At 45.6% G+C, this 72,089-nt stretch overlaps 1 long non-coding RNA gene across 2 annotated transcripts; it reads right to left on the minus strand.

Annotated features, from left to right (window-relative positions):
• Window positions 1–41,107: 41,107 nt before the first annotated feature.
• LOC125508895 (uncharacterized) lies at window positions 41,108–44,397 on the minus strand. 2 transcript variants are annotated; one of them, XR_007283862.2, is made up of 3 exons: window positions 43,938–44,397; window positions 42,341–43,866; window positions 41,108–41,486 (listed from the first exon to the last, which is right to left on the minus strand). It is a non-coding gene; the product is annotated as an uncharacterized LOC125508895 (long non-coding RNA). The 2 variants fall into 2 exon arrangements; XR_007283860.2 differs by having other exon boundaries at window positions 41,108–43,866.
• Between the last annotated feature and the right edge of the window lie 27,692 nt (window positions 44,398–72,089).

Genomic DNA, 72,089 nt, shown 5'->3' on the forward strand with positions numbered 1-72,089 from the left:
TTTGCTGTCATCTCTATTTGTATCGTGCTACTGTCATGAGAAACTCTTTTATCTTTGCACGTTAAAGTTTTGCAACCTATGATAAATGGCAATGCTTTGAGTGTTGAGTTGAGATAATTGGCACTGATTAAATAAACTAATACCTCTCTTTAAGCAAGACTACTATGTTGCTAACTTTACCCATTAAGATAATGAGGGTGCTTCTATTTGTTAGTGTATGTTTCATCAACTAGTCCCACTATTACAGTAATCTCACTCTCTCCATATATGTGCCAACAGGGATGCTCGATTTTGGTGGAATTGCACAAAAACTTTGGGTGCTTCATTGCCTCGACAGCTTCCGTCCTTTCCTGTCAGTCGCTAATCTCCGCTTGCTTTCTTCCTTTGCTGTCAGTCGCTTGGCTTATCTCGGCTTCCAGTCAAAGGAAATAGTAATTGATATGCTACCTCACACAGGTTGGTACTAGTCTTTATCCTGATTATTGTGCTTGTCATATGTATTGGTAATTTGGTATTGTGCTACTGTTTGCCGATTTCATAAAGGAGTAATTTGGATCCTGAATTCGCAGGCAAATCATTACATCGGGTGATTTCTGTAGAACTGCATAAAATGATCAGATGGACAGGTACTTATGCTGCTGCTTTGTACTCCAAAGTTCACTCAGACAAGCATCGATGTTGACAAGAAGTGCCTATATTCATTCGAGTATCAACCGGCGTCAACCAATTGTCAAACTCCAAATATTAGGAGAGTGAACGCCAAAAATATTGCTTGGTGCATAGCCTAGAAAAACGCAGTCCAGTCTTTGGTCCCTACTTGTGCCTTTTGGTTATCGGCACATATGGTAACGAACTATATGGCATGGAGTCTAAAGATTCCAGACAAGTTGGTTCGTGCGTATATTCATCTGGCACTTAATCAGTTTGCACGCCAAGGATGCTCCATTTCAGTTGATCTGCACAAAAAATTTGGGTGGTTCATTTTCTCAACCGCCTCCTTTCTCGTCTGCAATGTAGAATTTTGGCGAGATACACGACCAAGATGAGCGAGTAAACTAGTTGGATGAAAGTAGTGGCCAAGTTGCTCAAACCTCCCTCGGCATGAGGCCACTATTTGAGGATAAACCTACAAGCAAAGTTCAGATTGTCTGTGCTGCCTCTTATGTACTCGAAAGTTTACTCGTACAAGAACTAATTTTAGCAAGAAGTACTTCCGATTGAACACCATTTACCAGTCTGTACCCTAGGTAATTAAAGTTCGTCCATGGATCATATTGGCTGTGATCTCAATCATTTGGATGCATAAACATACTGAACATGTGTATATCTGAATCTTTTTGTGAATTATGTATGAATATTGTCGTGTGATCTATCAATCATTTGGATGCATAGATATGCTGAGCTTGTGTATATATGAATCTTTTGAGTTGTTGATAGTGAATGTTGCCTATGAATATGAACGTGTCCTGTGAACTTGTGTTTGATATGAATGTTTACCTTTTCTGTTGTATTTGTGTGTGAACTAGTTAGTATGCCTACTGTGGGGTATAAAACGCAGGTCTCTTATAAAAGTAATGTTGTGTCCAATTTATGTTTTCCCTTCTAACCACATTATATATATATTTATATTATTACTATTATCGTATATTTTATAGAGACTTATATATACATTATAAAAACATCCCACATGTTATTAACTTATAAAAGTAAATGTTTAACGGAAGTTGGCAAGGAAAATCCTGGTTGTTTTTGACTCACAGGCAAGGAAAATCCTGGTGATTGCGTACAAAAGCTTGCAAAGATTTTAAGGGCCAATTTAATAATAACACACTCATTTTTATTTTGAGCAATAACTCGCTAATTTCTTAATTATATATATATAATGTGCCTCTCCGGTTTATTCTTTGATATTAATTGCTCCTTCTAACATAACATTATATATATAACGAGCCCACCTAATACGTGTATTTAAAGGAAGTGCAAATGGGCTGGGATTTCTTAGAAAATATAAATGGGCCTGATTGACGCAAAATTATTTGTTCACACAGCCCAGCAAATGGACTGTACATTCTAGAAAACATGGGTTAAATATATGCCACATTTTTGCAGGTTGACATGTGGGCCAATAGGTTGAATCCTACACAAGGCATTGTCAACTTGGTCAACAAATTATTGTGTCATCCACAGCCATTGGATTTATATCCAACGGCCAGCATGCACCTTCAATCTCTTGTCTTCTTCTTCCAGCGTTGCCGGGACCGCCTGGTCCGGCCTCCGGCGGCTAGCGGCTCTGCTTAGCACGCATCGCTGCGAAGCGCTACCCCACCGCCGGCCAGGCTATCCCTCCACCCCTCGACACCTCCTGTTATGCTCCACAGACTACAGCCCCATGCCGCAACAGAACCAGTTATAACCCTTCTCCTCCTCTCAATCTGCAACTCCACTTCCGTGTTTTCCCATCTCCGAGTTGTTCCCATCCGGGGCCTCGTCGTCGTCCACCGCCTCGCTGTGTTCGGTGCGGCATGGTCAACAAATGAGAGTCATCGGAAGAGGAATGTATGTGGAGAGCCTGACGGCTGGGACCCACGAGGTCCATGGTCGCACGCAAGGAAAGTTCCTCCTTATTAAGCAGAAAAAAAATGTTTCTTCCACCTGACAGCTGGGACCCACCGGCTGTATCTTCGCACGGAAGGAAGTGCCTCCTTGTTTTGCGAAAAAAATTATTCATCCCGTTGACAGCTGGGACCCGTCAGATTTGGTGACTCACTTGTGGGCCTACTAAGCGGACGTGTATGCAGGGCTTTGTCAACTTAATCAAAAATGATTCTAGCAGCTGGACCGTTGGATGTTAATCCAACAGCCGTGCTCCTTCTTCAACCTCTGTTCTTGCTCCTGTCTCCCTTGGGTGGCACCGCGGCTGTGCTGCCGCGCACCCGAACCAGTGAAGTTTTCCACTCCTCTCCATCCGCGACTCCACTGCCCTGTCTTCCCCATCTCCGGGTCGTTCCAGTCTGGGTGCGCTCGGCACGGTGTGGTCAACATGGTCAACAACCGAGAGTCATCGGAAGATGACTGTACGTGAGAGGCTGACAGTGGGGACGCACCACGCCCATGGACGCATGCATGCAACAGAATGCGGCGAGGTCAACGTGGTCAAGGAACGACTTCCATCGGAAGTATACTGTACGTGGAGAGTCTCAGCTGGGTCCATGGCCGCAGCAAGTAAGTGCCTCCTTATTACGCGGAAAATAATGATTCCTCCAACTAACAGCAGGGACCCACTGGACGGGTCACCGTATTTTGCAGAAAAAACGTTTGCCCCCTGACTGCTGGGACCCACCTGACGGGCAAAAAACGTTCCCCCCGCTGTCAGCTCGGACCCACTGGAAGTGCCTCCTTATTACGCACAAAAAATGAATACTCCCCCGGGTAGCTGGGACCCACCTTGGTGGGAGGCTGACTTGTGGGCCTACTAAGTTGACGGGGACGAAGGGCTTTGTCAACTTAGTCAATGTGAACGATTCTAGCTCCAGTGACCATACGATGTCCATCCAACGGCCATAGTGCTTCTTCAACCTCTGGTCTTCTTGCTCCAGCCGCCCAAAGCAGCGCCGGTCGTGCCGCATGCTCCTGCCTCCTGTGGTCGCCTGTGCTGCCGCGGAGGCCTTACCGCCCCCTACTATTCCCACCGCTGGCCAGGACCTGCGGCGATGGCAGCCTCACACCGCAGCCGAACCAGTGAACCCTCGTACTCCTCTCCGCGCGGGCTTCCACTGTCGCGTCTTCCCCGTCTCCGCGTCCTCCCCTTCCTAGGCCTCGCCGTCGTCCACCGCCGTGGTGCTCTCCACGCGGCGTGGTCAACGTGGTCCAGGAACGACTTCCATCGGAAGAGTACTGTATGTGGAGAGGCTGACAGCTGGGTACACTGCCACAACCCAGTTTTTTTGTGATTTGCCAAGTAAGTCGCTTTGTCAGGCCTGTTGGGCTGCAAATCTTTCAAGACGAGGAGAGCTTTCATTCGGCTGGCCGAGAAAATGGCCCATCGGTAATGAGAAATGGGTTGTACATTTTTAAAACACATCACACCGGCAATTAGTTTCAAATATCTTTTTTTTCATTTCGAGATTTTAAATTACATTAAGTTTTATGTGTGCAGAATTTGTTGGATTTTATATTGATATAAATTTATTTTTAAAATCAGTTTGAATGTGAGTCAAAATTTTGGGATTAAAAACAGTTCGGACCGCGCCGAAATATGCAAAATTTCGTATAATTTTTTAACCGTGGCCACAATATGGGCTGTAATGCTAACAAAAAGAATATGGGCTCCAAAAAAACCTTAATAATTAGCAAATGGGCTGTAAATTATTAGAAATAATGGCAGATGGGTTGTATGCTGTTTTCCACAGATTTGAGGCGTTCCTAAAAAAAGGTTGACGCACAAGCAGTGACTGTTGGATGGCCATCCAACGGCCGTCGTGCTTCTTCAATCTCTGCTCTTCCTGCTCCAGCCGCTCAAACAAGCACCGGCGGGACTGCCTGCTCCCTCCTCCCCGCGGTCGGCTCTACTGCCGTGCAGGCCTCACCGCCCCACCATACTCCCATCGCTGGCCCAGCCATCCCTCTACTCACCCACACCTGTTGTTATTCTCCGGCGACGACAGACGAACCAGTAAACCCTCGTACAGTCGAACTCCCCTCTGCGTGGGAAACAACTGTCGAATCTTCCCTGCCTCCGTGTTGTTCCCTTCCTAGGCCTCGCCGTCGTCCACCGCCCTGGTGCTCTCGGCATAGCCTGGTCAACGTGGTCAACGACCGACATGCATCTGAAGTGGACAGTACGTGGAGAGGCCGACAGCTGGGTCCACGGCTGCACGCAAGGAAATGCTTCCTTATTACGCGCAAAATAATGATTCCTCCACCTGAAATCAGGGACCCACCGAAAGGGCCTCTATATTTCGTGAAAAAAACGTTACCGCCGCTTACAGCTCAGACCCACCAGGTATATCTTCGCATGCAAGGAAGTGCCTCCTTATTACGCACAAAAAAATGAATACTCCCCCTGTTAGCTGGGACCCAGTATAGTGGCAGGCTGACTTGTGGGCCTACTAAGTTGACGGGGATGTAGGGCTTTGTCAACTTAGTCAATATGCACGATTCTAGCTCTAGTGACCGTACGATGTCCATCCAACGGCCATAGTGCTTCTTCAACCTCTGGACTTCTTGCTCCAGCCGCCCAAACCAGCGCCGGTCGTGCCTCGTGCTCCTGCCTCCCGTGGCCGGCTGTGATGCGGCGGAGGCCTCACCGCCCCCTACTACTCCCACCACTGGCCAGGCCATCCCTCTACTCACCCACACCCCCTGTTATTCTGCGGCGACGGCAGCCTCACACCGCAGCGAATCAGTGAACCCTCGTACTCCTCTATGCGTGGGCATCCACTGCCGCGTCTTCCCCACCTCCACGTCGTCCCCTTCCTAGGCCTCGCCGTCGTCCACCGCCCTGGTGCTTTCGGCGCGGCGTGGTCAACGTGGTCAAGGAAAGGCTTCCAGCGGACGTGGACTGTACGTGGAGAGGCTGACAGCTGGGTCCACGGCCGCAGCAAGGAAGTGCCTCCTTATTACGTGCAGAATAATTATTCCTCCACCTGACAGCGGGGACCCACCGGACGGGCCACCGTATTTCGTGAAAAAAAACTTTTGCCCCTGACTACTGGGACCCACCAGCTACATCTTCGCACGCAAGGAAGTGCGTCCGGGCAAAAAACATGATTCGCCCCCCTGACTGCTGGGACCCACCAGCTACATCTTCGCAGGCAAGGAAGTGCCTGACAGTTGGGACCCACCTGGTCGAAGTGTATGTAGCGTTGTCATTCTGGTCGCGAACGTGTACGTACATATATATTGGTGGATGTAGAGGTGCACAGGTGTCGTAGTAGAGGCGCGTACGTGTCGTAGTAGAGGCGCGCACATAGCATGTACACGTACGTACAGCGGCCAAGGTGCAAGAAAGAAAATACGGCCACGTATGTGTACATACGGGCGGGGTCTCGAACGCCTACTCGCGCATACGTACGGCCAGGGCTCATGTACATGGCTGGGTCGGAACGGAGAAACAGCGTCATCGTCGTGTTCATGGGGAGGCAACGAAATGCGTCGTGTTCATGGGGAGGCAACAGGATCATCGTGTTCATCGGGAGGCAACAGAACGCGTGGGAGCCAACCGGCTGGGTTGGAACGGAATGCATGGTCGTGTTCATCGGGAGGGCTTGGACGGAACAGGCGATGGAAACGAGGCCTGGCGTACCACACAACGGAGGAAACGGACCTCCTACGTTCGGAACTGGGTCCTGTTGATCGGGAGGGGTGTGGCGTACCGCAAAATGGAGGAAACGGACCTCCTACGGTCGAAACGGGGGTCCTGTTGATCGGGGGGGTGTGGTGTACCGCAAAACGGACGAAACGGACCTCCTACGGTCGAAACAGGGGTCCTGTTGATCGGGAGGGGTGTGGCGTACCGCAAAACGGACGAAACGGACCTCCTACGGTCGAAACAAGGGTCCTGTTCATTGGGAGGGGTGTGGCGTACCGCAAAACGGGACTCCACGGGATACTGTTCATCTCCACCGTCGACCTCCTCCAGCCTCCACGGGCTCCTGTTCATCCAGCCTCCACCGCGCGCTACTCCACCGGCTACTGTTCAACCACCCCTCCACGGGCACCCCTCCACCGTCTACTGTTCATCCAGCCCTCCACACCACTGGGTCCTATTCAACCACCCCTCCACGGGCACCCCTCCACCGTCTACTGTTCATCCAGCCCTCCACCACACCACGGGGTCCTGTTCATCCAGAGGCAACGCCACCGCTCACTGTTCATCCAAACCCCCCGCAACGCTCACTGTTCATCCCAGAGGCAGCATCGATCTGCTTCACTTAGCAGCAGTAGCGAAGGAATCGCTCGATCGGGTTCAGTTAACAGCCATCGATCGATCGCTCGGGTTCAGTAATGTGTAGCCTGCAGTGCAATCGCTCGAGTTCAGTTAGAGCCCAACGCCTCGCTCGGGTTCAGTTAGAGCCAACGCCTCGCACACACGCACGTACGTGTACGATAGAAACATGCATCGCTCGGCCCCCGACCTCCCACCGTAACCGGGAACTCCCCAAAATTTTCCTCGCCCTCGCTTCTACCATGGTTTTTTCCGTCATGGACGGCCCAAAGAATGTCATGCAGCTGCGTCTCCGGCCCGCCCAGGACGAAAAGCCCATTTTCTATCATGATTTTTTCTCATAGAAGTAGGAGCCCACCACATCTATGATGATACCGAGTTTTGTCACAATTATCGTCATAGAAGTGTCATATGTATGGCAGAAAAAAATTCATTCAGCCCAAAATGTCACGGATGTGTCTTTTTTTGTAGTGAGACCCACCTGTTAGTGGCAGTTGACAAGTTTACCAAATGGGTAGAAGTAGAGCTAGTCAGTAAGTGTGATGCAGCCACGGTGGTTCAATTCATCAAAAAGGTGATATTCCGGTTTGGTTTCCCACACAGTATTATAACTGATAATGGTACTAATCTATCAAAGGGTGAGATGGAGGAATTTTGCCAACGTGAGCACATCCGGCTTGATGTAGCATCAGTGGCTCACCCCTAGTCTAATGGTCAAGTAGAGAGGGCAAATCAAGAAATTTTGAGAGGTATTAAACCCTGGCTTATGGTTCCTTTAAAGCGGACACCGGGTTGTTGGGTGGAGGAGTTACCTTCTGTGTTATGGAGTATCAACACCACACCTAACAGATCTACGGGTTACACACCTTTATTTATGGTTTACGAAGCGTAGGCGGTTCTCCCTAGTGACATCTGTCATGATTCACCTCGTGTGATGGCTTATGTTGAAGCTGAGAATGAGAAAGCATGTCAGGACTCACTGGACCTGTTAGATGAGGAGCATGATTTAGCGGCAGCACGTTCGGCGATTTATCAACAAGATCTCCGACGTTATCACAGCCGCCGGGTTAAGACCAGAACTTTTCAAGAAGGCAATCTGGTGGTCCGTCTCATCCAGGATCAGACTGATATGCACAAGTTATCCCCACCTTGAGAAGGACCTTTTGTGGTCAGCAAAAATATGCACAACGGATCATAATACCTCATTGATGTTCGAGAGCACAAAGACTCACGTAAATTGGAGGAGGATACCAAGCGGCCATGGAATATAGCCCTTCTTCGGCCTTACTATACTTGAGCCACAGACTCTTCTTATGTACATACTTATGACAATGTATATATTATATAATAAACCGAAGCCTTGGCTAAAGCAGGGTCTCTGTTCCTTTTTTACATCATGTGTGGTTTCACAGGGGTTTCTATTGACAAAGCGGAGTTTTATTTACCCGGCTCATAATGCCACACAGATATAAAGAAAGTCACTAGGGGGCTTGGTCGTATCCGAACCATAGCTACACCTCTTGATCGGTTTAAAACCAAAAAGGGATATCACTAGGGGGCTTGGTTGTTTTCACACCATAGTTGCACCTCTTGATAGGCTTCAAGCCAAAAGGAAATTATGTGGATCCAAAGAGAGTCTGTAGCATCAAGCACAACTCAAACATAGGTAACCACTGAGCACAGCTCAAATATTACCTGGGGGCTCCTTGCTTCTCAAAGAACAACGAGCTTGCACCCTTGTAACAGGCTATCAAACCAGGCTTGGAAGCTAGGAGTATTCACCTAAAACCCCGGGTTATCCTGCCTCTTTAAGTAAGCCACTCCGTCCAGGTAAACCTGGTATGACCCATCGAACATTTCACAAGTCAATCCCATGGACCCTGAACCTGTCAAAGTTAAAACGGTGATTGGTTAAAGATTGAGGTCCATCTTAAAAGGCTTTGCAAAATGGTTTAACTCAGCAGCCTGGCAGCCCATGAAAAGCCTCGATTTAGGGCCTGGCAGCCCATGAAAAGCCTTGTATATTTCTTTTTGATTTGCTGTTTTTTATATCTTTTGATAAGGGATTTATGAATATTTTCTGATAAACCGGTGTTCATTACAACCCGGCATGACTTTCAATGCTTAGTTGTCAGTAAATGATCAGTTTTAAACCGTTAGTACGTTGCTCCGGTCTAGTTTTGACTGGATGTCACCAGCCTTATAACGAACAAATTAGCGGCTATCATAGCAGTATGGTTTTTATATGAACCGGCAAAAGGACAAGGAGTCATCAACACTCCGGATTGGTGTTTTTTACCCTTTCTAGCAGTTGGTCAGCCAACGAGGAATGTCACAGATATCATCTATTTTATCTTCTTAATACAAATCTTGGTTATCAATCCAAGTTATGTATATATTTTTGGGCATCATGACCCGTCTAGTGGTAAACCACTAGGATACTTTCAAGTTCTTATATGAAGGAACACAACTCATAATGGACTATGCATAAATAGATCTTCAGGCAGAACAAGTTTTCAGGTATCAAGCAACACAAACATGCTCGATGGCATGGCAGACAAAGGTGCTCAAGCTATCCTATCACAAGGCGCTTTAATCGGCCCAAATTAAATAATTGCTTTCAAGGAGTGGAAGACTGCAACTGGTAAACCGACCATCGGTTTAAGATTCTTCATCGGGACGACTTGCTGATTGAGGATCATATTGCGCGGTCACATCCTCTTCATCCTTCCCCAGATGCTGGAAATCAACCGTTGACCAATCGATTCCGGTTAAGGCTTGAAAAACGGCCTCTTCATGGATAAGATTGGCGGGGTCAATGTCAGGAGCGTAAGTGTGCTTACGGATTGGTGGCACAAGATGTTCAACATCATGGATCAATGCAGGCTGTCTTTTTCCCTCAGCATCATAAATCGATTGGAAATGAGATAAATCTGTGTCCTCTACCAGTTTTCTTGCTATTGGCCGCATTTCCTTTGTTAGCCTTCCTAGATTGTCATTATTTGAAGTCTGAGTCGTCTTCTTTCACGCTAGGATACTCTTTGATGATATCTGGCGGTTCAAGATCCGGAATCCATGCCTTGGCCCGGATTAGCGCGGTCAGCACTCCTGATCTTGCGGCTGATCTCTTCAGTTCGTTGATCCGGGCAGGTAGCATGGCCAGCTTTTCAATTGTTTCCTTTATCAACGATGGCACCGGCTTGTTATAGGCTACAGTGCAAATGGCACGCTGGGATCCAGAGAATAGTTGTTCTATCAAGGTGTAGGCCGCTTTAAGATTCATTCGCATGTCAGAGCCCAAATGAGCAATGCGGGTCCCTGTCATGGTTCAGCATCAGTAAACCGGCCATTGATAAGATCTTATGAATTAGACAAACTGCACGAGAGGGCACTTACCAAACACAGCAGAAGTCATGGCGTTAATTTGCCGCTTTAAGCCGATCAGTTCTTCCACCACCGGCTTCAGGGCTGCCTCTGCGTCCTTGGCCTTTTTTGTCAAACCGGCCTTTTCTGTTTCCTAGTCAGCACGCTCCTTGTTGAAGGTCTCTTTCAGCTTCTACATAGCTGCCAAGGCATTGGTAAGCTCTTCTTTGGCTTTGGCAGCCTCTGCTCGTTGAGATTTTACATTCTCTTGAAGGTCTGCGGTTTGAGCATCCTTCTTATTCAGCTCAGCCTACAAAAGTGAGATATACCGTCAAAACAGGTTATGAAGTACCAAGAGTATAACAAGTTATGCACTTTGTACTTGGGGGCTAATGCCTATTTGTTCTATCGTCAACATATTTCTCACAAGTCTCAAGTACAGTGCAAGCATTATCCTTAACACTTGGGGGCTAATGTACATCTGTTCAAAGCTGACGCATTGATTCAAGACCCAGTTTACCTCGCAAAGCTAAACCGGCCCTTGGGGGCTACACGGGCGAAAAACTACAGGAATATAATGATCATGTCTGATTTACTTCAAACGATCAGTTGGTATATGGACGACAAGTTTGTAAAAGTTAATGTATTATACAGTCCCGGTTTATGATTGTCATCATAAACCGGCCCTTGGGGGCTACTTGGTTTGATGTTTGTACTTTGGATTCAAGAAAGGAAAGTGATGAAAATACCTCATAGCGATCTTTCATCAGGTTCACCAAACCGGCTTCATAATCACGGTTTGAGTGCAGACGGTTTAGAAAAACGGAGTGGAGTTCTTGAGCGCTGAGATGGGCGTAGCTGGACAAGTCAGTGCTCCATTTGCCTTTTTCCATGGCAGCACGCTCTTCCTTGGCACTATGTTTGGCCAAGATTACAGGATGGCCAGGAGAGGTGTGACCAATACTAGTAATGATAACCTCGCCTTCTTTGTCTCCAGCAGCTTTTTCTGGAGTTGATGGAGTTTCAGTGGCTCTCACTGGACTAGAATACCTGTCATCAGCCCAGATTGGATCGGCCGGTTTAGCATCATGCACAGCAATGTCAACTTCTGGTTATTCATCGAGATTGTGATCTTGAGGGGGTGGCTCATCAAAAGTAGCTTCAGGATTGGGACCCTCCAGTTCAACAGTTTGTTCCAGTTCAACCGTTTGCTCTGGTTCAAGAACCACCTGGTCTTCGGGCGGATTGTTCACCCGAGCCTTTTTGTTGGGTCTGGCTTTGGTTCTAAAAACAGAAAAAGATGTGAAAGTTAAGCATAGTATACAAAGTATGGAAACATTCAAAGAAGGGGTTCAAGTACTTACCTAGGTAGAGTTTTGAGAGGAGGAAGTTGGGTCGTTGTTGACTCGCCAGAAGATGAGGGAGGTGTCACCTGATAATTCGAATCGAGCGGATTAAGAGGTTGTCGGAAATAACCTGCCTTGGGATAAGAATTGTCAGAAGGAGGTGAGACCTCAGATCGGCACTCTCGAACCGGGGTGTCAGGTAAACCGGCTGAGGTGACCTTTTGGCCACTGTGCCGGGTTGTGCGGCGAGCCTCATGCTGCTGCTTCTTCAAAATAAATGTTGGATCCAAGTGAGCAAGAGGATGTGAAAAGCTTACTTTCTGGATCACTTGATGGATTTTTTGTGTTGGCAGAGAGTCTGAACTGGAGGAAAGGATAATTACCTCTACATCGTTAGCTTGGCTGCCCTCCACGTCCTCCTGATAAGTATCATTGTTAATGAGATGCATGAAAAGGGAACCAAGTGAATCAAGTTCTACTTCAACTTCCGGTTCATCCGGGTCGTCCTCCAATTCCATGCTGATGCGTTCAGCTGCCTTCCGCTTTGAAGTTTTCTTCACGGCTTTTGTTTTAGGACAGGAAGGCTTTGCCACTTTCTCCTGAGGCTTCCTTTTCCAGAACGGATCATCACCCTGTTTAAAAGAGGGGCAAAGGATATTCAAAGCTTATACAGTACAAGGATACCAAGTGTAAAGTGGAAGATAATACTTACAGGAGGCGGTTTGTTTTTAGTATAAAGGGGGTTTAATCTGGTTTGGCGGCAGACAGATTCTGATTCATTCAAAATCTTCTTGACACCCTCAGTGACTTCTTCATCGGTTAGCTCAATGTTGATGTGACGTTGGGAGTCTTCTACTTCACTAGTGTACTCACACATTAAACCGGAGCGGCGACTTAACGGCAAGATGCTCCAGGATATCTAGCAACGCACAAAGTCGACGCCTGATAAACCGTTGGCCATAAAGGCTCGGAGCTTGGCGAGTTGAGGGGCATATGAGGCCCATTCCTGGGCACTTAGACGTTGCGGCAGTGGATGAGTGTTGGAAAGCCGGTGGGCATGGTAACCCGGCAGAGGGTTCTCATCTTCAGGGGAGGTGTCTTCACAGTAGAACCAAGTTTGGTTCCACTCTTTGGGGTGACTGTGCAGCTTGGCATGGGGAAATTCAACCTCTTTTCTTTTTTGAGTGTAGACGCCACCAAGTTCAGTGTTGGGTCCGTCTACAAATTCAGCACGCCAATTCTGATGGAAAAAATCCCGGAACAGCTCAGCAGTTGGTTCTTCTTATAAGTACACTTCACAGAAGACTTGGAAATTGCATATATTGGATACTGAGTTAGATCCAATATCTTGAGGGTGGAGTTGGAAACTGGCAAGCACATCCCGAAAAAACTTTGAACCGGGCGGTTTGAAACCACGGCCTATGTGATCAACAAATACCACTACCTCACCCTGCTTAGGGGTGGGAGGATTCTCCGGTCCAGGAACTCGCCGCCGGATCTCACACTTTTTTGGTAAGGTACCAATTTTGACCATTCCATTAAGCTGCTCCTCGGTAACCCGGGAGGGAGCCCAGTTGTAGGCATAAAACTGCTTGGCCATTGCAAGTGAAAAGCTGAAAAGAAGTACCGGTTTAACAATTCATTTATGGTGGTGCATAAGGTGCAATGGAATAAAGAAATCCAAGTATGTAAATTTCATAAACCGGAGGCTGATATAATAATGAATGACAAGGTGGGAAACGGAACAAAGTTATACGCATATTGTTAAGCCGGAGTATGACAACGGAGATAAAGGGATTTCTGGTTTACAAGGGGACTAATGGTATGCGATAGATTTCTTTCTACAAAGGTAAACCGCCTATGTGATAAAGAGGATACAGATCTAAGGTAAGAATGACTAAGTAAGGTAAAATAGGTTTCACAAGGTTGCATGAAAATTGTGGATCTACCGTAAGACGGGAAAGCAAAAAGATTTCGACCTAAAAAGGTTGGTCCCGAAGCGGTTCACAAAGGTCCAGATCAGTTTTTATGCGCATCAGGGTTTGTTGTGGTAAAAGAAGATAAGCCATTACACGGAATATATCAAGCTTGAGGTTTTTATCCATGGACTAAGGAGGAACAGGGAAGAACAGTGCCGGAGCCTCGATGAACTTCGATGAACAAGGAAACCCTAGGCAGATCTACAAAGGAGGAAAGGAAAGGACTTACAGTGGCTGTTGAAGCAGCGGAGGTACGCCGCGGCTCTCTGGTGCAACCAGGTTGATGCATCGGCCAACGGAGAGGCAGAGGCGAAGCTCGGCGACGGCGGTGGCGCTCGATTGTAGAGGCGTTGCAAGGAGGAAGAAGAAGCGAAGGAGACGAAGGGGGGAAAAGGAATGGCCCTTGGTCCTATTTATAAGGCGAACCGATAAGCGACAAGTGCGTGAATCGAGGAGTTTAAAATGGATAGTTACTAAGGATGTCGCCTCGATGGTTGGATATTCATTAATGAAGGGTATCTTCGGCTTCAACAAATAGATGACGTCATGGCGGTTTACAATGATCTAAAGGATGACATCACGGTGGTTTACCAGATTTATACGAAGGTGCTAGGGCAAGAATATTTCTAAGTATTGAAGATTGACATGAACAAGTTCAAATCAATCTGGGGCCTAATGTTGGGGATATGACTACTGGAGGTAAACCTGCTAGGAGTGGCCGGGTTAACTTCATGAATATAGAAGCCCATGAAGACATGAGGATGGTGGCGCTTTACAAAGGCCCAAGGCCCAAAGGCGAGTTAAGGCCTGTAGATGTAAATTGACTCTTTCATGTAAACTTGTATTCTAAGTTGGAAGGAACAAAGACCGAGCCGGACATGTTTACGCTCCGGCCTCGGGACTCTGTAACCGGTGGGCCTCAACCTATGTATATAAAGGGACGACCCGGCAGCGGTTGAGGGACAACAGACAACAACTTGAGAGCTATGCAAAGCGGATTCGCTCCCTGGTCATTGAAACCCTAGCAATACCAATCACAACTAGACGTAGGCTTTTACCTTCATCGAAGGGGCCGAACTAGTATAAAATCCCTCGTGTCCCTTCTCTAGTTTAACCCCTTTAAGCTAACCAGTAGCGATGGCTCCACGACTAAGTCCTTTCACGAGGACATCTGCCGTGACAAACCCACGACACAGGACAAGGAGACACTTTTGACTAATGCAAGCTCTCCTTCGCTCAGGCGGTGGACGTGCAACAGCTAATTAGGTGTCAGATTGCCAGAAGCATACACTATACTAGTACTATTATTGCTGCACTTCCCGAAGAGGCGAATAGCCAAGCCCAAAGTTTACTGTACTAGTACTACTACTATAGTCTATAGAGGTATGTACTATACTAGTACTAGGAACCGGATGGAGGAGCGTCTGTGCTCTTATTATATTTTTTAAATGTGATAAAGCAATCTTCAACACATTTGGTTCTCTTCGAGGGTTCTCGCATGTGATAATGGAAGTTGATTGCATAGAACACTCGCCACAATTCTCACTTAATCCTGGCTCATATCCTATTACAAATAGGAGCGCTCGGTAATATTTCCTCTTTTTCATTATTCAGCATGTAAACAGGTCAGCAAACCTTGCGGCGCATCTTTGTGCGAACCGTGCTTGCTGCACTTTGAATGTGGCCGAGAGCTGGCTTGATGAAACACATCGCTTCCTACTTCTTTTTTGCGGGGTACCTCGCTTCCTAGTGACCAGTGTCTTGGTTGATCGTCCTAAGAATGCTTATATATGAATACATCTCTCTCATTTACCCGCAAAAAAGACTAAGCCATATTAACTGGAAAGGAGGGAGTATGGACTAGCACTACTTGTTGGTGTGTCCCGTCAACTCGCAGAACGAGGAGAAGCTTGCAGGACAATGTGAAGCTCGCTTACGCCTTTTGACTAATGCAACGTACCCTCGCCCAGGCGGTGGACATGCATCAGTTCATTCGGTGTCAGATTGCCAGAGGCATACACTGTACTAGTACCGAACATGCGGAGTACCATCATTGTTCGACTTCACGAAGAGGCGAAGAGCCAAGCGCAAGGTTTAGTAGTACGAGTAGTACTACTACTAGAACCGCATGGTGGAGCCTCTGTACTCTTATTTTTAATCTCTGATAAAGTACACATTTACTCCAGAGAAGGGTGGAAAACGGCAGCCCAACATGTAATGATGATATCAATCAACCATGCTCAACTATATCTTGGCCTCCGTGCGAGCCCGTCTGTGTGTTCTCGCTCCTCATCTCTCTCCAGGAACGATGGGTTGGCCATTTTGCTGTCAATTGAGATCGGTTTGCTCACACTCCGGTCCCACATGTCAGTGATATGCCAAGAGGAGGTGCGTCGACCGACTGGCCATACGCGTACTTGGTTTTGCACCTTCATACTACTCCTCCCTTCGTCACAGTTTATAAGGCGTGCTTCATTATGATGCATTTCTCTCAATGCATTTCCATCACCAGAGAGACTTTAGACGCATTTGGTTTAATGCTCAATTAATTAGGGTGTGGTAACTATAATTTTCTCTCGATGTAGTACTACGGAGTGGAGTAAGTGCATGCATGTGTGTACCCGGGGTGGAAGCACTACATGCATGTGTGTATGCATTATTTCCTCTAGTAATAGACGCCGTGCTATAACTACCAATGCTATTTTTCAGGCCGATCGCTAGTCGCCTTGGTCCTAGAGATTTTCTCTTTTTCTGAAGCGTGCTCTATAAACAGTGACGGATGGAGTAGTATGAGCGGATTTAAAGAAGAGCGTATTGATGGTTGCTTCTTCCGAGCAACTTACAGCAGGAAAGGTGGGGCTTATGATTTGACTGCTCATTACTCACTATTAATGTGGCGCAACGACCGGTCTGAGTCTCCCATGCGGTTGTGCACTACCCCCTCGGTTCTTAAATATACTCCGGAGTATTTGTCTTTCTAGAGATTTCAACGAGTGACTACTCAAATATTTGTCTTTTTAGAGATTCAAATGGACTACTACATATTGATGTATATAGACATATTTTAGAGTGTAGATTCACTCATTTTGCTCCGTATGTAGTCACTTGTTGAAATCTCTAGAAAGACTAATATTTAGCGACGGAGGGAGTACACATACGAAGCAAAATGAGTGAATCTACACTCTAAAATATGCCCATTTGAAATTTTTAAAAATACAAATATTGTTGATGACAGTTGCGACGACAAAAAAGAAGCATATTACTTGTCCTAAGGGAAGATAACAACACGGTTGTGTTTGTATAAAACAGTGTGAGGACGAGATTGCAATATGGAAAGTACGCCGGACAAGCTAAGTTTTGTGCAAAGAACTATGGAACATCCACATGCAGCGACGTGGGAAGACGGGCAGTGGAGCAAGGTCGGAGGGGATACCTGGAGGTCGTCGGGATGTAACTAGGTGGGCGGCGGCGGGCGAAATCTGCCCATACTGCGGCAGCGAGCAGGTGGCGTAGGCCCTACCGCGTCGGAGCTTGGTCAGAGAGAACGGCGTGTACCATAGATCGGGACGTGCTGCCTCGGCGCCATCGAATGGAGAAACGATGCACGTCATCCCTTTCCGCCGGCGGACGGGATGCGGCCGGATCAGTGACCAACGGTGAGAGAGAGAGGCCACCGCAGCCTTGTGTGAGATACTCTGAAGAGAGACAAACCAGGCAGGGAGGCTCCATTCTATATAGTGGAGTGGACTACCTTTTTCTCCATAAAAATCGTTTTATATTCTATGTACGTGCCATTGAGCGATACAACTTTATTTAAAAATAACGCGCCAACGCATCAACTCGAACTTTGTTTCATGCACGCGTGGTACACAACCTCCGTAGGTAAACAACCGCTACACGCGTTCAAATTAGCATGTGGGCTGCCATTTCGTACAGAAATGAGCTCCATCGTGTACCCGCGCGGGTGTGGCTGGGCACGAAGCGTGAGTACGTGCACGGTCACCTATTCTCTTCTTGTATATGTACACCACCTACGTGGGTTGTGTGAGAGAGATACAAACGTAGAGAGATATAGTGTGTGGGTTCGTGAGAGTTTTGGGGGGGTCAATCAAAAAATGTAACATATGCAATGTGTGTGAAATAGAGTCCTGGATATATCATATATATAGAGGGGGCGATCCACGAGAAGAGAGTGGAGGTATCATTGACTTGAGGTGTCCATAGAATCAAAGAGAGGGATGATGTGTGTGTGCGCGCGCGTGGTCGATAAAGAGTACCATCGAATTTGTGTGTGCCCATGTCAAAGATATAGAGTGGCTGGCCTACTAGAACGAGAGACGCGACAGGTGCAGTTTGTCTCTGTGGCATGGATACCTACCTACAGCGCTCGACTATCGGTCTGTGGTGGCGGGGAGGGAGGCCTAATTAACTATAGAGGTACAATGGCTGGTATATGTGTGGAGGAGGAGAGAGGCCTACCTCATGTATTAAGGGGGATCGATCTACCTCATGTATTGAGGGAGATCGATCGGCATCCATGCATATGTGTAGGAGAGGAATAAGGTTGGGAGAGTGAGCGAGTCCTGGATTAGGGGGTGTCCGGATGGTCGGACTATACCTTCAGCCGGACTCCTGGACTATGAAGATACAAGATTGAAGACTTCGTCCCGTGTCTGGAAGGGACTTTCCTTAGCGTGGAAGGCAAGCTTGGCGATACGGATATGTAGATCTCCTACCATTGTAACCGACTTTGTGTAACCCTAACCCTCTCCGATGTCTATATAAACCGGAGGGTTTTAGTCCATAGGACAACATACATAACAACAATCATACCATAGGCTAGCTTCTATGGTTTAGCCTCTCCGATCTCGTGGTAGATCTACTCTTGTACTACCCATATCATCAATATTAATCAAGCAGGACGTAGGATTTTACCTCCATTGAGAGGGCCCGAACCTGGGTAAAACTTCGTGTCCCTTGCCTCCTGTTACCATCCGGCCTAGACGCACAGTTCGGGACCCCCTACCCGAGATCCGCTGGTTTTGACACCGACATTGGTGCTTTCATTGGGAGTTCCTCTGTGTCGTCGCCGCTAGGCTTCATGGCTCCTACGATCATCAATAGAGATGCAGTCCAGGGTGAGACCTTCCTCCCTGGACAGATCTTCGTCTTCGGCGGCTTCGCACTGCGGGCCAATTCACTTGGCCATCTAGAGCAGATCGAAAGCTATGCCCCTGGCCATCAGGTCAGATTTGGAAGTTTAAACTACACGGCTGACATCCGCGGGGACTTGATCCTCGACGGATTCGAGCCACTGCCGACCGCACTGCACTGCCACGACGAGCGTGATCTAGCTCCGCCGCCGAACAGTGTCCTGGAGGCCGCACATGCATCGGCTTCGACCCTTAATTCGGAGCCAATTGCGCCAATCGAGGATGGGTGGTTGGACGCCGCCTCGGGGGCTGCGATCCCAATGGCGATCGAGCTGAACACCAGCCCCGCACTCCGCGAGACTCGTGACTCCAAGGAGCCGGACTCCGAACCCTCCGCGCCCCTGCCGATCGAATCCGAAGGGGTGCCGATCATGAAGTTTACTGCCGCAGACGTCTTTCAGCACTCGCCTTTCGGCGATATTCTGAAGACACTAAAGTATCTCTCTTTATCAGGAGAGCCCTGGCCGGACTACGGTCAGCAAGGTTGGAATATGGACGATGAAGAAATTCAAAGCCCACCCACCACCCACTTTGTAGCCACTGTCGACGATTTAACCGACATGCTCGACTTCGACTCCGAAGACATCGACGGTATGGATGCCGATGAAAGAGACAATGAAGAACCAGCGCCTATTGGGCCCGGGAAAGCCACCTCGTCATATGACGTATACATGGTGGACGCACCAAAAGATGACAACGAGGAGCGGAAGGACGCACCGAAGGCTTGTTCCCTCGAGAAGCAGTCAAAGCGGCGACGCAAGCGCCACCCCAAATCCCGCCTCGACAGAAATAACGATCACACAGACCCAGCGCTGGAGCAGGGCGAACCGCTGCCAGACAACGGCAATCTGGATAATCAAGCCGAACAAACAAATTCTATCAAGGATAATAGTCCGGACGACATAACGCCGGACAGGCGCCCGGATCAGCAGAATGCCCGTAAAAGGCTTGTTGCCACCGCGAGGAGTCTTAAAAAGCAGAAGCAAAGGCTCAAGGCTGCGCAAGACACACTCCAAATCAGATGGAGTAAAATACTCAACACAGCAGTGAGGTACGGCGACAATTGCCCCTCCAAGAGCTACCCAAAGCGGAAGCTGCTACCTGAATTCGATGAGGAGGCCTCAGACCCCCCACAACCAAATATCAAAGCAGCCACCTGGCCGGATAGACGACCCCTCTACCAACACAGAGCGGCATACAACGCCACTCAAAATACAACACGCGACCCATGCGAGGGCTCGCACCCAAAGGACGGCGCAACAAGATCCATCTATGGACCACGCAAGCGCGCCCCAGCATACAATGCAACACAACAAACATCCGAACAACGCGGTACACCCAGCTACAGGGGTGCCGCACAACCCCTATGTTTCACCGATGAGGTGCTGGACCATGAATTTCCAGAGGGATTCAAACCCGTAAACATAGAGGCATATGACGGAACAACAGACCCTGGGGTCTGGATTGAGGACTACATCCTTCATATCCATATGGCTCAAGGAGATGATCTCCACGCCATCAAGTACTTACCCCTCAAACTCAAAGGGCTAGATCGTCACTGGCTTAAAGGCCTCCCCAAAAGCTCCATTGGAAGTTGGGAAGAGCTCGAAGACGCCTTTCGGGAAAAATTTCAAGGGACTTATGTACGACCTCCGGATTTGAGTCATATAACTCAACAGCCCGGAGAGTCGGCCCGAAAGCTTTGGAACAGGTTTCTTACTAAAAAGAACCAGATTGTCGACTGTCCGGACATTGAAGCCTTGGCAGCTTTTAAGCATAGCGTCCGTGACGAATGGCTCGCCAGACACCTCGGCCAAAATAAGCCGAGAATGATGGCCGCATTAACAAACCTCATGACCCGCTTTTGCGCGGGTGAGGATAGCTGGCTAGCCAGATGCAGCACCAGCGACCCAGTACATCTGAAGTTAGAGATGGAAACGGGAAATCACAGCGCAACAGCAATAACAAACGTCGGAATAAAGAAGATAGCACGAAGGGCACGGCAGTAAACGCCGGATTCAAAAGCTCTCAGCCAGGTCAGCAAAAGCCGCCCTCTAAAGGCACCAGGGATGAATTGTCCTGCCTCAACAAAATTCTGGACCAAGTATGTCAGATCCATAGTACCCCTGGTAAACCGGCTAATCATACCCACAGAGAATGTTGGGTCTTCAAGCAGTCCGGCAAGCTCAACCCCGTACACAAGGAGGAGGATACACCAAGTGAAGACGAGGACGAGCCTCCCAAGCAAGACACTGGGGAACAAAAGAAATTTCCGCCAGAAGTCAAAACAGTAAACTTGTTACATGTGATCAAGGGAAAAAACAACGTGGCACTCCCAGGAAAATATACCCAAGTGCCTGTCACCGCGAAGTCCTGCCACTGGTCATCTCAACCGATCACTTTCGACCATCGCAATTACTCAGCAAGCATCCGACACGCAGGATGGGCTGCCCTGGTATTAGACCCAGTAATTGGCGGATATCACTTCACACGAGTCTTGATGGACGGCGGCAGCAGTCTAAACCTAATATATCAGGATACAATCCGCGGGATGGGGTTAGACCCAACAAAAATTCGCCATAGCAATACTACCTTTAAAGGAGTAACGCCAGGCCCAGGGGCTCGTTGTACGGGCTCCCTCCTACTACAAGTTATATTCGGCTCCCCGATAACTTCCGTCACGAGCATTTAACCTTCCACATCGCTCCGTTCCAAAGTGGCTATCAAGCACTGCTCGGACGCGAAGCTTTCGCTCGCTTTAATGCAATACCACACTACACCTCCCTCACACTCAAGATGCCCGGTCCACGTGGCATCATTTCAGTGAAAGGAAATATCAAGCGATCTCTGCGCGCCGAAGAGAGTGCGGCTGCCTTGGCAGCCGCACACTAAAGGCGCCTGGACCAGCGAAAGCATCCAATAGGTCATCAAGACCTCAGGCACAACTAATCAAGTCCGGCGCCGCTATTTATACCGAATACATGGTCACACCCCTATTTGTCAATACAAGGGGCTCAACGCAAGCAGACGAGTGGCAATTTCTTCTCATCTTGAATTATACATGGTTTCTTTAAAAATTGTCCTTTTTGCATGACAACTTTTTCACCTAAATTCCTCTCTTTTACAGACGATCATCGTGCTACACCCGTCCAGGATACGGCACAACGAAGACACAGGCGCAGACGTGCAGCAGGGACCCGCCCTAAGGATTCCTTTTAGATTAAGACCCTGCGTAAACCTTTTTTACTATCTCTTGTTGATACATATCCACCGTTGAGAAGGATGCTGACGTCTTGGCATGTGGCCACGCCAGAACAATGCACGTACCTGGACACAAGGGGCTTCTTACAAAGGCCATTATTTAGGCCCGGTTTATACCACAAAGACCGAATACCTTAGGGAGTGTTCGACGTCGCGAGTTTGGCCCTATATGCATCAGCTCCGAATCATTGTCTTTGGTCAAATGTTGGGTTTGCCTGGCTCCTGTGTTTTGGTGCCTTACGTTCCGCTTTATCGGCTAAGGTAACACCAGGAGAACTACTCGATTGTGCCCTGGTTCATCCAGACGAGCACCTCAGTAGAGAAAGCCGAAAACTGACTGCCATGATATAGCGTGAGACTGGTCAACCACTCGATGACCTGTTGGAATGTCAGAATTCCTCCGCCTTAACGAAGGGCCGTTTTCCGGCCAGGCATGTACGCACCCCGGGATCGGGAGAGTGCGGAGCCACCAGGGGCTATCTAGTAGCCCCACTGTCAAACTCCTATGGCTAAGTGAAAGTGTTAAAGCATTATAGTCCAGTTGCCTCACTCGCTCCGCTATCACCTCCTTAACAGGACCAAGACGTTGGGTTAAGTGTGAACGCGTGTTTTTTGCGAGCACCTCCGCATTATATGCGTGGGGGTCGAAGCCGACGGCTGCAATCTTTCAGGTTATACACATGTATACATAAACGGCCGCCCAGGAGGCATCATATTACTTTTAGGCAAAAGTATAAAAATAGCCTTATAAAAATTTATAAAAGCATTTCGCTTACAATGAGATTACATATCACTCAAACATAATATTTTTTGAGCACTGGGTCTCTATCAAACGAGCACCCTCAAGAACTTCTTCAAAGTAGTGCTCAACAGCCATTCGACCTATGGCCGAATCCCGCGCTGCAACAGTGGTAGCATCCATCTCCGCCCAGTATGCTTTAACACGGGAAAAGGCCATCCGTGAGCCCTCTATGCACGCCGACCTCTTCACCGTATTAATGCGCGGCACCACGTCAAGGAGCTGCTGCACCAAGCTGAAATAGTTGTTCGGTTTTGGCCTTTCCGGCCATAGCTGATCCACAACAAACCTCATGGAGAGTCCGGACAACCTATTCGGTTCGGCCCATTCGGCTAATTGGTCAGTCAATGAAAGCGGACGCTCGGGAGAATGGAATTGTGTCCAAAACAGCTGGTCCACTTCACGGTCCATCTGACGCTGGAAGTACTTGGCCGCATCGGCAGCGCTCGCCGCCAAATCCATATACACATCCTCCGAACTCCACAGCCGATCCAGAGAGGCATACCGTGGATCTCCGAACTTCCTCTGCAACATAAAGGATTTCCTAGCTACAATATCCCCGGCTTCCTGCAGCTCCTCCTTCTTCGCCCTCATAGCAGAGCGGATGTCTTTTCTCGTCGCAGCAGCCTTCTCAAGGTCCGATGCCTTCGCTAGGTTTTCCTTTTCAAGAACCCGGCAACGGTCGGCGGCGGCTTTTAATTCTATGGTCATCTTGGCCATCTTATCTCGGCTCTCGCCATGCGCGGCCTTCTCGGTTTTCAACTCTTCGGCCGCCTTCAAAGCAGCCGCATTACTAAACCTCGCTTGTTCCTTGGCTCGGGCAAGTTCTGCTCGCAAGGCTTCAACAGTGGCAGCTCCATCTGTAGTCACAACATATTAAAGATACTGGCATCATGCCGCTCTTACTATGTGGCGTTTACCAGATAATGACACTTACCCTGTACCTCGTCAAGCCTTTGGTTAACAAGCTCGATGTCGGCGTCTGCCGCATCGAACTGCTGTTTTAAATGGGCAAACTCTCTAGTCCGGCTAGCCACCGGAGCTTCCATCACCTGCACATAGAGGCAGTATGGCTATTACCTGGGAATATGATCCTCTGTTCGTCGTTGTTTCCGACGACAACCAGAGTCTCAGGGGCTACTATCTACACAGGGCACACCTAGCATGTGCAGGACTATCATACATTATTTTACATACCTCAAAGCATGTCAGTAGACTCATAAAAGCTTCATGCAATCCGCTTTCGGCAGACGAGATTCTCTCCATCACCGTATTCATCAGCACACGGTGTTCATCTGAGATAGCTGCTCGCCCCACCAACTCCCTCAGAACATCCGTTCGCACAACAGACGGTGTCGGACTCTTTTTCCCGCTCTCTTCGGGAGCCGGACACTGGGAGCTTCGGGGGTCAATGGGATTATCTTCTGGCCTCACTGGACCCGGAGAGGCCCTCTGCGACGACACTTCGGGGTCGCCCGCTTCCGGAGCAGAGGAGTCCGGAGGGGGCGTTTCGCTCTCCATCATCTCTGGAAGAAGATCCCCGAAGACGAGCTCATTTGAGAGGGGCTAAGACCCGAACTGCAAAGATATATGTGGTGGTTATTTTCTCAGAAGAAAAAGATGGCATACATGTACTATTAAAGTATTTCGGGTCACTTACGACTCGCTGGAGGATTGATCCCCCCGCGGACTTTGTGCGACAAAAGCACCCCCCGAGGTAGGACCCTCTGTGGGAGACTTCTTCTCCTGTTTGGAAGCTTCGGCTTCCGAATCCCCGGGCGCAGTCCTTTTCCTCCTCCGGTCATCTTCCTTCATGGAGACGCTCGCTCCCTCGGTTAGAATGGGCAGCGTTGGGGGCCCGCGTCCGCCCGTATTATCCTCCCCAGTATCTTCCTTCAAGGGCTCCAGGCAAGGTGCGACCTGGAGCATCTTTTCCAATACCGGATTCTCCAAACCCTCAGGGAGGGGGGCCGAACACCGAATCAACTTCGCCTTTGTTAGCCAGTCCTGGTCAAAAAGCAAACTCACAGAAATAACTTCGTAACAAGTGAGAGATAGTATGTTCGGCCGGAAGATTCCTTACCTGTTCGGCGGCGCGGTTACTGCTCAGGCCCACGTCCTTGGTAATTTCCGGACACTCTACCTGAGGTCCGAAGAATGACTTGTACATCTCCTCGTGCGTCAGGCCGAGGAAATTTTGAATGACACGCGGCCCCTCGGGATTGAACTCCCACAAGCGAAGGGGCCGGCGTTTGCAAGGCTGGACTTGACGAACCAGCATAACTTGTATTACCGCAACCAAACTAAAATCTCCATTGAAGAGATCTCGAATGCGGCTTTGCAGTATAGGCACGTCCTTGGATGGACCCCAGCTCAGACCTCTGCTGATCCATGACATCAGTTGTGGTGGAGGGCCCGAGCGGAAAACTGGGGCGTCCTCCCACTTGGCACTTCTAGGAGCCGTGATGTAGAACCACTCCTGTTGCCACAATTCAGACACCTCTGGAATGGAACCTTTGGGCCATGGAGCTCCCGTCATCTTGCATATTGAGGCACCTCCACACGCTGCATGTTGCCCCTTGATCATCTTCGGCTTTACTTCAAAGGTCTTGAGCCACAGGCCAAAGTGAGGGGTAACCCGGAGGAAGGCCTCACACACGACAATAAATGTCGTGATATGAAGAAAGGAGTCCGGAGCTAGATCATGGAAATCTAGCCCGTAATAAAACATCAAACCCCTGACGAAAGGATCCAGAGCAAGGCCAAGACCTCGGAGGAAGTGGGAGACGAACACGACGTTCTCGTTGGGCTTGGGGGAGGGGACGGCCTGCCCTCGGGCGGGCAGCCGATGCACAACCTCGGCGGTCAGATATCTGGCCTCTCTCAACTTTTTGATGTTTTCTTCCATGACGGAGGAAGGAACCCATCGGCCCTGAAGGCTAGATCCGGACATGATTGAAGGTTCGGAGCACCTGATCTGAACCTTGGGTGTTTGAGCTTGAGGTGGGGGAAGGATTCGATTGAGCACGGGAGGGAAAAAAGTAAGATCCTTGTCCCTTTATAAAGAGGGTGAATATCAAGCATCCTCTCCGTGGCCGTTTGGACTTGCCTATAGTCTAGGAGTCCTAGAAGCGGTTGGGTTACCAACGCCCATATTGATGAGAATCCCGGAATAAGGGGACACGATCTCTGCTTTAACAAGACGTGCCAAGGAAACCGCCTCGCATGACGCGCTGAGGTGGGATAATAAAACGATTCGAATAAAGGCTTGGCCGTGGTGCGATGTCGCACTACGGAATATGTCAGCGGATTAGATCTGTGTAAATATTATTATCTCTATGGCCATATGTGGAAACTTATTTTGCAAAGCCGGACACTATCTTTGTGTTCAGAATCTTCTATGAAGTACTTGGAGGAGGAACCCGCCTTGCAATGCCGAAGACAATCTACGCGCCGGACTCATTGTCATTGAAGCCTGGTTCAGGGGCTACTGAGGGAGTCCTGGATTAGGGGGTGTCCGGATGGCCGGACTATACCTTCAGCCGGACTCCTGGACTATGAAGATACAAGATTGAAGACTTCGTCCCGTGTCCGGAAGGGACTTTCCTTGGCGTGGAAGGCAAGCTTGGCGATACGGATATGTAGATCTCCTACCATTGTAACCGACTTTGTGTAACCCTAACCCTCTCCGGTGTCTATATAAACCAGAGGGTTTTAGTCCGTAGGACAACATAGAGAACAACAATCATACCATAGGCTAGCTTCTAGGGTTTAGCCTCTCCGATCTCGTGGTAGATCTACTCTTGTACTACCCATATCATCAATATTAATCAAGCAGGACATAGGGTTTTACCTCCATCGAGAGGGCCCGAACCTGGGTAAAACTTCGTGTCCCATGCCTCATGTTACCATCCGGCCTAGACGCACAGTTCGGGACCCCCTACCCGAGATCTGCCGGTTTTGACACCGACAGAGAGAAACAGAGCTAGAGTGTTGGAGGGGGTGGTAGTGGAGTTGCTTCTAACAAATGGTGGGATAGGCTTGCTAGACAACCGGAGGGCACGCCTGCAATATCAATAAGAGAGGGGATGGCTGCCTGTCTGTGCACGTGCGTGTGAGAGACGGGTCAGGAGGCATGCATGAATGATGAGGGGGACGATATGGCTTTGGTAAGCAGACATAACTGCATAGGAAGATCAATCGTCCTTTGTCAGATAAAGGAGAGACATAACTTGTGAGGTACATCGATCGATGGGGGGGATAGTTAAAGTCGACCTAGGTATATGTTGGGAGATCGATCGGTATACATGCATGTGTGTGTTAGAAGCAAATGAGGCACGGGGAGAAGGATAGAGAGAGAGGGATGCATCTGGGAGGTGGTGCAAGAGTCATACTATATCGAGGGGGAAGGAGTGTGCGAGTATGAGATCGATGAAAAGAGTGGTGGGAGTGAGGCATGGACGATGGTAAGAGAAGAGGGGAAGCTTGTGTTTGTGCTAGGCACACCTGGCTAGAGAGGCATATCGATCGATGTGTGTCGTAAAGAAGGAGCTGGGGGCTACACACACCGTGGGTGAACGACCTAAAGTGAAAATATGAATTTGCGCGATGGATCTAGAGAATGGTGAGGGAGGGTGAGAGGGATGCGGGCGTGTGCATGCACGAGAGAAAGTTAGCGCTAGCTAGCTACAAAGATAAGCGGATTGTGTGGGTGTAAAAGACGAATAGAGATCATACTTCATTATAAAAAGCGAATTCAGATATTTGAAGAATTTATCATGGTGTTTTAAACCGACGCATGTGTGAATATATATAATGGTGATACACATGGTGTGGTCATGAACATGTTATACTACATATAATATATTTTATCTCTACTCTTATAAAAACGGAGTTGTTGATTATGGTGTGCCTGCCATCCTGCAATATAGGCCGTCCGATTTATATCTGACGGATAGGAAGGAAACTATGGAAATTTTGAAAAAAGATACCCACACCCCTCTCCACATTTGCAAATTAGGCCTCCCCTTGATCATGTTGATGTTCTGTGAAACGCATGGGCATCTTCCTAGTACTATGTATAATATATAGAACATTGATCATAATTTGGGCTAATGTGTGGCTTTTGCAGCTCAGGTCTAAATACTTGTCATAATGTAGGGTGTGGGGCACTATACTATGTGTGATAAACACGGTGTACACGTATGGAACATGGTTTAGATTATGAATATATAGTTAGTACATCAAATGTGCTATTATTTGGAATCAACATCAAGAGTATTCAAAAAATAGAATTCGAGTTAATGTAATACACATAGTTCATATCTATCTCTATAGTAATCATGTGGTGTGTTATTAAGGTAATACACGAATGATGGTTGAAGTTGGCAACAATCATGATTGTAGATTCTTATTGAAATAGAGAAACGGATTCAAATTCAGTTCGAATTACAGCGGTAGTATAGACATTTGGAATGCACTAAAATGTTGGTATGAGTAGGTTACATGCATTATACAGCAAGCAAAAAAATTAATTAGACATAACATGGATTCATACTCCCTCCATCCATCTATATAGGGCGTAATGCGTTTTTTAAGACCGCCTTTGACTATTGACAAGATTAATAGTACATGACAAGCACAATGTGAAAATTATATCATTGAAAGAACCTTTCACAAATGAATTTAACGGTGTGCTTTGTGTAAGTTGCATGTCATATATTATTGCTCTATAATTGGTCAAAGTTAGCATCGAAAAACGCATTAGGCCCTATATAGATGGAAGGAGGGAGTAGCTTTGAATAGCATTTTTATAGTAAAACAGGGCAAGACTCTCTCTTTGTGTGGTGTGAATATTTTTATTTTTTTCATTTTCTTTTTGGTTGAGGGAAGGCGAATTGATTTGGTACGTAAAAGTACAATATTACACGTTAGGCTTGTCCCTAAAATTCAACCCGCGCCTTGTTATATCCCGAAAATTCAGATATCGTGCTCCCAAAACTGGCGCCATCACAACCCGCGCATTGCTATCCCGAAATTACAACGCGCGCGAAACCTCCCTCCAGCTGCCAAATCCCGACATGCGAAATCCCGCTTCTAACACTGAGCCGAATGGGCCGCTAGTTCAAATCAGTGGGGTACTTTTGTAACAGACCCTACATTTTGGACAAGCGCGTCCCTAAGTCATGGTTCACCCCCTCCCATCACCTCCTTTTTGCCATTCGAAATCCCAGGCCGCCATAACCTCTCTGCTCTAGCCGCGAAACCCCACCCTCCTCCGTCCGCCACCTCACCACTGCCCAGCCGGAGCCTCTTCCCCGACGATGTCGTCCACCGTAACAGCTCGACGTCCCTCGTCCACCTCCCCGGATGAGGATCCGTCGTCCATCTCGTCGTCCTGCCGGTTCAGCCGCCCCGTCCTCCACCTCCAAGGAGCTGCTCCGACGATCGCCTCGTCTATCGCGGCTGCTCCATCCCCACAGCGCCGCCTTAACCTGCTCCACCGGAACCGCAGCATCCTCACCGACTCCTCAGACGAAGCCGAGGCCTACTCGGCGCCACCAAAGAGGTTGTACAGTCATCGCATCGCACCTTCTCCTTAGCTCGACCTCCCGGCGCCGATGGTGCTCCATCCCGCACCCCCATGGAGCGGCTACCTTGAAGCCGGCGCCATGGGTGACCTCTCCACGGCGGCTCTCCCCCAATGTGAGGCCCCTTCGGCGGCGGCATCTATATCGGCTGGATCTGCTGCTGCTACTACTGCTCTCGCTCGCTCGCTCGTGCTGCTGCTGCTCTGGCTCTCGCTCGATCGCTAGCTCGCCCAGCTGCTGCTGCTCCAGCTCTCGCTCGCTCGCTCGCAATGCTGCTGCTGTCCCCCTCGCTCGTGCTGCTGCTCTGCTCCGATTTAGCTACACTTCAGTCAACTGAATCGACTTTTGGGTCAGTCGATTTTCAGGGGGCGGGGGGCTCGCCAGAGTTAAGGAAGAACCACCCGCAGCGGGGACGGGGGCTCACTGGAGAGGTACCCCACTATCTATCTTAGGTTTCAGGGTGGGGCGGGGGGCTATTGGGCTAGCCGGGGCGGCGGCGGACCGGCGATGGGGAGTTGTTTCGGGGGGGCAAGGCGGCGCTGGGGCCGGCAGTTCGGCCGGTGGTGGCTGGCGGCTCAGGGGGGTGCAGGTTGAAGATGAACGGCATGCCCTCCCTAAACTACATGTCAAGTGCCTCTCTGCTACCATTGCATTCAGTTTCGACAGTAACATTCAGATTCCACAGTAAATTTCAGTTTCGACAGTTAAGTTCAGAGTCAACGGTTTTTACCTCATCTATTGTAGTCAGGTGGTTTTTGGTGATGTAAATTTTACATCTATTCTACATCATCTATTGGAGATGCTATTAGAATCCCACTTGAGATTGACGATGTATGTCTTGTGCTGCTTCAGCCTTGACGTCTTACGGCTCACCGGGGCTACTCCAACAACAGAACGGTCCATCACAACAGACCAGTGCCCTGGACGCCGTCTACAGATTCCTCAGATCTTCCTCCACACCTCTGACAGCCACCTCTGCCTCAACTGCTTCAGCGACCAACCCAATGATGCTAAGGTCGACACGGCTATGGCAAAGAGGTTATACACTTGTTGCATCACTTATTACTATACATTCATGTCGATCCGTTAGGGCTATTTTGGTTCGACGGAAAAACATAGCAATAGTGAATTTTCCAATGGCACTCTACTATTCAATTATTCATGCATTTTGTTGAAAGGAATGAAGCAAAACATCCACCTGGACCTACTTTTCAAAATCCTATGCATGAAAACAAGACCTAGTGCATTAGTCATAGAATAACATTCTAACTATACACTCTTTCATATTGTTTCACTTTATTTTGGCCATGTTTCTTTGCATTCCTCTGCTCTTCCAATTCCTATAAACCAAACACTCAAGTTGACAGAAATCCTGTGTTTACAAATGCTCTGTTTACCATGTGCATTCCTATCCGATTCCGGTGTTTTTCCTATCCTTGCATTTTTTAGAATCATGCAAGCCAAATGAGCCCTTACAGAATTACTTCAGTTACAGGTAGGTGTCGAAGGGAACTTCGTGTGGTTTGTCCTGCTCCTGCCACGATGTCGTCCATCTCAACTGAGCTGCTCCATCAACACAAACATCCACCAAACCAGACATCATAACTCCTAACCGTATATCGCCGCCTCAGATCTCCTTCCCTGCCGCCGGCACCCACAGCAATGATATCACCATCATCGACTCAGTAGATGAACCTGAGGAGTACACGGGTCCACAAGAGAGGCCGCACTCTTTTGTTTCTGCTTATGTTATGCACTGCTTAAAATTACCTGCTACTTTATCGTCATGTTCACCTCTTGGACTCCAAGTTAGGTCCAAATTAATGTTCAAACTTGCGTTATAAATTAGTTGTGGGGCACATATCGAGGAAGCAATGAATAGTATCTCTGTATAATATCTGGTTCACCTAGGGTATGCCTATGTTGTTCATCTTGGGTGGGAAACAAATAGTAAAGCAATCATCATCTGTCTTTTTATTAAATTAAAGCAATCATCAGCCTGTTATCATTATTTTTTGATCCATCCATTGTTTTTTCCATCACTCTAAATTTCTGCATGCTCTCCTTACATAATCTCACCATATTTTTTCGTATGCATGTCAGATAGTGTACACAGTCATGCTGAACATGTAGAGAAAAAGAGAAGAGTTTTGTGCGGCAATACATTGTCATGCAGACATCGCTCCATGGTGGGTTCAATGGCAAACCCTCCCCACCCCTCTCCAGATTGTAATCTAGAGGAAGATATTTGTTCTGAGGCGGATTCAGACGCCGCTGACCACTCCTATTTACCCCCCAAGGTGTTTGCTCTACCTTGGCATGATGATGTTAGTCATATCATGCATATGTTGCCTTGCATTTCCTACTTTGACATCATATATGTCATCTGCTTAGTTTAGACATGTTCTGTAATGCCACATGTTTAGTTTCTATATCATATATGGGAATTATGCAGTCTCATGTCTTTTAGCCAGCCATAATATACGTGAAATGTGCAATGCCATCCTGTTTAACCAGGCATCATATATTTGAATGATATCTTGCCCATCCTTTTCTTCATTACATTTCCATTTGTTGACAATGTTTGTACATTAAACTACTCTTGCCGTGAATCAGCCATTTGGGTGGGAGATTGAAAAATCTGGAGTGAAAACAAGGCCTTCAGAGCAGAGAGTGCTACCTGTCGAAGCAGATCTCTTGTTGGGTCCCGATAGCTCCTCAGAGATGGATTCAGAGACAGATGACCAGTCCTATTCCCCCACCGAGGTGTATGCTCTAACTTGGCACGGTTATACTGCTCATATCATGCATATGGTGTCTTGCATTGCATAGTTTAGACATCATATACACAATATTCAACACCATGTTCTTAGTTCAGACATCATATCTAATGCCCTCTGTTTAGCATATAAATCACATATGTGAATTAAATGATGCGATCCTGATTACATAGATAACATGTAGGTGAATTATGTCATGCGATCATGTTTAGTTATTCATCATATCTTTGAGTTATGTTATGCTATGCTATCCAGTTTAGATAGACATCATATATGTGAAATTATGTCATGCTATCCTTTTAGTTAAACAATATACATGTCAACTATTTCATGCCCTCTTTTTCCACACTATCTATTGCATCTGTCTCTCATACAATGTCCATACATTCAACTATGTTTCCTGTTTATCAGCCATTTGAATTGGAGCAGGTGATGCCAGCATCTAGCGTACTAAAAACACTGTCTTCAAATAAAACAATGCTACCTCTTCGTGGAGATAGCACCCCGGTTGTACATGCACGAGAACCGGCCCTACCACACATAACCCAAACTCTCGCAGATTTAACCCTACTGCGATGGACAGAGAACCAGCTAAAATAGTGCTACCTCTTGGTGGAGATAGCACCTCGGTTGTACATGCACGAGATCCATCCCTACCACACATAACCCAAACTCTCGCAGATTGTACCCCTACTGCGATGGACAGAGAACCAGCTTCACCCAATCTAACCCCAACCCCAGCAGATAGTAGCCCAGTTCCTGTTGACACAGCACCATCTCCACCACAGAGCTCCCAAACAAGAGCAGTTAGTAAGGCAGCTCCAGTTCCCAAAGGGCCAGTACTACCACGGCAAACCCCAACTCCACCAGTTAGTACGCCTATTCCTGTGGAGGAAGCACAACCAACTAGTCATAGTTTAGCATCTATCGCATTTGATGTTGTTAAATCATATGTGCGTATCTTCCCATCTTGGAAATATTATACTAAATATGAAGGAAAATGCCAGTTGCAGGTGTTTGTCCAGGAGTTATATGTAAGTAATGTTATTCATGGCAATTACTTTGCTTTGTCCCATACATCCTACCTCCATGATGGTTATAATACAACAAATTTTCCCATTTTTCTCTATAGAGAAGGACCAATTTGGAAACTCAGGATGAGGTAACCTGTGCTAATACCTCTACTATCTTCAAGAATGCTAGGTGGCAGTATCGGAATTACCTGAAGAAAACGTACTTCACCGGCAAAGAAACTCATCAAATTCCCTTACGTTCTCCTGAGACACATTTACTGGACGATGAATGGGAACGCCTTGTTCTGTACTGGTCCCGAACCAAGAATGTGGTAAGGTCTATGAGCTCATTTTCTATTTTTAAGTACTATATTCTTGCGTCTTACTGTACTCTGTTCATGTAGAACAAGTGCCTAAACTTGAAGAACAACTGTTCTAATTTAAGATTCCATTCCTATCATAGTTCAAAAAAGCACTAGGCGTTAATTGTGTGTTTCGCCACCGCCTTGCGCTTTACTGACCAAAGCGCATGCTTATGCGCAGTTATGCACAGATTAAACATAGTTATGCGCAATGCGTTTCGCCAACGCCTAGAGCCTAGGCGCGCTTAAGTGCTCGCTTAGGCGCGCCTTTTTTAACTATGATTGCTATCGCGCATGCTGCTTTGCTCTTGTATCACTGTATTTACTCATACAGACTTATTTTGAAATTGAAGGATCCAATAGAAACTAAAATGGCACAGCAGGTATGTTCACGCATGTTTCTTTAACAGGCTTGCTCTTATCAATAGCTATGTTGATTTCAATTTCAATTGTGTATACAGTTGACTTCTGATATCATGCAGATTACTAGCATCACAATAGAGCCAATAGTGTTGTTGTACATGCAGACCGTGGTACCCATCTGAAATCTTGTTGTGCCAACATGCTATTAAAATGGTTGTGATGTGGTATAATAGGGTGGTATCCTCCTTTGAATCATTCGAGTGGCTTGACTTGGCACATGTTCACGCATGTAGTTGAAACAAAATCAACATAGCCTCCATGATATTTATGTTCATGATGAATTATATCATACTCATGCTTGCATCGTTGATTAATTTTAATGCATGTTCATGACTGTTGTCGCTCCCTAGCTGGTTGCTTCCCAGTCTCTTTCTAGCCTTCACTTGTACTAAGCGGGAATACTGCTTGTGCATCCAATTCCATAAACCCCAAAGTTATTCCATATGAGTCCACCATACCTTCCTATATGCGGTATCTACCTGCCGTTCCAAGTAAATTTTTTATGTGCCAAACTCTAAACCTTCAAATAAAAATTTTGTTTTGTATGCTCGAATAGCTCATGTATCAACTAGGGTTGTCTGTATCTTCCATACTAGGCGGGTTATTCTCAAGAGGAGTGGACTCCGCTCCTCACTCATGAGAAAATGGCTGGTCACCCGGATGCCCAGTCCCTTGCTCAAATCAAATCAAAATAATTGCAAACAAAACTCCCCCGGGACTGTTGTTAGTTGGAGGCACCCGTTGTTTCGGGCAAGCCATGGATTGATGCTTGTTGGTGGTGGGGGAGTATAAACTTTACCATTCTGCTTGGGAACCGCCTATAATGTGTGTAGCATGGAAGATATCGATATCTCTCGGTTGTTATGTTGGCAATGAAAGTATACCGCTCAAAATATTATTCATCTCCATTTCAAAATCGAGCTCTGGCACCTCTACAAATCCCTGCTTCCCTCTACGAAGGGCTTATCTATTTACTTTTATGTTGAGTCATCACCCTCTTATTAAAAAGCACCAGTTGGAGGGCACCGCTGTTATTTGCATGTATTATTGTTAGTTTACATTGAGTATGACTATGACTGGATCTCTTTTTACCATGAATTACAATTTCCAGTCAGCCCTTGATCTTCAGGGGTGCTCTAAATTTATGTTTTGCGGTCTCAGAAAGGGCTAGCGAGATACCATCTTGTTATATCATATTATGATTATTTTGAGAAAGTGTTGTCATCTAAGATTTATTATTATTGCTTGCTAGTTGATTATGTCCTTGATATGAGTAAACATGAGACCTAAATGTTATTGTGAATATGGTTAGTTCATAATCTTTGCTGAAAACTTGAATGTTGGCTTTACATATTTGCAACAACAAGAGCAAACAGAGTTTGTAAAAGTTTTTCTTTATCACTTTCAGTTTATCAACTGAATTGCTTGAGGACAAGCAAATGTTTAAGCTTGGGGGAGTTGATACGTCTCCATCGTATCTACTTTTCCAAACACGTTTGCCCTTGTTTTGGACTCTAACTTGCATGATTTGAATGGAACTAACCCAGACTGATGTTGTTTTCAGCAGAATTGCCATGGTGTTATTTTTGTGCAGAAATAAAAGTTCTCGGAATGACCTGAAAATCAACAGAGAATATTTTTGGAATATATAAAAAATACTGGCGAAAGAATCAAGGCCAGGGGCCACACCCTGTCCATGAGGGTGGGAGGTGCGCCTACCCCCGTAGGCGCGCCCCCTGCCTCGTGGGTCCCCTAGTGCTCCACCGACCTCAACTCCAACTCTATATATTCACGTTTGGGGAGAAAAAAATCAGAGAGAAGGATTCATCGCGTTTTATGATACGTAGCCGCCGCCAAGCCCTAATCTCTCTCGAGAGGGCTCATCCGGAGTCCGTTCGAGGCTCCGGAGAGGGGAATCCGTCGCCATCGTCATCATCTACCTTCCTCCGTCACCAATTCCATGATGCTCACCACCGTGCGTGAGTAATTCCATCGTAGGCTTGCTAGACGGTGATGGGTTGGATGAGATTTATCATGTAATCGAGTTAGTTATGTTCTGAGATTGATGTTGCTATGACTTTTCTATGCTTAATGTTTGTCACTAGGGCCCGGGTGCCATGATTCAGATCTAAACCTATTATGTTTCCATGAATATATGTGAGTTCTTGATCCTATTTTGCAAGTCTATAGTCACCTATTATGTGTTATGATCCGTTAACCCCGAAGTAACAATAATCGGGATACTTACCGGTGATGACCGTAGTTTGAGGAGTTCATGTATTCACTAAGTGTTAATGCTTTGGTCCGATACTCTATTAAAAGGAGGCTTTAATATCCCTTAGTTTCCAGTAGGACCCTGCTGCCACGGGAGGGTAGGACAAAAGATGTCATGCAAGTTCTTTCCATAAGCATGTATGACTATATTCGGAATACATGCCTACATTACATTGATGAACTGGAGCTAGTTCCATGTCACCCTATGTTGTAACCGTTGCATGAGGAATCGCATCTGACATAATTATCCATCACTGATCCATTGCCTACAAGCTTTTCACTTATTGATTCTTGCTTCGTTACTTTTCCGTTGCCAGTGTTACAATCACTACAAAATTGCTACCGTCACTTTTGCGACCGTTACCGCTACTATCATATTACTTTGCTACTAAACACTTTGCTGCAGATATTATGTTTCCAGGTGTGGTTGAATTGACAACTCAGCTGCAAATACTTGAGAATATTCTTTGGCTCCCCTTGTGTTCAATCAACAAATTTGGGTTGAATACTCTACCCTCAAAAATTGTTGCGATCCCCTATACTTGTGGGTTATCAACTGGGCATCCCGGTTACCGGCCATTTTCTCCTGAATGAGGAGAGGAGTCCACTCCTATTGAGAATAAACCGCCTAGCATGGAAGATATAGACAACCCTAGTTGATACATGAGCTATTCGAGCATACAAAACAGAATTTCATTTGAAGGTTTAGAGTTTGGCACATACAAATTTACTTGGAACGGCAGGTAGATACCGCATATAGGAAGGTATGGTGGACTCATATGGAATAACTTTTGGGGTTTATGGAAGTGGATGCACAAGCAGTATTCCTGCTTAGTACAAGTGAAGGCTAAAAAGAGACTGGGAAGCGACCAACTAGAGAGCGACAACAGTCATGAACATGCATTAAAATTAATCAACACTGAATGCAAGCATGAGTAGGATATAATTCACCATGAACATAAATATCGTGGAGGCTATGTTGATTTTGTTTCAACTAAACATGTGCCAAGTCAAGCCACTCGAATCATTCAAAGGAGGATACCACCCTATCATACCACATCACACCCATTTTAATAGCACGCTGGCACGCAAGGTAAACCATTATAAACTCCTAGGAAATTAAGCATGGCATGAGCAACTATAATCTCTAACTTTCATTGCAAACATGTTTCATTCATAATAGGCTAAATCAGGAACGATGAACTAATCATATTTACAAAAATAAGATAGGTTGAGTTCATACCAGCTTTTCTCATCTCAATTAGTTCATCATAAATCGCCATTATTGTCTTTCACTTGCACGGCCGAACAGTGTGGATAATAATAATAGTGCATGTGCATTGGACTAAGCTGGAATCGGCAAGCATTTAATACACAGGAGAAGCCAAGGTAATACGGGCTCTTTGCTAGATCAACAATAATGCATATGAGAGCCACTCAACATTTTCATCATGGTCTTCTCCTCTCGACCCCCAAAGAAAAGAAAAGAAAAGAAAAGAAAGGAAGCAAAACTATTTACACGGGAAAGCTCCCAACAAGAAAAAGAAGAACGAGAAATATTTTTGGGTTTACTTTTTAATTACTACTACTATAGGCATGGAAAGTAAACTAGCTAAAAGCTACAACTAATTTTTTTTGTTTTTTCTTAAGGTTTTTCAAACACACAAGAAGAATGCTTAAAACAGAAAATAAACTAGCATGGATAATACAATGAAAAAGTATGAGTACCGACAACTGGCATGAGTGTGTGAACATGAACGTAATGTCGGTGAGAAATACATACTCCCGCAAGCTTAGGCTTTTGGCCTAAGTTGGTTTATGGCCACGGCTCAAAGCTGCCCTCTCCGGTGTACGGAGGAGTATCCTCTGGGTGCCACTGGTTGGCGATCTCCTCTGGATTCCATTGATAAACAGACTGGCGATAAGGGTCAAGGGGTGGCTCCGGCTCAGGCTCTGGAGCTGGTGTCACGCTCAAGTATGCATAAATGGCCTCTGGCAAAATGAGGTACGTGCCTGAAAATATGATAAACAAAGAGGGAGAAGGCAAGGTAATAATCTCACAGTAAGTTTTATCAAATATCAATCTATATTTAAGCATCTTCTTCTTATCCTTAACAATAAAATCATGTGCTACCATACTCTTCTAATCTAGAAAAATAGGAGGCAGCAACTTTTCTTCTTTCTCATAATGCCTAATTGGTATGTTAAAGTGTGCAGCAAGGCGCGAAGCAAAGATGCCTCCAAAGATGGGACCCTTCATATGGTTCAGATTTAACTGTTTAGCAACAATAGCGCCTAAACTGAAAGTAGCATCACGAAACAAGGCATGGCGCAAAATAACAATATCAGGGGCGCTAAGGTTTCCACTGTTCCCATGACCAATCAAGCATCTACTAGCAAATATTGCAAAGTAACGTAGAACAGGAAAATGTATGCTAGTAATTCTTGCATCAGAAACTTTCCTCGTTTCCCCTACAGCAATCATATCAATAAACCCTTCCACATCATTACGATGTGGTTCCTTTATGCTGCCCTCAAAGGGCAACTTGCAAACCGCACAAAATTCATAAAGTGACATCTCCTTATACTCATCATACAAATAAAAATCCACAGAAGGTGGCGACCTCCTAGCATGGAAATGAAAATTTTGCACAAAAATATTAGTGAGTAGGAGATATTGTTCGAGCTGGTCATGGAGGAAGTCGGTGAGGCCTGCATTCTCGACCAAATAATAAAAGTCTTCATAAATCCCGGTTGCTCTCAAGAACTCATCACAAGGCCATTCGCACGGCCAAACCTCCGCAGTGCGAGGGAGATTATATTTGGGCTTCTTATTCTCTTCACTTTGCTTATCCTTCGAGCTTCGGCTCGAAGAGCCCCTCAAAAATCTCTTCATCATTTTCTTTCTCTGAAAAATTTCTGAAATTTTAGTGACTCGAAACAAAAGTGAACCGAACTCAACAAGATTGATAGCAACTACTCCTACAAGTGCCTAGAGACCATATCATGCATTAAAACTACATGTGACCAAAGAAATTTGACATGCAAGCTCAAGAACAGGGTCACCTAAGAAGCAAAAATTTGCAATAAATAAAGCACTAGAACAAAAACTAATTGGACCATTGGAGGAGTCACATACCAAAGAACAATCCCCCAAAGCAGTTTTGTGAATGGAGCTTTGAGCAAGGAGATTGAAAATGGCAGCAAAACGAGCTAGAACACGAGTTTGAGCTGGTGGAGGATTTTTTTTCTAGAGGAAGACGAAGTGTGTGGGTGCAAGAATAAGTGGAGGGGGCCCACATGGGGTCCATGAGGCAGGGGCGCGCCTTGCACCCTCGTGGCCAGGTGGTTGCCCCCTCTAGTGTGTTCTCAGTGCAAAATATTCTTAAATATTCTACAAAAAATCATATTTCATTTTCAGGACATTTGGAGAACTTTTATTTTCGAGGTATTTTTTATTGCAAGGATAATTCAGAAAACAGACAGGAAATACTATTTTTTTGCTTTATTAAATCTAAATAATAGAAACTAAAAGGAGAGTATAGAGAGTTGTGTTTTCTAACTTCATCCATCTCATGCTCATCAAAAGGAATCCACTAACAAGGTTGATCAAGTCTTGTTAACAAACTCATTCTGAATCGCATGAAACCGGACAATTTTTGAATAACACTAGGTTACCTCAACGGGGCTATGCACATCCCCAACAATAATAATATCATATTTCTTCTTGACAGTAGGAAGAGGAAATTCAAAACCTCCAATAGTAATTGTTGAAGTTTTTCCAATAGAATTGATACTGTGGACTTGAGGTTGTTTCCTTGGAAAGTGTACCATATGCTCATTACCATTAACATGAAAAGTGACATTTCCTTTGTTGCAATCAATAATAGCCCCTACGGTATTCAAAAAGGGTCTACCAAGAATAATAGACATACTATCGTCCTTGGGAATATCAAGGATAACAAAGTCCGTTAAAATAGTAACGTTTGCAACCACAACAGGCACAACCTCACAAATACCGACAGGTATAGCAGTTGCTTTATTAGCCATTTGCAAAGATATTTCAGTAGGTGTCAACTTATTCAAATCAAGTCTACGATATAAAGAGAGACGCATAACACTAACACCGGCTCCAAGATCACATAAAGTAGTTTTAACATAGTTTCTTTTAATGGAGCATGGTATAGTTGGTACTCCTAGATCTCCCAGTTTCTTTCGTATTCCACCTTTGAAAATATAATTGGCAAGCATGGTGGAAATTTCAGCTTCTGGTATCTTTCTTTTATTAGTGACAATATCTTTCATATACTTATCATAAGGATTCATTTTAAGCATATCAGTCAAACGCATACGCAAAAAGATAGGTCTAATCATTTCAGCAAAGCGCTCAAAATCCTCATCATCCTTTTTCTTGGATGGTTTAGGAGGAAAAGGCATGGGTTTCAACCCCCCTTCAGCAATGCATCGATGCGTTGTTGTATGTCTATATAACCGTTGCTAGGGTCTATACCAACGGATTAATATTCATTGCCATTGGTGGCGTTGCAAAGGTCTACAACAACATATACACATGCGTTGGTAAACGATGTGAATAAGCGTTGCAAGATAGCAACGTATTTAGTAGGAGCTTAACAATAGTTCATATTTGTTGCTGCCACGCAACACAAAAGGATATTCAAATGGATATAACATGTATTTTATATATAGCCGTTGATAATGATAAGGTCGATGGGGATAGTACATAGGAGGCACTATATATGAGAAAGGTCTAATATATAATTTCCTCTATTGCATTACAAACAACATGATCCAAAGATTATAGTACTAGCCAAATTCTGGATCTTTCAATCATTTTCTCAACTATTCGAAATTAGAATTTTTGAAACATTGACACTGGAAATGATATCCTAAAATATAACATAAGACTATCCAACAGCAACACCATTCTCGACCTTGCAATCAGATGATTAGACTATATAGCAGCACCACCATTCTCGACCTTGCAGTCACATGATAAAACTATCCAGCAACAACACCATTCTCAACCTTGCAATCAGGTGATAAGACTATCCAGTAGCACCATTCTGGACCTTGCAATCAACGTCTAAGCCATGCATCGTCAAAATATCTTATGAATCTACAAAAATACAGAAATGAGATCAGTAACTTACGGTAGAAAAAAAGGTTAATAGAGCAGCAAAATTTAGAAGAGCAACAATCTAAGGTTGAAGGCTATGCAATAATTAATCCGGCTGCATGGCCAATAATTTTTAACATTTTTAGTGGTCGTGTCAACGGGTCAGATTTTGCTAATGTAGCACCAACTCTACATGTACATCTCTACGGAAGAAAAACAACAAGTCATTAGTTTCTTAACCATATAAAAACTACATATCTAATTGATATAGAATAAACTTATGTGACTAGTCGGCGATAGCATGAGTGAATATGGTGTGATATATTCGCAAAACCCAGACTAGTTAGATTTGGGAAGTATCACACATCTGTAGCTATAAGTAGATACTAGCGTACTAAACTAACTCACCTCATTCCATAATTAAGTTTCATCATGTCGATAGAAATAGTGTTTTATAGGAAGCAAGGGAATGTAATTTACACACACAGTATGTGATGAACTGGTTTACCTGATCTAGTTGTAACGAGTCATATCTCGTAGAAGCAGCATGCAAGAAAAGTGTTATTTTTGTGGAAATTAGGTGGGGGGAAAAGATAGGTATATGGTAGATAAGAAATAATATTCAGGATGGAAATTAGTAGTCCAATTTCCCTTTGTAGTGATAGAACTACAGTTACAAATTACATCATAAAAATTCCTATCTGGCACTAGTGATCTTCCATGTTTAAGTGCCAAGAATATTGACATGGAACTAGTGGTGGTGCTAGGATTTACAAGTTTTGATTTCAAAGCTATATATTCTAATTATACATTCACGTACTACACTTAAATGTAGTAAAATACAAGCGGCAAACCTGAACCATGTGTTGTCGTTTGACATCAGTCACCACGTAATGTCATCACTACCTGAAACAATTCAGTTTCTGTAGCCCGAAGTTACAACATATGTATTGGTAATTTAGAAGACCACAAAACAATATTTTGAATGTATGTATACTGACATTAAATTTTCTCCATAGAGAAACTATGATCTCCATAAGCCAGTACCATGGTTAGAATGGAGAAGTCAACAGAAAATCATTACTCACACAAAGTCTCTAGACCAAATGTTACTCTGAATTTGAACTCTCTCAAGACAATCTAAAATACTGAGAAATTGATGCATTTTGGTATTGCCAATATATTTAATTAATAGATAAACTTTGTCAAGTGAGATGGTTCAGTGTTTGCAGTAAAAGATCACTGTCAAAATTGGAAGCTACTTTTTCAACAGTGATTAGTTTTTCAACGAAAAATTGCTGGAAACTTAAATACTGCATAGTCAGTTCCATACATGTACATGCATCTAAGTTTTCCTACTTGACTGAACAACTATACTAATACAAAATTAATAGCTGCAACTACAACTAGTAATATCCGTATAACTTATAGCTGCTGCATATTGCATTGTATTGTAGGAATATGGCTAAGACCCTATCGAGAAGTATAAATCAATAGAGATACAAGAAACACAAACCCATAGAGAGTCGCAAAAAACTACAGTAAATGCCAACCACTAATCATTGATGCGTTAATGTGGCATTAGAAATATGAATGGACATATCAGCCTAGGTGACTGAGCTATTGTATTGGATTGGACGGGATGGGGCAGATGGCTTAGCTGACCGTACTGCACTACAAACCATCACTGTGGAGCGGCTGTACCACTTCTGTACATCTCGTAGTCGTCGTGCCACCATTGTGCATATGGGAGTCGTCGCTCCGCTGCTGTGCATTTGGGAACTGCAACCAAACCTTCGATTTTTTGGCCCATCGAGTAGCCCCCTGCCCCTACGCTATTGACATCTGATCCAAATTCCTATCAAACAAGAGGTAAACAAAGTGGTATTTATCTAAATAAATCAAGACAACTAGTAACAACCAGCACATGGAGATCTAGATAGGAAACTGAGAGAAGCAAGCCTGACTTTGCACCATCCAGGTTCAGCCAAAGTAATAACAACCTGCACATTGAGATCTAGATAGGATCATAGGAGTACAAAGGAGAAGCTATATTTTGGCTGAACCTAGATGGTGCAAAGAAAGGAACAACTCAAATGAAGTCCTGGAAATCTCACCAGGCATTCCGAACTTGACACCAACCAAACTACATGACCATGGACATTTCTGGCAGTACTGAATTCTTATTGACTTCTCATAACTGAACTATGATTAGCTGAAAAAGGAAGAAAAAATGTGCATAAACTGAAGAAGCATATACCATCTTGCAGAGCCACTTACTTTGCTTAGCATTCTTATAGCAGAGTAGATGCTACCTCCCGGTGCAGCGAGGCATAACCTTCCCCATCCCTGCCGCATCTTCGACACCTTCGCGCGCACACTAGAGAAGGAATTAAGAACTCCCAAGGCAACAAAGTGAAATAGAAAACCCAAAAGAAGGGGAGAAGAAACCTTGTGCGTCTTCCTCTTGAAGTTGTTCCCTGTGGTGACTATCGAAATGGAGCGCGGGGAGCGGGGCTTCCAGGAAGAGCGCGATGGTGCCGGCGGTGGACATGGCCAGCGGCACCGTGGCAGTTTCTTGTCCAGCCGTGATCTACATACCGTGGGAGGGAACCCTCATGCCCAAGGACCAAGTTGGGAAACCTAGATGTGCGCCAAGCCAACGGCGGCGCAGGGAAATCAGGTGAGAACGATGGAGGATTTGTGGCGGCGGTGGTGGATCAGGTGAGATCGATTGAGGATTTGTGGTGGCGGCCCGTAGTGAGGTATTTTTTAGGGAGGTCTGCAAGGAGATAAAGTTGTGTCGCCCCCCTTTTCCACATGTTTGGCCATGTGATGTGGAGAACTGTAGATAATCAAGGAAGAAGTGAGTAGAGGGAGGAAGTTAACTATTCGTGGGGAGGTGGGGACGTTGAGTCCACGGCCTGCCAACGCATATGCCAGCTCCGTTGCTAAATATGTGTTGGTGTAGGGGGGTTTCTCTTGTAGTGGCCATGGTTCTCTTTCTTTACCGTGCTTCCTGGCAACGAAGTTTGTCTTATCATAACGTTGATTCTTTGATTGTGGGTTATCAAGATCAACAGCAGGTTCAATCTCTACATCATTGTTCTTCCTAGGTTGAGCATCAACATGAACATCATCATTGTAAGTGCATCTAGTGCCACCCCTAGTTGGTTTTGGAGTATTGACGACAAACCTAGTTGAGGGACTAATGTGTTTGTGAGAATTGCAGGATAACACAGGTAGAAGTCCCTCATTGATTCGGTTTTACTACCAGAGATGACCCCTAAAAATGTATGAAGACATTGAAGTCAAAGGTGGTATATGAAGATATTCACATTGAAGACTATGACAAAAGAAGACACGTTATGAAGCCTATGGAGCTCGAAGACTTAGATCTTTCGTAGTTCTTTTTCTTTTGTGTTGAGTCATAGGAACCACCGTACTGTTAAGTGGGGTCCAGGAGAACCAGTCAGAATGACTGAAGTGATGCCTAAACCAAAAACCTATGTCTTCGAGTGAAGACAATGAGAGCGAATCTTGTCCAGAGCCGGACAAGTCAGCTTTGCTTGTAGCCCAAGTAAAGTTGCCATGAGAGTTTGAAATCTGACCGTTGAGACACGTGTCAGTTCCTTAGTGACCCAGGGTCATTTCGGACAAATCAGGTCGGGTTGCCAAGTGGCTATAAATAGCCCACCCCCTACACCCATAAGTGGTTGGCTGCTCAGATTTCAGTGCACGGCTTTTGTTGTTTGACAGCAACCCACCTCGAAGCCTTTGAGAGAAAATTTCTAGCGAGGAGAAAGCCCTAACCACCCAGAGCCAGAGTAAATTGGGCATCACTTAAGTCTTCTTGTCTGAGTGATCTGAAGACTTATTACACTTGAGGACTGTGCATCCTCCAGACGGTTAGGCGTCGCGTTCTGAGCATCCAAGAGACATTGTGGATTGCCAGTGCACGAAGTCTGTGAAGGTTTGGGAGTCTACCTTGAAGACTTACCTGAGTGATTGGGCGAGGACTATGTGACCTTAGCTCAAGGAGAATATGGTGAGGACTTGGTGTCCTGAGCTGCGTGTTCAGGACTGGGTGTCCGGGACTGTGTGTCCTAAGGTTTAAATACCTAGCCGCTCCAACCAGACGTACAGTTGTCACAGCAACTGGAACTGGTCCAACACATCATTGTCTTCAACGAGTCACTGGTTTCATCTTCACTTCCTTTTACTTACTGTTACTCATTGTGAAGCCATTGCATGCTTGCTATATCTTTTGTCTTCACAACGTAACTGTATGATTTGTTTGGCTTCATAACTTCTTCCTACCTGATCCTTATTACACTGCGGCTACTTGTCATTGTGCTTTCACTCTATTGAATACTTGACCATGGCTTGCCTAGTGTAATCTAACTTCCACTACATAGTGATAGGCATATCTCTACTATTTGTCTTCATAACTTCCACGTTTTGAAGACTTTCATAAAAATCGCCTATTCACCCCCCCTCTAGTCGATATAACGCACTTTCAATTGGTATCAGAGCAAGGTGCTCCCTTGTTCTGTGTGATTCAGTTTAACCACCTGGAGTTTTAGCTATGTCGACTGCAGGGATAATTAAAGTCTCCGCTGCGTGCTCCGTCTTCGATGGAACTGAATATCCCTACTGGAAGAATAAGATGCGTATGCATCTTGAAGCCATTGACGTCGACCTATGGTATGTCGTCGAGAACGGCGTTCCCAAGTCTGGAGAAGGTGTCACTGCTGCTGATGTCAAGAAATTCGTTCAACTGGACTCTACTGCCAAGAACATCATTTGTGGTCATCTGACCAAAGGACAGTATGGCCGTGTGAGTGCCTTGAAGACATCCAAGCTGGTCTGGGACTGGCTCTCCAAGGTCAATGAAGGCATCTCAACCTAGAGAGATCAAAGAATCAGTGTCCTTCGCAATATCTTCAACCGCTTCAAGCGAAATGACAATGAGAATGTCCAGCACACATTTGACCGACTCACTGACATCACAAATGAGCTTCAAGCCCTCGGCGCCACTGAGATTACCAAACACGAAGTCGTCAAGACGCTGCTGAGATCACTTGATAGTTCGTTTGACATCCTGGCCCTGATGATCCAAGAACGTCCTGATTTCAAGACACTCGATCCGTCTGACATACTTGAGAGGCTCAATACACATGAGTTTCAGCTTTCGGAGAAAATAGATATCTACGGTCCAAACTATGGGCGAACTCGTGCCTTGAAGGAAAAAGCTGTTTCCTCATCTGAAGGAGAATCTAACAGCAGTTCTGATGATCCTGAAGACATTGGAAGGGAACTTGCAATGCTAGTGAAGAAGTTCCAAAAATTCACCAAGAAGAAAGGCTTCAGAAAGTCTTCACGATCAAGCTCAAGGAATGATGAAGCTTCTGCTCATGACTACAAGAAGAAAACATGCGACAAGTGCAAGAAAACTGGACACTTCATCTCTGAGTGTCCACAGTGGGACAATGAGAACAGAAAGAAGAAGAAGAGCAACGAATATGACTCTGACGACAAGAAGAAGAAGAAATACACAAAGTCTTCTTCCAAGTCTTCCTCAAAGTCTTCATCACACAAGAAGAGCTCATCTGGCAAGGCACGTGCATTTGTTGGCAAGGAAATGGATTTAGAGGAGGAGTCCGCTTCTGAGGAGGCAGAGGTGGAGTCTGAGGAGGAGTCTGATTCTGGCATTGCAAGTCTGGCTACAGCATACGTCGCCAAGTCCATCTTCAACACTGAAGACAATGACTTCTTCACCGACACCGATGCAAATGACAAGGACTACTCCACTCCTACCTACTGCTTCATGGCACGCGGTGCCATGGTAAACAAACGCACTACTCACTATAAAACATCTAGTGACGATGACTCTGATTGTGATTCAAAACCCAGTTACAAAACACTTGCTAAAATTGCAACTGAACAACAGAAAGCCATGGAACATATTCAAAAACTGTTAGACAGAAGCGATGATCTGTTGGGTGCTGAAATGACTCGATCTGTATCCTTAATTGAAGACATAAAAAATCTTCACGTTAAGTATCAGGAACTTGAAGATCGTCATGATACTCTCTCAACAACTCATGAAAAGCTTTCCTATGATTATCTTCAAAGGAAGCAAGAACTTGATAAATTGAGAGCGGCTCATGAAGATCTTCAAAAGGAAAATGAGTCACTTCGCGCCGAACAGATCATTTCCTCTCAGGAAGGATTTGAACCACCATGTCTTAAATGCATTGAGCGTGATAATGCTACTTCTGTTGCTGAATGTTCCACTGCTACTGTTGTTGCAATATCTTCAATTGTTGATGTGGTAACTAACCCCTCTGCTGAGGATACCACTGCTATTGCTGATGAGAATGCTAGTTTGAAGACATTGCTTGAAACAGGGATGTACAAAAGTCTTAAAGGACATCAGACATTATGTGATGTCCTCAAGAAGCAGATTCTGAACCGAAACCCTAGGAAAGAGGGTGTTGGGTTCGTAAGGAAAATAAATGCAGATGGCTCTTACTGGAAACCTGAGCAGTACCCCAAAACCAAGTGGGTTGCTGCAAAGGAACCTTCAGCAAATCCATCCAATTTATCTGGCTTCACCTGTGCTAACCCCATTATCATTGATGAATCCTTTGATGCAAACTATGTATTGTTTAAAAATCAGAATAGTGTAGTGTTTTCCAGGTACATTGGTACTAACTGCAGGAATGGACCGCCTATGAAGAAGATCTGGGTTCCGAAAAAGTGTCTGGAAAATCTTCCTGTGAATGTCTTCATGACACCTCACATGAAGAAGACAAACCTCAGACCAAAGGCTTCATACGGTCCAAAGGCTTCATACAGACAAAGGACTCACCTGAGTCGCACTAACGCAAATGTTTTGCAGGGAAACCATACTCAGGCATATGAATATGAGAGCGGTTCATCAAACCTTCATGTTCATATGACCAAAAACTATTCTGCCTATTCTTATGAGTACTATTGTCCGTCTGCTAGACTGTTTGCTAGGGCTCCAAAACCAAAATTCTCAGATGCTGCACTTAGACTTATTGCTTCTAAGCCACCCTTGAAGATGTGGGTGGTTAAGAAAGCTTAACTCTCTTTTGCAGGGAAAGGTCTCCAGCAGAAAACCAAAATCTTCTGACGCTATTGCTGGGGACCTTAAAATTCTTGTAGGGCGCAAGATAAAATGCCCGAATGGCATCATTATGTACTTCGTTCCTGAATCGCATGCTACTCTCCCTATTAGTCCTAATCTGGATCTAAGTTTTCATAACCCACTGGTTCGTCAAATGTTTTTGCTTCACAATTCTCTTCGTGAAGCCTATCCCCCTAACTGCACTGTAGGGTACGACACGAGCGTCTTCAATGTCTTCAGAATGGATTATTGACAGTGGGTGTACTAATCACATGACTGGCAAAAGAAGCCTTCTTATGGACTCAACCTTACGTCCATCCGACAAGAGCCACATCACATTTGCTGACACTGGTAAAAGTAAGGTATTGGGTCTAGGTAGAGTTGCAATCTCAAAGGATCAACACATGGATAAAGTCATGCTTGTTGAATCCCTTGGCTTCAACTTAATGTCTGTCTCAATGCTTTGCGATTTGAACATGATCGTAATGTTTGGAAAATATCGTTGCCTTGTACTAATGGAATCTGACAAGTCTCTAGTGTTTGAAGGGTATCGAAAAGATGATCTGTACGTGGTAGATTTCTTAGCAGGGCCACAACTTGCAGTATGTCTTCTTGCGAAAGCTTCAGAATGCTGGCTTTGGCATCGGAGGCTTGGGCATGTTGGCATGAGGAACCTCCACACCCTTGCGAAGAATAAGCATGTCATAGGCATCGAGGGCGTCAAGTTCAAGAAAGATCACTTATGCGGTGCCTGTGAAGCAGGGAAGATGATGAGGGCAAAGCATCCCTCGAAGACAATCATGACCACTACTCGACCCTTCGAACTGCTTCACATGGATCTTTTTGGTCCCACTCACTACTCAACTTTTACTACTACTGCTTGCCTCTATGGCTTTGTCATTGTTGATGATTACTCTAGATATACTTGGGTGCACATAATCCTTTACAAGACTGAAGTGCAGGATGTCTTCAGACGCTTCGCCAATCGAGCTATGAACAATTTTGGCGCCAAGATAAAGCACATCAGAAGTGACAATGGCACTGAATTCAAGAACACTGGCCTTGATACATATCTTGATACCTTGGGCATCACACATGAATTCTCAGCTCCGTACACGCCACAGCAGAATGGCGTCATCGAACGCAAGAACAGAACACTCATTGAGATGGCCAGAACGATGCTAGATGAATACAAGACTCCAAGAAAATTCTGGACTGAAGCCATTGACACTGCATGCCATACAATCAATCGTGTTTATCTTCACAAGCTTTTGAACAAAACATCTTATGAGCTCCTTACTGGCAAAAAGCCAAATGTCAGTTACTTCAGAGTATTTGGCGTAAGGTGCTGGATCAAGGACCCACATCACACCTCAAAATTTGCACCAAAAGCACATGAGGGTTTTATGCTTGGATATGGAAAGGATTCGCACTCCTACAAAGTCTTCAATCTCTTTCATTACAAAGTTGTTGAAACCGTGGATGTGCGGTTTGATGAGACAAATGGTTCACAAGGAGAGCAACTGCCAAATGTGCTAGATGAAATTCCAGCTAGTGAATCAATCAAGCTAATGGGAACTGGAGAGATTATACCTTCTGAAGCTCATCCTGAAGAAGAACTTATCATCTCAGCACCTGATCAACATGAAGACAATGCTCAGCCTGAAGACATTCCTCCCAACATCAACACAGATCAGCAAGAGCAAAGTCTTCGCCCTGTACATCCTCGTGTTGCCAATGAAGTGCAGATTGACAGAATAATTGACAGCATCAATGCACCTGGTCCACTCACTCGTTCAAGGGCAACTCAGCTAGCAAATTTCTGTGGGCACTTCGCGTTCGTCTCAATATCAGAACCCAAGAAAGTTGAAGAAGCCTTCTTGGAACCTGAATGGATTCAAGCTATGCAAGAAGAGCTTCAACAGTTTGAGCTAAATAATGTATGGGAACTGGTTAAGCGTCCTGATCCATGGAAGCACAACATAATAGGCACCAAATGTATATATTGCAACAAGCAAGATGAGCATGGTCAAGTTGTCGGAAACAAAGCTCGTCTCGTTGCTCAAGGATATACTCAAGTGGAAGGCATTGACTTCGATGAAACATTTGCTCCTGTGGCTAGGCTTGAAGCCATCCGCATACTGCTGGCCTATGCAAATCATCATAACATACTTCTATATCAAATGGATGTGAAGAGTGCCTTTCTCAATGGCAAGATTGAAGAGGAAGTGTATGTTGCACAACCGCTTGGCTTTGAAAATCCCAAACATCCTGACATGGTATACAAGCTCAACAAGGCACTGTATGGCCTCAAACAAGCCCCTAGGGCCTGGTATGACACACTCAAATACTTCCTGAAGAGCAAAGGCTTCATACCTGGTTCCCTAGATCCCACTCTTTTCACGAAGACATATGATGGTGAACTGTTTGTGTGCCAAATATATGTGGATGATATTATCTTCGGCTGCACCAATCAGAAGTACAGTGAAGAGTTTGGCTATATGATGCAAGAGCAATATCATATGTCTATGATGGGGGAGCTGAAGTTCTCCCTTGGTCTTCAAATACGACAACAACACAATGGCATCTTCATATCTCAAGAGAAGTATCTCAAAGATTGCCTGAAGAAGTTCGGTATGCAGGACTGCAAAGGCTTCACAACACCAATGCCAGCCAAACATCATCTGGGTCCTGACAACAATGGTAAAGAGTTCGATCAAAAGGTATACCGCTCCATGATTGGTTCTTTACTTTATCTATGTGCATCTAGGCCAGATATTATGCTTAGTGTTTGCATGTGTGCTCGATTTCAAGCGGCACCAAAGGAATCGCATCACTTAGCTGTGAAGCGAATTCTTCGATATTTGGCTCACACCCCAACTCTAGGATTATGGTATCCAAAGGGCTCAGAGTTTGATTTGGTTGGATTTTAGGATGCTGATTATGCTGGTGACAAAGTTGATCGCAAGTCTACATCAGGCACATGTCACTTTCTGGGACGATCACTTGTATGTTGGTCTTCAAAGAAGCAGAACTGTGTATCTCTCTCCACTGCTGAATCTGAATACATTGCTGCTGGATCTTGCTGCGCTCAGCTTCTGTGGATGAAGCAAACACTCAAGGACTATGGCATTCATCTGAAGCAAGTGCCACTTTACTGTGACAACGAAAGCGCCATCAAGATTGCCAACAACCCAGTTCAGCACTCGAAGACAAAGCACATTGAAATTCGTCATCACTTTCTCAGAGATCATGTTGTGAAGGAAGACATTGATATCATACACGTCAACACTGAAGAGCAATTGGCAGATATCTTCACCAAGCCCTTGGATGAGAAGAGGTTTTGCAAGTTACGGTGTGAGCTAAATATCCTAGAATCCTCAAATGTCCTGTGATCAGGCACACATCCTAACTCTTATGCATATTGATGACTTAGATGTGCAACACACGAAGTAAAGTGTATCTTCAATCAATGAAGACATACATTCTAAGTGTGAATACATTAATGTGGAATTTGACTTCGGAGCGCCACGATAATTGTGCGCCGTGTCTGGGTCTAATACTTCCTATACGGTGGGTAACGCCACCACCAAACGTTCTATTTTGAAGTGTTTCACTCATGGCGTTACCTTGCAATGTCTTCACATTTGGTTTGGCTTCAATCTCAACATGTCTTCATGATTATCTTCACTATGTTGATTATATAGATATATATATATACTAGTGTTCTGTCCTCTACAACATTCACTTATAGCTATGTCTTCTTGTTGAATCTCTTGAACTAAGTGAATGTGATCGGACCCTAACCTCTCTATGCTCTCTATCTCAAAATTCTATCTCTCCAAGTCATATGCATTCTATTGAAACTGTCGAATGTCTTCTCTGCGTCCTTGTCAGCAGAAGACACAGAGACAACATTTAAGTCCATTTTCAATGCTCATTCATCCACATGAAATCCGGAGAAGTAGCAACGACCACCCGACAATCCAGGCGTGCGTGGGACGTGGAACTGCCCCCAAAATACCGCATGATGGCCACGTATTACTCAAATGCGAATCGCCAGGGGCACCTGTGTAATAGCACAGTGCCGCCTCTGTGCCTATAAATACACACTTACAGCGGTAACTATCTCTTCTTCTACCCTCGCACAAACCCTAGCGCCACCGCTAGCTCTCGACGACGCTGGCAACGAAGCGCTTCGCTGCCGCAACCTCTTAGACGCCGTCTTCACGCCGACCGCGGACATCGTCCTCTCCGCCGTCGCCGTAGGTCTCCTCCGTCGCCAAGTTAGGGCATGGACGAGTGAACTGCTCGGCCTCATCTCTCGCTCCGTCTAGCAGTTCTCAGTGTGGTAAATAAAACTGCCTTTTTGCAGCACCATTGATCCCATTGATCTGTCACTTTCTACCACAAGTAGTTTCTGTTCACACAAACTAGATCTCTCTCAAACTGCATCTCATAACATGCCTAGTATATTCACTTGTGCTTCACAAAGTAGTTAGATTCCTCACTTGTACTGATCTGTGGATTCGTACAAATCTGGAACCAACTTCTTATCTATAAGTGAATGTCTTCGCATGATGAGGTCAATGTCTTCTAAACTGATTTATCTTCAAAATCTTCTGAGAATGCATATGACCTCTTCCCCTTCCCTCGCACCTTAATGCTGTCACAGGTACATGTTCGTGGGAGAATCCTTTGGTTCTCATAGTCTGCATTCATTTGCAGAGTTCTTACAGCATCACATAAATTCTCCTGAAGCCAGTTCATGTTGGTCAAGAAAAAGAAAGCCTTTGAAGCCTTTAAACGTCTTGAAGCCTTCCAAGTTAAGGTTTATGGCTTCAGAAACAGCAGCAAGGAAGGGGGGCAGACAGCGACGTGGAGGAACATCCAAAGATCTGCCTGATGAACTGGCAGAAATGTATAAAACAGATCCTGAAGAGAATTATGGTCAGCGCAAGACCCGAATCCAATGGATTCGACGCTATTGGGCAGAACAATGGTTCAAGTACCGCTTCACAACCCAAGAGTATGCTGAGAAGAGTGCCATCAAAAGACCGTGGGGAGATATCTTATTCAAGAACCTTGTACCCAGGTCCAGAGATGAAGCTATTGCCCAAAGCTTCTGTCCATGCATGGTTCGTGGGCCACAGCCTGATGATGCACATTCGTCGTCACTACTCTGGTGTCGTGACGACAATCTGTTCAAGCGCAACTTCCAGTTTGCCCAACAATCAGCGAAGCAGAACAAGAAGTTGGAGTTAGACTTCAACCCTGGTCCCTCCGCACCAAGGGCAGATGGCACACGCGACGCAGAACCCAATATCATCGGTCCGTATGCCAACCTTGAAGGCCTCATCACCTACATTTTGGTTCAAGAGACTGTAGTGAATGAGCCTGTAGCTGATACTGAGTCTAATGAAGTGCCTGCAGTGCCGAAGCCAAGGCAGTTGAAGAAGCCAAAAGCTTCAAAGCTGGCCCCTTCACCAAAAATATCAAAGGCGAAGCCATTGGCGACTGCACCTCCTGAAGACTGTGTGCAGTCTGAAGACTTATCTCGCGTCTCAAGGCACCAGAAGGCCAAGATGCCTCTGTCTCACACTGGCAAAGAGCTCATAGTTGTTGCCATCCTGCGCAGCGAAGCCATTGATCTGTCAAGTGATGAAGATCTTGCAGATGACGCTCTTGAGCAGCTCATCAAGAGCAAAGAAGAAGCAGAAATCTTCAATAATCTGCCTCTCTTTGATGTCGCCATCATCCACAGCTTCATTGACGAGTGGTTTGACATGCCAAACATCAGCTTTGAAGATTTGCAGCTACCTATTGGCCTCAGTGTCGCCTTTCAAGGCGCCATTGCTTCAGAACTTGCAATTGCCCAGCGCATTGTTGAACTGAAGCAGAAGATTGACTATGAAAAGGCTCAGTTCAAGAAGCACATGGCCAAGCTCAGCGTGCAGGAAGTGAAGAACTTCAAGACAATGATGCATGAGCTAAAGGAAAACTTTCTGAAGAAGCGTGCAGAAGCTCAGGGTTCACGTGAGCGGATGAAGACTCTGGCTGACAGATGTGTGCAAGCCTATAATGAGGCTGAGAAGCGCAAGGCACTTGGGCGTCCTGGCATCGACCCCGAGATGGCCGTAAAGAAAAAGAAGAAGACTGTTCCAGCTGAACCGGAGGCACCAAGGCAGGAAGCAGTTCCGCTTGTCTTCCCAACTGCAACGACTGGCTCGAAGCCAAAGAGCCGGTCAACAGCTTCAGAGCTCAAGAAGACAAGAACTGCAGAGGCTGAAGCCAGGAAGAGGAAACACTCTGAAGCCTCTCCTTCTGCCCCCACTCAGAAAAAGCGAAAGATCAAGAAAGCTCGGGCTGCTCCCCCAGAGCCCTTGATAGTTGAACCCATTTCTATGGTTCACCCTGATGCAGAACCTCAACTGACGGTTCATGAGCCTGCTTCCACAGAGGCTCCTGAAGCTGAAGACATTCCAGCAGCCGACCCCATTGCTGCTGAAGACATTGGTCATTGTGACAATGTAGAAGATGATGCAGCCCTTTCTCAGTTAGAACACAGCGAACTCATCAACATTGGTCGTCCACTGACGCCAATTGCACAGGATGCTTCATGGGCGGATCGCCCTCAAGAGGAAGAAGACTATGAGGCCCAGCCCACTCCAACCCCACAGGCGTCGTCTGTGTTCCGCAGGCTTCGCAAAGGTCCGAGGCCTCAAGTCTATGCTGAAGACATTCCGGCTGCATCATCCGCAGAAGAAGTACCACAAGAGCCCACTCCTCTGCTCCACCAAGAAGCAGTTCTCTAGGAGAACGTGCTTGTGACAGACCCTCCTGCTAGTCAAGCGGAGGATGAAAATCTTAAGGCTGCCACAACCAACAACGAAGCTAATGTGGAGCCCTCCCTAGCAAAAGCTTCTGAAGACAGCGAAGCCACTGAACCCACCGCTTCTGTTCCTGAGTCTGCTGCCGGTCCCCAATTCAACTATCATGTTGAGCACAGGCCTCAGGTCCAGAAGCCAATCCCAAGACTACCAAGGTTTCCAGGTCCTGCATCAGCACCTGGCTCCTTCAACATCAATGGCTTCAGGCCAGATAATACTTTCTTCAATAGCTCCAAGAACCCCTATTCAAGGGAAAGGATTTCATCAGATAGGTTCTAGAGCTATCCTCAGCGCAGCTACTACTCTTGCATACTGTACAACCAAGGTCGCATTTTTCCGCACAAGCGCCTTGATGTTGAAGCTATTGCTGGTATGCCCTGTCTAGAGGAAGCGTTGGATTGCTTCAAACAAGTGGGTCTGCTGCAGTTTGTCACTGATGAAGAGCATTGGAACGAAGAGCTCCTGCTACAATTCTATGCCACACTGCACATCAACGGATACAACAGAGATCCGAAGACTTGGGTCCTGGAGTGGATGACCAGCAACGTTCATCACGAAGCCAATGCATTTGATATCATTGAGCTCACTGGTCTGCCCACTCCAGGCGAATTCTTCGAGCAAGGCTGTCGGCTACACACTGAAGCTCTTGAGAGCATATTCCAGAGGCCTGAACCGAATATGAGTCAGATACTCTCCATGATGAAGCCATTGCCCCACGATGCTCCTTATCCAAAAGAGTTCTTAGTTGAAGACTTTGAGTACCTGCCCAGAACCATCTATCACATTATCCGGCGGACTCTCTGGCCTATCAAAGGGCACTCTCCAAATGCCAAGATCGAGGGTGCAATGAAGACTCTGATATTTTGTATCCTTCATGGCAAATGCTTCAACGCACAGGACTTCTTCATATGCCAACTTGCTGCATCAGGCTCAGATTTACTTGGTTTGACGTTCTATGCTCCTTGGGTAATGAGACTGATCAAGCTTCACTCTGCGATCTCATATCAGCCCTCAGCCCGCAACCATCGGATCTTCTTGCCAGATGTGGATACCTCTGCTGAAGCTATATATCCTAAGCCTGCCAAGCAACCTTTGAGTCTTCAGAATGCAGAACACCAGAGCTTCACTCAGAACGTTGAAGGTGTTGAAGCCATCTCCAGGTTGTATCCTTTGGCTGGCACTACACGTGCACCACACCCTGCATCAACTGAAGCCACTGACAGTGCCACTGCTTCAAGACCCAAGAAGCGCACTCGTGTTCTCAATGACCGAGAGCTTCTTGTGGCCCTTCATCAAAATCAGGATAGGCATCATGACTGGTTGAAGAGACAGATGAAAAGCCTCTTGGTGGATGTAAATCGCATCCGAAATCTTGCCACCAAGAACGCTTTCGTTGCCCATGAAACCTGTCGCCGCACATGGAAAGGGCTAACGATGATGCTTTCTGAAGCTGATCTTCAAGAGGATGGCTTCACTGAGAGATTCAAGTTTGACTCCACACCTCCTCGAAGAGCTGTGCTGCTGGGGACTCCATCTCTTGAAGACTCTGAGTTTTCTTCCTCTGCTGCCACAGTCACTGCCAGAATCATTGAGGAGGAAGACGATGCTACCTCACCTCCACCTGCTTCAGCACCTCCAAGCTCTTCTGCACCGCCAACCAACACCAACAACCCTACTACTTCACCTACTCCTCATGGGAACGAGTAGAGACTCTATGTCTTCAAACCTTTTTGGTCATTACTGACAAAAGGGGGAGAAGCATATGAGATATTGATAGTCTTCAAGCCGGTTCATATGGGCGGGTGCCTTATATTTTGCTTCATGCTTACAACTCTCGTTTTACATTTGGTTCTTATGAGTTGTAACACTTAAACCAGATGGTCGTCTGCTACTTATTTGCCACCCTGTTTTGCGAAGATAAATTCCGCATGTGCGATGATAAATTCCGCACTTATCTCATTCTGCAGACGTCCATTTTCCATTATGCATGTCATTATCTTCATATACTTTCACATGCATAGTGGATTGTCATCATAAGCTGAAGTGGATCTCCACAAGTACAACCTGCCATGTGCATTTGCATTCCAAAAGCAAATTAACTTATATGCACATCTTCAGGGGGAGCCCTTGCAACTTATGAAGACAATTCCTTATCCTTTACAATTTCACAGACTATATTCCCCGTTGAAAACTTCAACTAGTTTGTCATCAATCACCAAAAAGGGGGAGATTGTAAGTGCATCTAGTGCCACCCCTAGTTGGTTTTGGAGTATTGATGACAAACCTAGTTGAGGGACTAATGTGTTTGTGAGAATTGCAGGATAACACAGGTAGAAGTCCCTCATTGATTCGGTTTTACTACCAGAGATGACCCCTAAAAATGTATGAATACATTGAAGTCAAAGGTGGTATATGAAGATATTCACATTGAAGACTATGACAAAAGAAGACACGTTATGAAGCCTATGGAGCTCGAAGACTTAGATCTTTTGTAGTTCTTTTTCTTTTGTGTTGAGTCACAGGAACCACCGTACTGTTAAGTGGGGTCCAGGAGAACCAGTCAGAATGACTGAAGTGATGCCTAAACCAAAAACCTATGTCTTCGAGTGAAGACAATGAGAGCGAATCTTGTCCAGAGCCGGACAAGTCAGCTTTGCTTGTAGCCCAAGTAAAGTTGCCATGAGAGTTTGAAATCTGACCGTTGAGACACGTGTCAGTTCCTTAGTGACCCAGGGTCATTTCGGACAAATCAGGTCGGGTTGCCAAGTGGCTATAAATAGCCCACCCCCTACAACCATAAGTGGTTGGCTGCTCAGATTTCAGTGCATGGCTTTTGTCGTTTGAGAGCAACCCACCTCGAAGCCTTTGAGAGAAAATTTCTAGCGAGGAGAAAGCCCTAACCACCCAGAGCCAGAGTAAATTGGGCATCACTTAAGTCTTCTTGTCTGAGTGATCTGAAGACTTATTACACTTGAGGACTGTGCATCCTCCAGACGGTTAGGCGTCGCGTTCTGAGCATCCAAGAGACATTGTGGATTGCCAGTGAACGAAGTCTGTGAAGGTTTGGGAGTCTACCTTGAAGACTTACCTGAGTGATTGGGCGAGGACTATGTGACCTTAGCTCAAGGAGAATACGGTGAGGACTTGGTGTCCTGAGCTGCGTGTTCAGGACTGGGTGTCCGGGACTATGTGTCCTAAGGTTTAAATACCTAGCCGCTCCAACCAGACGTACAGTTGTCACAGCAACTGGAACTGGTCCAACACATCATTGTCTTCAACGAGTCACTGGTTTCATCTTCACTTCCTTTTACTTACTGTTACTCATTGTGAAGCCATTGCATGCTTGCTATATCTTTTGTCTTCACAACGTAACTGTATGATTTGTTTGGCTTCATAACTTCTTCCTACCTGATCCTTATTACACTGCAGCTACTTGTCATTGTGCTTTCACTCTATTGAATACTTGACCATGGCTTGCCTAGTGTAATCTAACTTCCGCTGCATAGTGATAGGCATATCTCTACTGTTTGTCTTCATAACTTCCACGTTTTGAAGACTTTCATAAAAATCGCCTATTCACCCCCCCCCCTCTAGTCGATATAACGCAGTTTCAATCATGAACATTATCACTAGGTTCATGTTCATTACCAGATTGTGTTTCAGCATCAGAAATAAAAATATCATTGGGATTCTCAGGTGTGTCAACAACAGGTTCACTAAAAGCATGCAAAGTCCTGTCATTTTTCTTTTTATTCTTCTTAGAAGAACTAGGTGCATCAACATTAGTTCTCTGAGAATCTTGATCATTCTCTTAGGGTGGCCCTCAGGATACAGAGGTTCCTGAGCCATTTTACCCCCTCTAGTCACAACTCTAACAGCATTATTATTTTTCTTATTGTTTAATTCATTGAGCAAATCATTCTGAGCCTTAAGTACTTGTTCTACTTGAGTGGTAACCATAGAAGCATGTTTACTAATAAGTTTAAGTTCACCTTTAACTCTAGACATATAATCACTCAAGTGTTCAATCATATAAGCATTACGTTTCAATTGTCTACCAACATAAGCATTGAAGTTTTCTTGTTTAACAATAAAGTTATCAAACTCATCTAAGCATTGGCTAGCAGACTTATAACAAGGAATATCACCTTCATCAAATCTATAGAGAGAATTTACCTTTACTACCTATGTCGGGTTATCAAGACCATGTATTTCTTCAATAGGTTGTAAATTCTTAACATCTTCAGCTTTAATACCATTTTCTTTCATAGATTTCTTTGCCTCTTGCATATCTTCAGGACTGAGAAATATAATACCCCTTTTCTTCGGAGTTGGCTTAGGAGTTGGTTCAGGAAGGGTCCAATCATTTTCCTTACTCAACATATTATTCAATAGCAATTCAGCTTCATCAACAGTTCTTTCCCTGAAAACACAACCAGCACAACTATCCAGGTGGTCTCTGGAAGCATCAGTTAGTCCATTATAAAAGATATCAAGTATTTCATTTTTCTTGAGAGGATGATCGGGCAAAGCATTGAGTGATCGAAGAAGCCTCCCCCAAGCTTGTGGGAGACTCACTTCTTCAATTTGCACAAAATTATATATTCCCCTTAAGGCAGCTTGTTTCTTATGAGCGGGGAAATATTTAGCAGAGAAGTAATATATCATATCCTGGGGACTACACACACAACCAGGATCAAGAGAATTAAACCATGTTCTAGCATCACCCTTTAATGAGAACGGAAATAACTTAAGGATAATGTAATAGCGGGTTTTCTCATCATTAGTGAACAGGGTGGCTATATCATTTAACTTAGTAAGATGTGCCACAATAGTTTCAGATTCATAGCCATAAAAAGGATCAGCTTCAACCAAAGTAATTAACTCAGGACCGACAGAGAAATCATAATCCTTATCAGAAATGCAGATAGGTGAAGTAGCAAAAGCAGGGTCATATTTCATTCTGGCATTCAAAGATTTTTCTTTAAGCTTAGCTAATAATTTCTTAAGATCAGATCTATCATTGCAAACTAAAAAGTATCTAGCATTTTCTTCATCCATAACATAACCCTCAGGCACAACAGGCAATTCATATCTAGGGGGAGAATCTTCATCATCACTTTCATCAATATTATCAGTTTCAATAATTTCATTCTCTCTAACCCTAGCAAGTTGTTCCTCAAGAAATTCACCTAGTGGCACATTATTATCAAGCATAGAAGTAGTTTCATCATAAGTATCATGCAAAGCAGAATTGGCATCATCAATAACATGCGACATATCAGAATGAATAGCAGGAGTAGGTGTCGCAAGTTTACTCAAAACAGAAGGTGAATCAACTGCAGAGGTAGATGGCAGTTCATTACCTCCCCTCGTAGTTGAGGGAAAAATCTTAGTTCTTTCATCTTTCAAGTTCCTCAGAGTGATCAGCAGATATAAATCCCAAGTGACTCAAAGAATAGAGCTATGCTCCCCAGCAACAGCCCCATAAAATAGTCTTAATAACCCACAAGTATAAGGGATCGCAACATTTTTCGAGGGTAGAGTATTCAACCAAAATTTATTGATTTGACACAAGGGGAGCCAAAGAATATTCTCAAGTATTAACAGTTTAGTTGTCAAATCAACCGCACCTGGAAAACTTAATTTCTGCAGCAAAGTATTTAGTACCAAAGTAGTATGGAAGTAACGGTAATTGTGGCAAAAGTAACATTAGCAATTTTGTAGTAATTGTAATAGTGGCAACGGAAAAGTAACTAAGCAAAGATCAATATATGAAAAGCTCGTAGGCAATGGATCAGTGATTGATAATTATGTCGGGTGTGATTCCTCATGCAACAGTTATAACTTAGGGTGACACAGAACTAGCTCCAGTTCATCAATGTAATGTAGCCATGTATTCCGAATATAGTCATACGTGCTTATGAAAAAAAAACTTGCATAACATCTTTTGTCCTACCCTCCCGTGGCAGCGGGGTCCTATTGGAAACTAAGGGATATTAAGGTCTCCTTTTAATAGAGTACCAAAACAAAGCATTAACACTTAGTGAATACATGAACTCCTCAACCTACGGTCATCACTGGTAAGTATCCCGATTATTGTCACTTCGGGGTTAACGGATCATAACACATAATAGGTGACTATATACTTGCAAGATAGGATCAAGAACTCACATATATTCATGAAAACATAATAGGTTCAGATCTGAAATCATGGCACTCGGGCCCTAGTGACAAGCATTAAGCACAGCAAAGTCATAGCAACATCAATCTCAGAACATAATGGATACTAGGGATCAAACCCTAACAAAACTAACTCGATTACATGGTAAATCGCATCCAACCCATCACCATCCAGCAAGCCTATGATGGAATTACTCACACACGGCAGTGAGCATCATGAAATTGGTGATGGAGGAAGGTTGATGATGACGATGGCAACAGATTCCCCTCTCCGAAGCCCCGAATGGACTCCAGATCAGCCCTCCCGAGAGAGATTAGGGCTTGGCGGCGGCTCCGTATCGCAAAACGTGATGAATCCTTCTCTCTGATTTTTTTTCTCCCCGAACGTGAATATATAGAGTTGGAGTTGAGGTCGGTGGAGCACCAGGAGGCCCACGAGGCAGGGGGTGCGCCCCCACCCTCGTGGACAGGGTGTGGGCCCCCTGGCCTTGATTCTTTCGCCAGTATTCTTTATATATTCCAAAAATATTCTCCGTTGATTTTCAAGTCATGCCAAGAACTTTTATTTCTGCACAAAAATAACACCATGGCAATTCTGCTAAAAACAGCGTCAGTCCAGGTTAGTTCCATTCAAATCATGCAAGTTAGAGTCCAAAAGAAGGGCAAAAGTGTTTGGAAAAGTAGATACGGTGGAGACGTATCAAGGTACAAGCAAGTCCCCAATCTATGCACCTAGACAAACAATCAAACACTTGCACCCAACGTGATAAAGTTGTCAATCCCTTCACGGTCAATTGCAAAGGTGAGATCTAATAGAGATAGATAAAACTAAATAAAAGATAACTAAATATTTTTGGTTTTTTGGTTCATAGATATGAAAATAAAAGATTGAAAACTAGTAGATCAGAAACAAATATGATAGAAAATAGACCCGGGTGAGGTAGTCCTGGATTAAGGGGTCCTCAGGTGTACAGCCCGTGTGTTATGGGCCAGACTGATGGGCTGTGAAGATACAAAGTAGAAGGCCTTCCCCCATGTTCGGATGGGACTCTCCTTTGCGTGGATTGCAAGATTGGTGTCCGGATGTATAGATTCCTTCTTCTGTAAACTGACTCTGTACAACCCTAGGCCCCTCCGGTGTCTATGTAAATCGGAGGGTTTAGTCCATAGAGGCAATCAGAAAACACATAGGCCAGACTACTAGGGTTTAGCCATTACGATCTTGAGGTAGATCAACTCTTGTAACCCCTATACTCATCAAAGTCAATCAAGCAGGAAGTAGGGTTTTACCTCCATTAAGAGGGCCCGAACCTAGGAAACATCCTGCCCCCTTTGTCTCCTGTTACCTTCGATCCTCAGACGCATAGTTCAGGGCCTCCTACCTGAGATCGGCATGTTTTGACACCAACATTGGTGCTTTCATTGAGAGTTCCACTGTGTCATCGGCAGAAGGTTAGATGGCTCGTTCAATCATCAACAATGATGCTGTTTCCGGGGAAACCTTCCTCCCCGGTCAACTTTTTGTGTTTGGTGGCTTTGCTCTGCGTGCCAATTCGATTGGTCACCTCGAACAGATCGACAGCTACGCCCCTGGTCATCAGATCAAATTCGGGAGCCTAAATTATGTCGTCGATATCCGAGGAGACTTGATCTTCGAAGGGTTCACGGCGTCGACCACTGTTCCTCTGCTTCAAGAGGAAAACTCGTCGGACCCGTCATCAGGCACCACTCAAGGACCAACTGTCATCCCGGCCCTAGCGTTAGATCCAGGGTAGACTACTTCCTCTAAAGATGGGTATCTGAAACCCACCGGACTCTCTCCTTCTACGGAGCTTTTCTCCGGAGGCCCAGAGGCAACTATGTCTTTGGCGAGCCTGGAATCAAGCAGGACCCTCCCTGTCTCGGGGAGTCGAACCCGCCTCAGGATGCAAACTCCGAACTGTCAAGGTCTGTATCTAGTGAGCACAGCCTGGCAGAATCTGTCGTGCCTAGCCCTGCAGGTCCTCTGTTCCTCGTTCGGCCTCCGCTCTTAAACGAGGCCGTGGACTTAATGCGATCCCTCGCCATTATGGAAGTATCGCCTCTGAACTATGCCCAGCCCGGACTATGGGCAGAGAGCGGGAAATTTTACATCCCACCCACTGTCGGTGTCAAAACCGGCAGATCTCGAGTAGGGGGTCCCGAACTGTGCGTCTAAGGATCGAAGGTAACAGGAGAAAGGGGACACAATGTTTACCCAGGTTCGGGCCCTCTTGATGGAGGTAATACCCAATGTCCTGCTTGATTGACTTTGATGAATATAGGGGTTACAAGAGTTGATCTACCACGAGATCGAAATGGCTAAACCCTAGATGTCTAGCCTCTATGATTATGACTGCCTCTACAGACTAAACCCTCCGGTTTATATAGACACCAGAGGGGGCTAGGGTTGTACATAGTCAGTTTACAGAGAAAGGAATCTTCATATCCACACGCTAAGCTTGCCTTCCACGCCAAGGAGAGTCCATCCGGATGCGGGGAAAGTCTTTTGTCTTGTATCTCCATGGCCCATTAGTCCGGCCCATATCACATAGCCCGGACGTCCGAGGACCCCATAATCCTGGACTCCCTCATTAGCCCCTGAACCAGTCTTCAATGACGATGTGTCCAGCACACAGATTGTCTTTGGCATTGCAAGGCGGGTTCCTCCTCTGAATTCTACAAAGTAATTGATTGTCAGTATTGTATCCGACTTTGTACAACAATCATACTTCTGAATCACAAGGGCAAAATACGTATAAGTTCTGCCTCTGAAGATTTTATTGGTGAGATGTTACGTCCGGCCATTTTATTATTTCAAACCGTTTTTCGGCCTCCCGTTTTGCGTTTCGAGGCGCAACCTCTGGCGACACGTCTTGTCAAAGCAGAGATCGTGCAACCTTATTACAGTATTCTCATCAATACGAGTTTTGGTAACCTAACCATGCAGTTCGTGTGATCCCTTGGGAACAGGCAAGTTTTAAGGCTCAAGGGGGGACGCTTGATATTTGCAGTCCATATAAGTGGATAGAACCCATCTGTTCCACCCCATGCCTCATTCTCTCTGCCTCTCCGTCCCCGAGCTCCGACGCCCAAACTCCAAGCTTTTCTCTCCTTGATAACTCCTCCGACCATGGCTGGCTCTCAAGGCAAGTGGGTGTCCTCCTCCATCATGGAGGAAAACATCAAGGAGCTACGGGAAGCACGGTATTTGACTGCGGAAATCAAGCACCGTCTTCCCAATCCGGCGCAGGTCATCCCCACACCGGAGCCTGGTGAGAGGGTGGTGTTTATCCCCCACTTCCTCCGTGGACTCAGATTCGCCCTTCATCCCTTTGTAAGGGGTCTCATGTTCTACTACGGGCTGGATTTTCACGATTTGGCCCCAAATTCGTTCATTCACATCTCGGCGTTAATCGTCATGTGTGAAGCCTTCCTCTGTGTCCCTCCACACTTTGGCTCATGGCTCAAGATTTTTAATGTGAAACCGAAGGTGGTCAATGGGCAACACGCGGACTGTGGTGGCGCCATGGTGAGCAAGCTCCCCAAAGTCAATTGGCCAAAGTGAGTCTTTGTGGACACCGTCAAAATATGGCAACAGGAATGGTTCTATATTACAGAACCCCGCGGCTCCAAGTGGGCAGCCGCATCAGCCTTTAGATCCGGACCCCCGCTGAGGCTTACATCCTGTACCGACAAGGGTTTGGACTGGGGGTTGGTCCCTGAGGTGTTGCTGCTATAGAAATGCGTCAAGAGCATGATAGCGAAGGACGTTACCCTTGCCGACATAATCCAAGTGATGTTGATCCGCCGAGCACTTCCCTGCCAGAGGCGGCCCCTCAAGATGTGGGAGTTCAATCCGGAAGGGTCGCGGACCCTACAATGGTTCAACGACACAACGCATAAGGGGATCTGGAAGCTGCTTCTTAAGAAGCAGAAATCATGGCCGAGGTCCTCAGACGACACCGGCCTCGACCGCAACCATCCGGCCTCTGAGGTAAATTCTAAAAACTCCGAACACCAATAGGCTTCGTTAACCCAAGGAAGAGGTGCTAAGTAATCCACCCCCAAATAGGTCTGGATTAAGAAGGCGGAGCAGATCCGATGTCCGGCTCCACTCCCTGAAGACCCAGCCAATCCCCTTCTAATGAGGATGCTGGTCCCGGTGCCATACCAGGTGCTGACAAAGAAGGACAAGAGAAGAAGAAAAAAGAGGAGGGAACTTCGGACGCAGTGTCCGGAGACATTGATGCCCAGTCCTCTGACGAGGGTGATGACGATGAGGAGGAGGAGGAAGAAGAAGAAGATCCTCCTCGCAAGGGCAAAAAGAGGGCGGCCTCCGAATATCTGGAAGCCGAAGCGTCCAAGAGGGACAAAATTACCCTCCCCGATGACTCGGACTCAGACGCCGAGGTTGTCCCAAAGCACCGGCGCCGGACTAGGCCCCAAGCCGACTCATAAGTGGTCCGGGATTTTTCACACTTATTCAATTAATGAACTATGATGGTAACTCTAAGTTCTGTCTTTTAGCCCGGCCCACGATCTTCCCCCACTAACTTCGTCCTCGGGGGATTTCCCATCGGAGACGATGGAGAGCGGGTCGCCTCCATTAGCCTCCCCACCGCCTAGGGCAGATGATGCCGAGGTGTTGTCTCATAGGCCCTCCCTAGGCCTTGAAGACATGCTGAGGGGTGATTTAACGGTGCCAGAGGATAATGCCTCGGCTGCCGGAGGGCCGGGGGGACGGTCTTCATGAAGGCCAGTGACAAGGGCCCCGGTCAATCCGTCCCCCAGCGGCAGACTACTCCGGAGACCCACACGGCCCTGGGGTCTAGTGAACGACCTCCTGTGGGTGAAGAGGGAGCGGCGACCTCAACTAATCCGGAGGTGCCGAATACAATGGCGGGTGCACTTCAAAGTGCATTCGTCCTAGACGAGCACCGCACCCTGATGGGCAACATGTCTGAGAAGATTTAGTCCGCCAAGAGCGGGCTGAATGAAGCCTTCTCCAGCCTGCTAGCAGGTTTTGAGGTACACAATGTAACATTTTTTATCATTGTTGTGAACTACATGCCTGTACACAGATAGTTGCCCCTGAGACTCTGTTCGGTTTTTGAAAGAAAAGCGAGTTGAGGATCAATAATCAATTATCAGGTGGTAACACACTGTTTTATTTGGATTAAAACAGGCTTCGCTGTTAGCAGCGACTGCCCAATCTAAGGAAGTTTCCGAACTCAAGCAGAAACTGGAGCGAGCCGAGGAGGACCTAATCCTTGTTAACACGCGGCTTGACCAGGCGCAAGGTAGAAGATACATCTTACTGTATGCCTTTTCATGTTCGTGTTTTCTGTGGAAATTCAAGAGCTGCAATGTGCGTGTTTGTACAAATGGTGCCACCACAGTGGAAACCCTCAGAAGAGAGCTTGCTCAAGCCAAGGAGCAAGCAAGGGTAAGCAAGTCAGCCGCCGATAAGGCGGCTGCGGACTTGACGGCCGAACAGGCCGCTCGGCGCCATTTTGAGGAACAGGTGACCGAGATGGATCAAAAACTCAAGGACACCGCCACCAAGTGTGAGTCCTTGGAAACAGAAAATAAGGCGAAGGGGATCGAACTCGCCAAGGCCCTCCAAGATGCTTCGGAGGCACGGTCCGAATCCCGCGCAATGCGCAAGGAAATCTGTCAAGCTGGTCAGATAGCGGCTGGTAAGCCTTTTCTTTTACAGGCTAAATTTGGGGACCGGAAGTATGCCTTGCTTAATCGACTGTGGAGTTCTCCAGACACATATGCGGATCTACCGATGATTGCTGCGGACGCCGCCCAATTCTTCCAGGCCCGGGAGGGGTACGAGTCGGAGAAGCTCTTCTGGTCGCAGTTTGTGGGGCAGGAGCGTTCCCTACTGCTAAACAACCAGATGGCGCAATGGGCGGAGCTGCATAAGATGTCCGGCGCAGCTAGGAAGGACATCATAGTTCGGTTGTGGCCGGCTGAAGTCATTCCGGACAACTACTTCGGCCTCGTGCGGCGTCTCGTTGATGCGCTGCCCCGGATTGACGCCGTCAAGAGGTGGTCTGATACGTCTCCGTCGTATCTACTTTTCCAAACACTTTTGCGCTTGTTTTGGACTCTAACTTGCATGATTTGAATGGAACTAACCCGGACTGACGCTGTTTTCAGCAGAATTACCATGGTGCTATTTATGTGCAGAAACAAACGTTCTCGAAATGACCTAAAACTTCATGGAGCAACTTTTTGGAAAATATAAAAAATACCTGCAAAAGATGAAGGCCAAGGGCCCACCACCTGTCCACAAGGGTGGGGGGCGCGCCTGCCCCCCTAGGGCGCGCCCCCCTACCTCGTGGGCCCCCTGGAGCTCCTCCGACTCCAACTCCAACTCTATATATTGTGTTTCGGGGAGAAAAAAATCAGAGAGAAGGATTCATCACGTTTTACGATACGGATCCGCCACCAAGCCCTAATACCTCTCGGGAGGGCTGATCTGGAGTCCGTTCGGGGCTCCGGAGAGGGGAATCCGTCGCCATCGTCATCATCAACCATCCTCCATCACCAATTTCATGATGCTCACCGCCGTGCGTGAGTAATTCCATCGTAGGCTTGCTGGGCGGTGATGGGTTGGATGGGATCTATCATGTAATCGAGTTAGTTTTGTTAGGGTTTGATCCCTAGTATCCACTATGTTCTGAGATTGATGTTGCGATGACTTTGCTATGCTTAATTCTTGTCACTAGGGCCCGAGTGCCATGATTTCAGATCTGAACCTATTATGTTTTCATCAATATATGAGAGTTCTTGACCCTATCATGCAAGTCTATAAACACCTATTATGTGTTATGACCCGTTAACCCCGAAGTGACAATAATCGAGATACTTACCGGTGATGACCGTAGTTTGAGGAGTTCATGTATTCACTATGTGTTAATGCCTTGGTCCGGTACTCTATTAAAAGGAGGCCTTAATATCCCTTAGTTTCCGCTAGGACCCCGCTGCCACGGGAGGGTAGGACAAAAGATGTCATGCAAGTTCTTTTCCATAAGCACGTATGACTATATTCGAAATACATGTCTACATTACATTGATGAATTGGAGCTAGTTCTGTGTCACCCTAGGTTATGACTGCTACATGATGAACCGCATCCGGCATAATTCTCTATCACCGATCAATTGCCTACGAGCTTTCCATATATTGTTCTTCGCTTATTTACTTTTCCATTGCTATTGCCATCATCACTACAAAATACCAAAACACTACTTTTGCTACTGCTACCTTTTGGTATCGTTACCACTATTATCATATTACTTTGCTACTAAACACTTTGCTGCAGATATTAAGTTTCCAGGTGTGATTGAATTGATAACTCAGCTGCTAATACTTGAGAATATTCTTTGGCTCCCCTTGTGTCGAATCAATAAATTTGGGTTGAATACTCTACCCTCGAAAACTGTTGCGATCCCCTACACTTGTGGGTTATCAAGACTATTTTTTGGCGCCGTTGCCGGGGAGCATAGCTCTACTCTTTGAGTCACTTGGCATTTATATCTGCTTATCATTATGAAGAACTTGATAGATCCTAAAACCAAGATTTATCCCTCAACTACGAGGGGAGGTAAGGAACTGCCATTTAGCTCTGCACTTGATTCACCTTCTGTTATGAGTAAGCTTGCGAGACCTAAACCTTCTTCTGCTATTCATTCTGATATGTCTCATGTTATTGATGATGCCACTTCTGCTATGCATGATACTTATGATGAAACTGCTTCTATGATTGATAGTACTGTGCCACTTGGTGAATTTCTTGATGAACAACTTGCTAGGGCTAGAGAGAATGAAAATATTGAATCTGATAATACTGATGAAATTGATGATGAAGACTTGCCTGTTGATACATCTCCAACGTATCTATAATTTTTGATTGCTCCATGCTATATTATCTACTATTTTGGACTATATTGGCTTTATTTTCCACTTTTATATTATTTTTGGGACTAACCTATTAACCGGAGGCCCAGCCCAGAATTGTTGTTTTTGTCTACTTTAGTGTTTCGGATAAACAGAATATCAAACGGAGTCCAAACGGAATAAAATCTTCGGGAACGTGATTTTCTCGCCGAACATGATCCAGGAGACTTGGACCCTACTGCAAGGGATCAAAGAGGAGGTCACGAGGGTGGGGGCGCCCCCCTGCCTCATGGGCCCCTCGATGCTCCACCGACGTACTCCTTCCTCCTATATATACACACGTACCCCCAAACAATCAGAACAGGAGCCAAAAACCTAATTCCGCCGCCGCAACTTTCTGTATCCATGAGATCCCATCTTGGGGCCTGTTTTGGAGCTCCGCCGGAAGAGGGCCGTCATCACGGAGGGCTTCTACATCATCATAGCCTCTCCGATGAAGTGTGAGTAGTTTACCTCAGACCTTCGGGTCCATAGTTAGTAGCTAGATGGCTTCTTCTCTCTCTCTGAATCTCAATACAAAGTTCTCCCCCTCTCTTGTGGAGATCTATTCGATGTAATCTTCTTTTTGCGGTGTGTTTGTTGAGACCGATGAATTGTGGGTTTATGATCAAGTCTATCTATGAATAATATTTGAATCTTCTCTGAATTCTTTTATGCATGATTGGTTATCTTTGCAAGTCTCTTCGAATTATCTGTTTGGTTTGGCCAACTAGATTAGTATTTCTTGCCATGGGAGAAGTGCTTAGCTTTGGGTTCGATCTTGCGGTGTCCTTTCCCAGTGACAGAAGGGGCAGCAAGGCACGTATTGTATCGTTGCCATCGAGAATAACAAGATGGGGTTTATTTCATATTGCATGAATTTATCTCTCTACATCATGTCATCTTGCTTAAGGCGTTACTCTGTTTTTAACTTAATACTCTAGATGCATGCTGGATAGCGGTCGATGAGTGGAGTAATAGAAGTAGATGCAGAATCGTTTCGATCTACTTGTCACGGACGTGATGCCTATATACATGATCATGCCTAGATATTCTCATAAATATGCTCAATTCTGTCAATTGCTCAACAGTAATTTGTTCACCCACCGTAGAATACTTATGCTCTTGAGAGAAGCCACTAGTGAAACCTATGGCCCCCGGGTCTATTCTCATCATATCAATCTCCATTACTTTGCTTTTTACTTTGCTTTTACTTTTTACTTTGCATATTTATACCAAAAATACCAAAAATATTATATCTATCAGATCTCACTCTCGTAAGTGACTGTGAAGGGCTTGACAACCCCTAATCGCGTTGGTTGCGAGTAGCTATCGCTTTGTGCAGGTACGAGGGACTTGAGCGTGGGCTCCTACTGGATTGATACCTTGGATCTCAAAAACTAAGGGAAATACTTACGCTACTCTGCTGCATCATCCCTTCCTCTTCGGGGAAAACCAACGCAAGCTCAAGACATAGCAAGAAGGATTTCTGGCACCGTTGCCGGGGAGTCTATGCAAAAAGTCAATATACCAAGTACCCATCACAATACCTATCTCTCGCATTACATTATTTGCCATTTGCCTCTCGTTTTCCTCTCCCCCAAATTCACCCTTGCCATTTTATTCGCCCTCTCTCTCTATCCTCCCTCTCTGTTTGCCTCTTTTGCTCGTTCGCTCTTGTTTTCTTGCCATCATGACTAGTCGCATATCTTCTCCGTTGTCTCCCGAGAGTGAAGTTCTAAATTTTAAACAAAGGGAGGGAGAAAATCTAAAAGATGCTTGGTATAGAATTTGCAATGCGCAAAATAGATCTACCAGGAAACAATCTACCTTAGTTCTTCTTCGCAATTTTTATGTAGGTGTTAATCCTTGGTATAGATATATCCTCAGTACCATTACCGGTGGGAACTTCTTTGGTAGCCATACTTTTGATTCTTATAATGCTATGATAGATTTATTTGGCTCACCACCTCTTTTGGTTAATGGAACCATGTTAACTTTGGAGCATGTTATGCAAAGACTTGAAATTATTGAAAACAAAGTTGAAACTCTTGAATCAATTGAAAATCTAGATAAAAAGATCCACAATCAAATTACTCAATATGTTTCTAAGGTAGGAATGACTTTGAAAAATATTAAGGAAAAGGAACCCATAGTTAATGAGAAGATGAACTTAGATTCTACTAGAATTGATAAACTTGAGGGTATCATTACAAATTTGGGAACCGCTTTTTCTTCCGTAAAAAAAATACTCCTAGTCCTTCTACTAAATTGCCAAGCTTATGTATCTTCCTAAAAATAAGGGCGAATCATCTAGTAAGGAAACTGCTGATCTTAAATCTATAAGTATTCATCCCAATCTTTTTGCTATCATTAAAGAACCATTCATTACAAATGAA

This window comes from Triticum urartu, chromosome 5A (genome assembly GCF_056163025.1).
Source record: "Triticum urartu cultivar PI428250 chromosome 5A, HENAU_Tu73, whole genome shotgun sequence".
Lineage (NCBI taxonomy): Eukaryota > Viridiplantae > Streptophyta > Magnoliopsida > Poales > Poaceae > Triticum > Triticum urartu.